Below are 72089 nucleotides of genomic sequence, written 5' to 3' on the forward strand. Positions count from 1 at the left end.
CCCCACAACACAAATAACTAATAACTAAGCCCCTAACTTAATACCCCCTAAATTGACCCCATTACATAAATTAAATTCATCCTAAATTACAATTAAAATAAAAAACTAACATTACTTTAAAAATAAAAGAAAATAAGTTTAAATTAAGCTAAAATTACAGAAAATAAAAAAGACTAACATTACAGAAAATAATAAACAAAATTATCAAAAATAAAAAAATTAAACCTAATCCCTATGAAAATAAAAAAGCCCCCCCAAAATAAAACACCCCCTAATCTAATACTACACTACCAATAGCCCTTAAAAGGGCCTTTTGTAGGGCATTGCCCTAAGTTAAACAGCTCTTTCACTTTTAAAAAAAACTAAGTTCCCCCTAACAGTAAAACCCCCTACCCACCAAACCCCCCAAAATAAAAAAAACGCTGGTCTTTAGTTCCGTGGTCGCCGATCTTTAGTTCCACGGTCGCCGGTCTTTAGTTCCACGGTCGCCGGTCTTCAGGTTCGCGGTCGCCGGTCTTCAGTTCCGCGGTCCTGGATGAAGATAGAAGAGTTCGCCGCTTGGAAGAAGACTTCACCGCCGGGTTAATAGTTTAAATAGATAGTTTGCGTTGTGGGGCATGGCGCTTTAGAGGTTAATACATTTATTATAAGTTGGGAGTTGGCGGATATAGGGGTTTTGACATGTCGGGTTAGATTTAAATGGGAAAAATGTCTCAAAGAGAACCTTTTTTCCTGTTTTACACCTAGTTGAGCTGGGTGTTATGTTTGTTAATGTATCGGCAGCCTCTGACAGTGTATTTACGGTTTGCGCGGGCATTGGAAACCGGGTATTATTTAAAGATTAGCGGCTTCTGATACTTTGTATGGGACACAATAATGTTTTCAGCAGCCGGAGTCAGGTTGCCGAAATTGGGTTATAACGGGCCGTTGGAAGCAGTGGACTTCACCGCCGGGTTAATAGTTTAAATAGATAGTTTGCATTGTGGGGCATGGCGCTTTAGAGGTTAATACATTTATTATAAGTTGGGAGTTGGCGGATATAGGGGTTTTGACATGTCGGGTTAGATTTAAATGGGAAAAATGTCTCAAAGAGAACCTTTTTCCTGTTTTACACCTAGTTGAGCTGGGTGTTATGTTTGTTAATGTATCGGCAGCCTCTGACAGTGTATTTATGTTTGCGCGGGCATTGGAAACCGGGTATTATTTAAAGATTAGCGGCTTCTGATACTTTGTATGGGACACAATAATGTTTTCAGCAGCCGGAGTCAGGTTGCCGAAATTGTATTATAACGGGCCGTTAGAAGCAGTGGATAAACGATATTGCTTCCAACAGCATATTTATCGGTTTGCGAGTGCACGCAAACGGAATTACGGCTCAATGGAAGCAAGCTCTTAGAGAGGAAGAGATTAAACAGATACAAAGAAATATGTATTTAGAAAAAGCAATCATTCTGATAGATAGGTCATTAAAGGGATATGAAACACAATTTTTTCCTTAATTGTTTCAAACTGAGCATACAATTTTAAACAACTTTCCAATTTACTTCTATTATTTTATTTGCTTTGTTTTCTTGGTATCATTTGTGGAAAAGCATATCTAGATAGGCCCAGGAGGTGGGAGCTAGCTGCTGATTGGTGGGTGCACAAATATGTCTTTTGCTATTAGCTTACCAATGTGTGCTGCTCCTTCAATAAAGGATACCAAGAGAATTAAGCACTATTGTTAACCGTGATTGGAGGATGCCGGAATCATCATTGCTGACGTAGGAAGAGGCTTGTGACGGGCTTGAGAAGCGCTGGAGCGGCTTTCAAGATGATGAGGTATTTCTACAAATATGGTGCAATGTAAAGTTTCATCAATGAAAGTGCCCCTGTTTTTAATAGTATTTTTAAAAACCGGGCACTACTTGATGAAACTTCACATTCACTTTAATATCCTTGTCATCATAATACCTAATTTTTATGACCTGGTTTATTGCCAGCTACCCCTTACTTGTGAATATATTGTGGACTCTTTATTTAAAAGCATATTGGATTAGAAATGTGTTGAATATGTCTAGGAATTGCTTACCTGTTTATTATTATTGTTTGCCTTTATACTTTTTCTTTGTTTCTATTGCACTGTTACTTATTATATATTATCACGTGTTTTCATGTGACTCTTTATAAATTGTAATTTATTAAAATGCAAAATAAATCTATTACACTAAAAAACTTTAGTCACCAAGGCAAGAGCTGCAGTGACACTCAGCTTCCTCCAAGTGGCACTGTAACGTCTAGCATCTTTTCTGTGGCTTTGTCTGCCTTACTGCGTTAAGTACAGCCGAGCAGTTTGGGAGATGCAGTTCTCAATATAGCTCTTGTTTCCATTGTCAGAATACGGTGGACTACATTACCCAGTATTCTTTGTGCATCAGGGATGCCCACTGGCTGTATAGAGCAGGGATGGTGTTGCTGAAGGTGCCTGGGATATGTCTGAAACTGTAACCGGAGGATGGCTGCGTGTGACAGGGAGATAGTGTATCATAAGGACAGCTCACAGGTGAACAGTGCGCGCACACATACACACACACACACACATATATATATATATATATATATATATATATATAACACACACACCATTTTATGTATACATATATATTTTAATATGTTCATGGAGGAGCCAGCTGTTATGTCAGTTATTTTATGTACATGCTTAATTTCATTCTGCATTTTAGTAGTTTTAATTAGGTGTCAACATATGTGTGGTGTCTGTTATAAATGGTATACCTTTAATAGGCTGTTAAAATGTACCTTCTGTTTGTCTATATAGATATCAATTCACATACATATGTTTGTGTAGCTTAATTTTACCATATTAATAAGCACAAATGTGTGCATACTATATTCATGAATATGTGTGTATAAGCAGATCATTTTTCTTTACCTACAATACACCTAAAATATATTTCAGTATTGCTTGGTAATCTTTTATTGTTACATTTATAATATCTTGTTATGATATTGTACTTTATATATATCTATATATATCTGCACAGCCACTGAACTGAATAACTTGCCATCTAGAATGCATATATTAGTGTCTGGGAGCAGTAAAGAGAGAAAGCTAACTGGTACTTTGAAGACATGCTCAAAGTAGGTGGTTTCTCTGCCTAGCAACAGGCATGCTTATAGTAACATTTGGTAGTACAACTAAACTCAGCCCATATACATATCTAGCATATTATATATCATGATTTATAGTCTTTTTGCATTGAAACTGAGGATTTTATTAGCCTGTAATGAAAATTTAGATGTCATGTCTTTCTGTCATATAATTTTGGATTATCTTAACCTTAGTATTTACTTCTCATACTCCCTGTAAGTGTGTATTTGGGTTTTTTATAAGGGTCAAACACATCCTTTAGAAAAGCTTATCAAATTATTTTCTACAGAAAATCCCCTTTAACGTCTATGGGACGTTTTGTAGATAAATAATTTAATAAAAAAAATTCTATCAAATTGTTTCTATATGTAATAGGGCTATGGATTTACACAACATGGGTTCTGCATTTCTAAAGAATATGAAAAGATCAGATAGCTATTGATTGGCATAAGACATGGCAAATCAGTCTTAACGCATCTGCTAGGATTGCCTCATTTGCATTCAAACGACCATTTTTGGCTAAGTTCTTCATTGTTTATGTTCTGACATGTTTTAAATGGGACGGTAGTTTTATATCTATTGGGTTTAACTTTCCACACAACCATTAAATATCATCCATGTCCCACAAATCTTCTACGCCGAGTTATAGCTATGAACTGGAGCAAGAGAGTATTTGTAATCCATTGGGTGCTCATCATTTTTTTGGACTAGAAATGGCTGGGTAAAAGTACCCCAGACCATAGATTGGGAGTGTGGTTACACTCAAGGTAGCAGTGTTCTAGATTCCCGAACACTCTGTTTGGCTTTAAGAACTATTGTTTCCCTATGGTTTGATTACCCATTCTCATATAGCCATTGTGTAATAGGTTTCTAGACTCCAAAAGCCACTCTATATTAGGAGACTTCTCACATTTTATACATTCCAAGTTCTAAACTTATGTATCCATGTTTGAATTAACATGTCCAAATATTGAAATGGAAACATACTCATAAACAAACACCTATCTTGCTGTTTGGATTTAGGATAGCTCTACAGATTACTTGTTTGTCCTGAAATTCTGATGTTAGCTATAACAGAGCTGTTCTCTCACTCTTCATTCCCTATGCACGATGCTGCCAATGGAAGAAGAGTAATGTGTAAATGCTTTGTTAGGTGCCTTAGGGGTTAATTACTGGTCAGAGTTTACATTTCTCTCCTACTCCCCTTTAATTACTCTCAGCTACACAAGAAGTAGAGAATATGGATGTCTTAGAAGAAATTCAGCTTCAATGGTTGATAGGAGTTCATGTTCCTGTTCAGCAGAATCAGTAGTCATATTGTCTAAGCAGAAGAAAGCTATTACCAGGAGAAAGGGGTCTGAACAGACATATTCATCAACACTAGAGTAAAAAAAAACAGAATTGATGATGGCAGAAGGAAATCAACAGCTAGGTAAATTTCTTTACAATATCCCATCTTGGCAAGAACATTCAGGGCTTAGAAAAAAAATCAGAGAAATAAAAAAGATAATGGGAAAAAAGATAATTCCACTGGTTTCCTACAATATTTCCCTGGTTTCCTCTTGATAAACCTCTAGAACTGTGAAGCATGAACATTTTTGTTAAAGCAGAATCTCTGGCAGGGTGCAATCTGTCGATTCTAGAACTTAAAATTTGGTGGAGTGGGGGAACTTACAAAGGTGGTGAATAGGTTGAAAGACACAGCACACATAGAATAGGGAGCCACTTGGCAAAGCATGTGCTGACCTTCGCACCCCCTATAGAACCGCCACTAGGTGCAATATACCCAGTTGGAAAAAATTTACATGGAGTGGATCGAAGAAGCGCTACTAAAATTAAGAATTAACTGCACTAAATTCTTTCTACACTAAGATACAGAAACGTTTTTGCTAATTGGGTAAAGGAGAAGCATCTTTTGACCCAGTGCTACAAAATATTATGGAGTTCCTGAATGATTACTTTTTACATGAATTACATTTTTACATGTTTTAGCCATAACTAAACAATCAGAACTCCCTATTATTATTTGTTTCTTTAAAATTGTCATAAAATACATGTTTAAGTTCTATGCCTTACAATGTTTAAACAATTGTTACATTTCACTTTTGTAAGCTTTATTATCAGAAACAATGTTCTTCCCAGGACTTTTTAAATGGGTGCATCGCCCAGGCTAAAATTGTATCCAATATTAAGATCATTTTAGCTAATATTAAAATGTTTCAATGTTTTATGCACAAATTATCAGTAAATATATATATGTGTGTGTGTGTGTTAAATTATGCAGTTCATTTGTGCTTTGGATAGCATAAAATGATTATTAAACTGCCACCGCCCAGCTACTATACAATGCCTTCTGGCTGGCAACATTTTCTGTATTTTGCTGTAGAGGACCCTGAGGAAATCTAATTTTGTCTTCCACCAAAACAGAATAGTATTAAAACCTGTTTTAGAACTTCCTCCTTAATTATTAATCAGATTTGATATACAGAAACATTATTCCATATTTTGTCAAATTCATATTTCTTTCCTAAGGCATGGAGAGTCCACAACTTAATTCCAATTACTAGTGGGATATTTAACTCCTGGCCAGCAGGAGGAGGCAAAGAGCACCCTAGCAGAGCTGTTAAAGGGACATGAAACCCACATTTTTTCTTTGATGATTTAGAAAGAGAATGCAGTTTTAAACATTTTTCTAATTTACTTATATTATCTAATTTGTTTTATTATCTTGATATTCTTTGCTGAAAAGCATATCTAGATATGCTCAGTAGCTGCTGATTGGTTGCTGCACATAGAAGCTTCGTGTGATTGGCTCACCATGTGCATTACTTTTTCTTCAACTAAGGATATCTAAAAAATTAAGCAAAATAAATAAAAGAAGTAAATTGTAATGTTGTTTAAATTTATATTCTCTATCTGAATCATGAAAGAAAGATTTTGGGTTTAGTGGCCCTTTAAGTGTCACTTCCCTTACCCATAACCCCTAGTCATTCTTTGCTTCTGTGATCGGGGGGATGCCGGAGATGAGTGTCTGAGAGGCATGGCTTGGTTTTTTTGAGTCGGTCATTGATACCAAGCTTCAGGGTCGTCAACCTGTTACTCGTAAGATTTACCATAAGGTATGGCACAAATACCTATATTGGTGTAAATCAAAGTGCTTCTCTTGGAGTTGGAAAGCTCTACTGATTCAGAAGAGGTTAATTTTAGATTTAAGCTTGAACACCTCCAATTACTTCTGAAGGAGGTACTCGCTACCTTAGATGACTCCGAACCTTCTGTCGTTGTCAACCCTAAAAAGTCATCCATTTTTTTAAAACCTCATCTCCAGTTGTTCATATAATCAAATAACATGTATTAGCCATTTTTTATCCTTTACATGAAAATTGCAATAGAAAATATAAATTCTGCCAAACCGTTCTTTTAGTTAATTATGCAGTCGAATCGGCAAATTCTACCTAGGTAGAACTATGATGGCGTCTCGCATGCGCATTAACACTCACTTGTGGCAACACATGCGCATATCATTCTTCTCACTTCCAGTGTCAGCTGCTGCATCATCATCACTACGCCGGATGCCAACGAAGAGGGGAGTGACATGGGAGTGGCACTGAAGATGGGGAATGACTAATGAGTGAGCAATGTGTAACTGCTGAAGCCTGTAACAAGAGTTGCACACACAAACACGCCGATAATTGTAAGCAATAGCAGGGATGTTAATTATTAATGATAGTAACTCCCCCTGAGCTATTGCTTACTTTCTGGCAGTGTTTATATGGCTTTTTAACACCATAAAATAAGTTAAAGAATGACAGCCGGTATAAGACAAAGGCTGTGAGAAACGGCAGCTATCTCATTACGTCAGTTACTAGATGCCCTCTTAATTATGCATGCGATTGCCCTACGTTTATAGTGGGCATGCGAATTTGGAAGAGACGCTTAATGAATATTCAAATAACCGCCTTAGTGCTGCAGCTCGATTGGCGGAAATAATTGAATGTGTAATCAGTGAATCCTGCCTTAAAATAGGGGCGGTCAATGATGCTGTTTATTGCTGAAATTAAAACATTTTTTTAATTTAAATTCAAGCTTCGTTTTGAGGAAACAATAAGTGCATTTTAATGGGAATTACTTAAAGGGACATGAAACCCAACAAAATTATTTCATGATTCAGATAGAGAATACAATTTTAAACAACTTCCCAATTTACTTCTATTGTTTAATTTGCTTCCTTCTCTTGTTATCCTTTGCTAAAATGTTTATGTAGGTAAGCTCAGGAGCAGCAAAGAACCTAGGTTCTAGCTGCTGATTGGTGGCTGCATATATATACTGATTGTCATTGGCTCACCCACGTGTTCAGTTAGAAACCAGTAGTGCATTGCTGCTTCTTCAACAAATGATACCAAGATAATAAAACAAATGAGATAATAAAAGTAAATTAGAAAGTTGTTTAAAGTTGTATTCTCTATCTGAATCCTGAAATACATTTTTTGGGTTTCATGTCCCTTTTAAACTTTCTAACGGTGTAATTTTTATTTGTGCAAAATACAAAAGATTTCAAACCCTTTAATAGAGTTTATGATTCTCCCACATCTGTGGATGTTTTTCCTGTTCCAGATAAAATGACAGAAATCATAGCTCAAGAATGGGATAAGCCAGGGATTCCTTTTACCCCTTCCCCTGTTTTTAAAAATATGTTTCCTGTTGCTGACTCCATTCGTGACTCGTGGTGCACTGTACCTAAGGTAGAAGGAGCAAATTCTACTCTAGCTAAAAGAAAAACTATTCCTATAGAAGATAGTTGTTCTTTCAAGGATCCCATGGATAAGAAGCTAGAGGCTTACTTAAAAAACATGTACATTCATCAGGGATCACAGTGGCAGCCTGGTGCAAGCATTGCTACAGTTGCGGGAGCAGCATCTTATTGGTGCAATGCTTTGTCTGAACTAATTTCAGAAGAGACTACTATAGAGGAGATCCAAGAAAGGATCAAGGCTCTTAAGCTGGCCAATACTTTTATCTGTGATGCCAACATACAAGTAATTAGACTGGGAGCCAAAATGTCTAGCTTTGCGGTTTTAGCTTGCAGATCTTTGTGGTTAAAATCTTGGTCGGCTAATGTAACTTCAAAATCCAAGCTTTTGTCTTTACCTTATAAGGGTAAAACCTTATTTTGTCCTGGTTTGGCAGAGATCATTTCTGAGATTACGGATGGAAAGGGATCTTTCCTACCTCAGGACAAGAAGAGTAGACCTAAGGGTCGCCAGAATTACTACCCCTGTTATAGAAACCCAGAGATGGTTACCCTGTTCTCTCTTCTACAGGTCCCTGGTAGACGTGAAGGACTCTGCTACACCTTAGATGCCATTCCCTGTCTGACGGCAGGATCCACAGGTAAGTGCTTTACTTCTAGGTGAGAGGGTGACAGCACTATTGGATTTAATTCTCCTGTGGGCTTTATTTTACTGGGACTATCTTTATCCTTATGGATTACGGAGTTTGAGGGCACTGCATTATATGAGATGGTTATGAGGGTGACAGGATAGGGCTTAAGGCTCACAATCAGAGCCTGACTCCTTGAGAGATTCTTTTTTGGGGGCATATTTTATATTATATATTTTTTGCTTGGTGACAAACATTTAAACAAGTTTCTTACTGTTATTTTTAATTTAGTTGCACGCCTTTTCTAGAACAGACAGCGTTAGTCAGTTGAAATTAGTTGCGGTCACATGACCGTTTCTCCGCTCTTCCGCTTCGGATCTCCGAGTATAGCGATGTGTGTGAGGTCCTCATCAGCTCCTGATTTATAGATATTGTGTCCTGTCTGCATACTAGGGGATACATCGTCTGTTTTCAGGAGGTGGTAAGCCCTCAGCAGTGCTGAGGTATTACGGTGCTTATTTTTCTGCTGTGTTTTTTTTGCTACAATCTTTTTTTCTTGTTTAAACGTTTTACATACCTGACTAGTGCATCTCAAGGTTTACACTCTGGCTTGAGAAGGTTTTTTTTTACATACTTTTAGTCAGTAATTTTTTATTTCTTTTTCTTTTTTGTGGGACCAATTTATTCATAATGGACACTAATGAACATAGTGGTTCCTTTGTAAAATGTTTGTTTTGCTTGGAGGCAAATGTATTTCCTGTATTTTGCCTAAATAAGACTTTTTTAATGAAAGATAAGATTAATCTCTCAGAGCCTTCTGTCTCTCAGGATGGTGCTGTACTGCCTATGCCCCAGCTTTCCCCTCAAGTGTCCTAAGCTTTAGCAGTTTCACATGCAGTGCTGTCATATACCCCCTATATTTGTGTTGGTTACTATTTCTTTAAGGCTCAGAGATTCTCTGAATTGCCTTTCTTGCTATAAAAAGACACCTCCCATGTTCACAGGTGCTTGGTAATTTGTTAGCATTCAGTATTCCTAACAGCTATCTTGCCCCACTCTGCTGGAGTGTTTCTCTGCATATTAGCTACAGATATTTTCAGTCTAACCCTGTGTTTTATTTCACAGTATTTTCACTTTCTTCAAGTCCTAGTACCTGCTCAATCTTACACTAATACAGGAAGTTTTACCAGGTTCCACTCTCATCCTGGAATCCTCTGAGCCTCTCTGGAATCGTAGATTTGTAACTTATAAAATTGAACAACCTTGTTATTGTCAATAAGTAAAACCCTGCCTGAATACTTTGAGCTGGACTTTGTGCTATATTGTTACTCATGTTAATACATTCTAAGGCACATACTTCGATCTGTATATGTATGTAATCAGTTTACTTTTGTTATTCAGCTCCTGGGTAATTGAGCTGTAGTTCCTTGAACCAATTTCCGTTATTACTTACCTTTACAGTCTATGAGCAAAATAACGGATTCCCTAAACTCAACTGTGGGAATCAAAATTAATGTGAGACTGTAAAGAGAATCATCACAAGTGCCCTGCGGTTGATCTCAGTATCGGGGTCGGATTTCCCATTAGGCACACCAGGCACATTGCAGTGAGGGGCGCCTGCCTGTCAGTGTATCTTAATAAAAAGGGCATTCATTTTAGTAAGAATTGTGCTGCCTGCTGCTTACAGAGTCAGGTGTTTTATTGGGAATATATTACAGCAGTCCAGGGAGCCATGAAGGAGAGAGGGGCAAAGATGAAATCTAAACCCCTCCCATTTTTCTCTTTTATTTTATGTACTTCTATTGCCTCCCTCACACAGCCAAGCTCCATGCTGATAACTGTGGTGCAGACACTTTTTGTTGAAGGAATGAAGGCTTCAGGACAGGTTAGGACTGTGCAAGGCTTCCAATGCTGCCTAGAATGACAACATAACAAGCAGAGCACACTTTAAACCCTTGGCTACCAGAGAGGAATGCAGTTTATTCACTTGTTATGTGCTGTATTTCTTTTTTATAACCAGGGGGTTAAATTCTGCTTCAGGATGTATGCTTTGTTCTATAAAGGCCTTGGAAGTGAAGAGGTCATGTGGGACTAGCTGCTCTGCTCTTTATTATTAATATACCATTCCCCCGCATCGCAACTACTCATAAAAGTGATTAACCCCTATATCCGCCAACCCCCCACATCGCAATCTAACTAATAAAAGTATTAACCCCCTACATTGCAATATAATTACACTTTTAACCCCTAATCTGCCAACCCCCCACAACGCAAAGTATTAATCTAATAACTAAGCCCCCTAAACTAACACTCCCTAAGTTAACCCCAATTAAAATACAATTATATAAAATAAAAAAGACTATCCATCTTAAAAATTAATTACAAATGACCAAAAATAAAAAAATCCTAACTTTACGTTAAAATAAAAAAATCCTAACATTAAAGTAAAAAAAAAAACACCTAAGATTACAGTAAAATAAAAACAACCTAAAATTACATTAAAAAAAAGCTAAGATTACCGCAAATAACAAACTAAATTATCCAAAATAAAAAAAGTTATTCCTAATCTAATACCCCCTTAAAACAAAAAAGCCACCCTAAAATTAAAAAATACATAATCTAACATTAAACTACCAATAGCCCTTAAAAGGGCATTGCCCTAAAGATAACAGCTCTTTTAGGAAAAAACAAAACAAAAAACCCCCTAACAGTACAACCCCCACCAACCCAACCCCCCAAATTAAAAAAGACCTAACTAAAAAAAAACTAAAGGGGCATTTGTATGGGCATTGCCTTTAAAAGGGCAATCGGCTCTTCCACTTCCCATGAAAAATAAATAAATAACCCTAATCTATCCAGACATCTGTCCAGACATCCATCTTCTTCCAGGCGGCAAACGTCTTTTTCCAGCGCAGCACCATCTTCATCCCGGTTGCGCGGAGGCAGGGTAGAGCGGAGGCGGCATGGTTATCAGACGTGGAGGTCCTCTTCATGTGATTGTCCGCCGTACACTGAAGATTGAATGCAAGGTACCCCTTTTATATTGGGGTACCTTGCATTTCTATTGGCTGAAAATTTCAAATCAGCAAATAGGATGAGAGCTACTTAAATCCTATTGGCTGTTCAAATCAGCCAATAGGATGTAAGCAGCTGTGTGCGTTGGACGATCGCATGAAGAGGACCTCCACGTCGGAAGACCGTGCCGCCTCCGAGCCACCGGAATGAAAATGGAAGATGGTGCCGCGCTGGAAGAAGACCTTCGCCATCTGGAAGAAGACCTTTGCTGCCTGGAAGAAGATGGATTTTCGGACTTCACCAATTTCGGGTTTAGTGTTAGTGTTTTTTTTTTTTTAGATGTTTTTTATTTTTATTGTCATGGCCAGTAAAAGAGCTGATTGCCATTTTAAGGGCAATGCCCATACAAATGCCCCTTTAGGGGCAATGGGTAGATTAGTTTTTTTTTTTTTTTTTTTAGTCAGGTCTTTTTAATTTGGAGGGGGGGTGGGTGGGGGTTGTACTGTTATTGGGGTACTTTTGTATTTTTTTTCCTAAAAGAGCTGTTATCTTTAGGGCAAGATTAGGTTAGGTTGTTTTTTTATTTTGGGGTTGGCTTTTTTGTTTTTAAGGAGGTATTAGATTAAGAATAACTTTTTTTATTTTGGATAATTCAGTTTGTTATTTTCTGTAATCTTTTTTTTTTTTAATATTCATTTTTATTAATTTTGTAAAAGTATAACTGAGAGAGATCAATATCAAATTACACAACAAAAATCGGATAAGTAACATCATACTTCATAATAAATTGAAGACAAGTGTCTCTTCCAATATGCCCCAGTCGTTTCCTTATTCCTTCACATATGCGCTATAGAGTTTGAGAGTCCTTAGAGTCTGAAGAAATGTTTAAACCGAGCATAGGTACTCTCAAAGTAGTTTAGTTAGTGAGCATCTGGAATTTAACTTTCTTCTGTATTCAGTTAAAGTTCTAATTGTAATTAGTCACTCATCCGTTGGATATATTAACAATTAAGAAAAGAAAAGAGAGGAAAGAGAATGAGTCAGAGTGAGACACCAACCATACTCAACGTTAACTGTGCCGATTAAGTGTTAGAATTTTGTGAAAAAGTCATATATAAGAATAGAGTATGTGCACATCGTCATCTAGTCCATCAGTCCAGAGGCTGTGTATTAGCATAAGTGTAGGATTCCCAAAGGAATACCATGTCCTGGTATAATGATAGTTGACCCAACTTGAAGTAATATAACCTTTCTAACACAAGATTTTTGTTTACTAAATCTTTCCATTCTAGAATTGTAGGTGTTTGGGTAGATTTCCACATTCTTGGGATCAACTGGTTTTGTTTTCTGATTTTGCAAGAAATAGGAGGTAGATGACTAAGCATTATTATTTCTGGAGATGGCGATATATCTATATTTAAGATTTTAGTAATGCCCTTGAAAATCATGGACCAAAAGTTTTGGATGTGTCTACATTCCCACCATATGTGTGTGATGTGGCCTTCATGTTTGCAACCCCTCCAACACAGCCCTGAGGATTTCTTGAAGATGTATTTAATTCTGGCTGGTGTTAGGTACCATCTCATCATTATTTTAATATTGGTTTCTTTTGCTTGAGCAGAGTGGCCAGAGTGAGTCAAGTTCACAAATCTGCGAGCCCAAACCTTCGGGGTTGTACTTGTATTAAGTTCTTTGTCCCATCTTTTAGTATAAGTAGGGGGGTACGGAAATGAGTTTGACAGTACAAGTTTGTATAGTTTAGATATCACCCTTTTTGTAGGTTCTCTGGATAGGCATAATTGCTCAAAGGGCGTGAGGGATATTTATGAGAGATTATGTAATGCCTCGTCTGATGAATGCGAAACCAGGAGGACAGGAAAGGATGTTCTAGGGATTCAAGTTGTTGTTTAGCTTTTATCTTATTTGAACTGTCTATTAGTAAATGCATAGGAAGTGATTGAAGGAGGTCTGGGAGGAGGGAGTATTCTGGCAACATACCAGGGCCAAATTCTATGTTATTTAATAGAGTGGTGAGTGGGGAGTACCTGGATGAAATTTTATTAGGAGGGTTACGAATTGATCTCCAGTCTGACCAGGTTTCATTGGTGATAGAAGAGGAAGAAATTGTGAATATATTGAAAAATGCAGGGTTCCAACAAATATCTTGTAGTTTGTGTGGGGCTGACAAAGCATTTTCAATGTGAATCCATCGCCTAGAGCTAGAACCGCTAAACTTACACCAGTCTGAAATTCTCTCTTATAGGAGAGGAGGTGAGGGACTCCCAGTCCGCCCTCCATAGGGGGCTTAAAAAGAGTGTTTTTACTTATTCGCGGTGGCCTACGCCTCCAGATATAGTCATTTATAATCTTTTGCAAAGTGGCAAGATCTTTCTGAATACCAGATATTGGGACCGTCTGTAAAATATAAAGGGCTTTTGGAAGAAGGGTCATTTTTACTGCCTGAATTCTGCCTAGCCAAGATATGTTTTTAGGAAGCCAAGTGGATGTAAGGGTCTGAAATTCTGTGATCAATTTTCCATAATTGTATTTTCGTAGATCCATTTTATCTGGGGATATGTGTATACCTAAATATTTAAGGTATTTCTTCTGCTGTTTAAGGGGGAAAGTCTTATTTAATAGGTCTAGGGAGTGGTATTTTCTGTAATCTTATCTTTTTTTATTTTTTGTAATCTTAGCTTTTTTATTTTAATGTAAAGTTAGGATTTTTTATTTTGGATAATGTTAGTTGTTTTTTTTTAAGTAATTTATTTTTTTATTTTTGGTAATTTTTAATAAATTCTTATGGTAGTTATTATTTTGTTATTTTATGTAAGTGTATTTTAATTGGGGTTAATTTAGGGGGTGTTAGGTTAGGGGGCTTAGGTATTAGATTAATACTTTGGGTTGTGGTTGTTGGATTAGGGGTTAATAGTGTAATTAGATACTTTGTGTTGTGGGGGGTTGGTGGTTTAGAGGTTAAAAGTGTAATTATGTAGATTGTGTTGTGGGGGGTTAGGGGTTTAGGTGTTAATACTTTCATTAGATAGTTTGCAATGTGGGAGTTGGCGGATTAGGGGTTAATAGTTTTAATAGGTAGATTGGGTTGTGGGGGGTTGGCGGTTTAGAGGTTAATATATTTTATTAGTTATTGTGGTGGGGGTGGCAGTTATATTGCGCACGCGTTAGGTGTTTGTTAAGGCTTCCTGGGCGTTACGGTACTTTCATATTCAATGCAAGGCTTGCTGCGCCTGCCTATGTGTGGCGAGATGAATTTGGAGTAAAATTTCTCCATTCTCACGGCGTAAGTCATTATGCTGAATATGTGATACCGACTGCCGACGCTAGTTCTATGTTAGTTTATGCGAGTAAAAACAGCAGGCGACACATGAAATATACGCGCCTAAGTTGTATGCAGCGTTGTACATATGACCGCTAGATTCGACTAAAAATAGGCAACGCCGGCTTTTGTAGCCGACGCTGCAAATGTACACTCGCCCACAATGTTTAAGGAAGGGAGTTTTTCTATGGATACCAAATTAAAAAGGCTTCAACTACAGACAAGGCAGGAAAATCAGCCTTACCATATAATCCATGAAATACCTCAGACTGAAAGTCATATCTGCAATTGAAGCTTAAATGCATTAAAGGGACATGAAACCCATTTTATTTTAATGTCCCTTTAAGCAGTTTTATAATTTTGTACTATAATGGTATATCTCACTTGGTAAATAAATATCAATGTTGTACAAGTAAAAATTAATTTCATAATCTGAGTGTGGTAAATTCCTTTACTTTGCTAATATTTGTCATCAAATTTACCATAAACACTTCATGTTGATACTAATATTTGTCAAAATTATAAAATAGGACTGCTATAATATAATAAGGAGATAGGAATGCCAACGTGGGACTTTTAAACCATGTGATTTGCTATGTAGAATTCTTTGTCTATTTCCTAGAAGTAATTTATATCTCATTTAGTAATTGTTTTTTGTGAAAATAAGCAACCAAAAAAAATAAAATACACATTTTTCATATTCAAAGTATTTTTTTTCATAGGTTGAGCATTTTCAGCAATTTCTTTACATAATGCATACACAGATTGCATTTTTCTGTTAGTCCTATATGCTATAAATTAGTTATCGTGTATAGAAGTTGTCTGCTAGACCTATTATATTTCCTTATTTTGCACATTCCAGCATTTATTGGTGCATGTATGTGCATAGCTGTATTTATTAGGGATATCAAATATTTTGTTCCCCTTATATTTGCATATTAGTTGGTGGTAATATGTATACACATCCAGGTATGTGATTTGTCTTACCTCGTGCAGATGTTTGTGAATTAGGAGGAGGTGAGTTGCATGTTCTGATTTGCCCATATTGGGCTAGATTACAATTGGATTGCTAATTTAACAGGTGCACGTTAAATAACCATCCATTACAAGTGGCTGATTAGTGCTACCGCAAGCTTACGGTAGCAATTTGTGCTCCGAAAATGAACCAGAGGTCAGCCCTCTGGTTAATTTAAAAAATGTCCCCCAATAGCCCCTAAAATAAAGTGTAGTGTTGCTTTTTAAAATAAAAAAATAGTAGCATGTTTTTTTTTTTATTCAATAAAACTGCACAAAGCAGTTTTAAGGGTTTAAAGTATGCAGATCTATGGTGTTAGAAAAAAAGTGCCTTACATTGCGGTCTATGGGGACTGTGTTATTACTATAAATATATATGTATATGCTTATCTACATATATATTTATGTGTTAATATGTGTATACACACATATAAACACATAAATATATACAGCGAGTGCAGAATTATTAGGCAAATGAGTATTTTGACCACATCATCCTCTTTATGCATGTTGTCTTACTCCAAGCTGTATAGGCTCGAAAGCCTACTACCAATTAAGCATATTAGGTGATGTGCATCTCTGTAATGAGAAGGGGTGTGGTCTAATGACATCAACACCCTATATCAGGTGTGCATAATTATTAGGCAACTTCCTTTCCTTTGGCAAAATGGGTCAAAAGAAGGACTTGACAGGCTCAGAAAAGTCAAAAATAGTGAGATATCTTGCAGAAGGATGCAGCACTCTTAAAATTGCAAAGCTTCTGAAGCGTGATCATCGAACAATCAAGGGTTTCATTCAAAATAGTCAACAGGGTCGCAAGAAGCGTGTGGAAAAACCAAGGCGCAAAATAACTGCCCATGAACTGAGAAAAGTCAAGCGTGCAGCTGCCAAGATGCCACTTGCCACCAGTTTGGCCATATTTCAGAGCTGCAACATCACTGGAGTGCCCAAAAGCACAAGGTGTGCAATACTCAGAGACATGGCCAAGGTAAGAAAGGCTGAAAGACGCCACCACTGAACAAGACACACAAGCTGAAACGTCAAGACTGGGCCAAGAAATATCTCAAGACTGATTTTTCTAAGGTTTTATGGACTGATGAAATGAGAGTGAGTCTTGATGGGCCAGATGGATGGGCCCGTGGCTGGATTGGTAAAGGGCACAGAGCTCCAGTCCGACTCAGATGCCAGCAAGGTGGAGGTGGAGTACTGGTTTGGGCTGGTATTATCAAAGATGAGCTTGTGGGGCCTTTTCGGGTTGAAGATGGAGTCAAGCTCAACTGCCAGTTTCTGGAAGACACCTTCTTCAAGCAGTGGTACAGGAAGAAGTCTGCATCCTTCAAGAAAAACATGATTTTCATGAAGGACAATGCTCCATCACACGCGTCCAAGTACTCCACAGCATGGCTGGCAAGAAAGGGTATAAAAGAAGAAAATCTAATGACATGGCCTCCTTGTTCACCTGATCTGAACCCCATTGAGAACCTGTGGTCCATCATCAAATGTGAGATTTACAAGGAGGGAAAACAGTACACCTCTCTGAACAGTGTCTGGGAGGCTGTGGTTGCTGCTGCACGCAATGTTGATGGTGAACAGATCAAAACACTGACAGAATCCATGGATGGCAGGCATTTGAGTGTCCTTGCAAAGAAAGGTGGCTATATTGGTCACTGATTTGTTTTTGTTTTGTTTTTGAATGTCAGAAATGTATATTTGTGAATGTTGAGATGTTATATTGGTTTCACTGGTAAAAATAAATAATTGAAATGGGTATATATTTGTTTTTTGTTAAGTTGCCTAATAATTATGCACAGTAATAGTCACCTGCACACACAGATACCCCCCTAAAATAGCTATAACTAAAAACAAACTAAAAACTACTTCCAAAACTATTCAGCTTTGATATTAATGAGTTTTTTGGGTTCATTGAGAACATGGTTGTTGTTCAATAATAAAATTAATCCTCAAAAATACAACTTGCCTAATAATTCTGCACTCCCTGTATGTATGTATTCATATACATATATATTTAACCTTTGCTGCCCAAAGCTGTGCGACTTACCATCTTTGCTGCGCTAGGTTCTCTGTCGTAACTATCGACATAAGAACGAGGCTCCTATTGGAGTCCATGGAAGTGCGCACTCATGAACACAAAGATTACATGTAATGTGCTTAATTAGTAATACCAGCACACATTTGTCTGCGCTGGTATTACAAGTGGAGCGCAAATATTGCGCTCGCGAAAGCGCATTTTGCGCTACACTGATATTCTAGGTCATTGTGAGGAAATGTAAGTGTCCTTAGATATCTGCTTTAGACGTAAAGTGTGTTCAGATGTGTGTGTGGTAGGAGAAGGTGGTAGGTGTTTTTGTGTCCTGTTGGTTTGGTATTAGGAGAAGGTAAGACATGTAACTACATGCTTGTTTTATTATGGGGGTTCTTTCTGAATCTACTCTGTTTTTAGAGTGAAGATATAGATGAATGGGATGATGCTGCTCTTATTAAATCGTATGAAAAAGCTGTTCAGTCCTTCCAGGTAATCACTCACTCACTTTTCTTTACTGCAGTTTGATTGAAACGATCACACTTTTTTACTCCCTTATTCTTGACTCAGGACATGCTAAGATGTAGTGATAAAAACCGAAGATTGGAGGGGGCGGCTGTATCTGGAGATGCACAGAAGGACTGCCAGCGAGACCCTATACCACGTGATCCTCCCCGGGAGACTGAGTGGGATAGAGAGGGTCACAGAGAGACTCAGAAAGACGAAGCTGAGAAGTGGAATAAGAAGAAGAAAGGTCAACCACCTCCACCACTTGCCCCATCTCGAACACTTGTTTCTAAAGTGAGTGATATACTGTGTATTGAGAGGCTTATATCTCCAAATTGTAAACATGTAGTTACATTACCAATCACATTGTCACTTCTAACAAGCTTGCTATATCATTGTTGTCTCACCTAAGTGGAAGGTTGGAGATCCTTGCAGTGCTGTCTGGTCAGAGGATGGCTGCGTATATCCTGCTAGGGTGAAATCCATTGATCGTGAAACCAGGACATGCGTGGTGCAGTATGATGGTTACGGAAATACAGAGAGACATCAGCTTGATGAGATTGTGTCTGTAGGAAGTAGTGGAGATAGCACCCCACCTGTAAAACAGGTAATGTTACTAAGTTTTGGCAACCAAGAGAAAGCAATCCTTTTTTCAACAGTTGCGATAGCATTACAAGCCCTGGGCATTTGTTTTCAGACCAACTGTAGAAAATCACTGTCCTCTTTTTCACAGCCCAGTAAATCACAGTATTCCTATCCTCTGCCCAATACCTGGTTGCATATACATGCGACACTAAATTTATAACTCAACATCAACTTTCTGCCTCTCACTCCGGTCATGGCTTATCTTCAGCTAGATTACGAGTTATGCGCGCTATAGGGAAATAACGAATGTAACAAGTTTGCAACAACTTGTAGCAGTTTAGTTATGAGTTTTATGTTACAGTTTTGTAGCGTAAAACTCATAACTACTGATTTTAGATTGCGGAACGGATCTTGTCGGTATAGGGTGCAACGCAAGTTTTTTAGCCTGACCACAAAACTCGTAATGGCAGCGCTATGGAAGTCCCATGAAAAAACTTAATTTTTACCTGTGCGGGACTGACGCTGCGGTACAGGCTAAAAGGCTTGCGGTACAGCTATACCGACAAGACTTGTAATGGCTGCGTTAAAACACCAACGCACAAATCGTAATCAAGGTGCTTGTCTGCTAAGTCAACAGCTAAATCAAGTTTATATCTAAATCTTTTCCTATCAAATATATAAATGTTTCTGCAAATACATAAACACCTCCCTCTCCATCTAGATCCCACATCTAAAACCTTGTCCTCAACCCCTTTATCATTCCCACAAAATATTACATTCTGCTGATATATACATGGCGCCATATATGTGAAAATATTCCCACATTTGTTTCATCCTAACCTTTTCCTTTTTTTTTTCTTTCTTGTTCTGTCTTTCTCACAGTGGAAGGTTGGTGACCGCTGTTCAGTTCAGTGGTCAGAAGATGGACAGTTGTACTCGGCAGTCATTCGCTCTGTAGATGAGGTGATGGGCACCTGTGTGGTCGAGTATGAGGGCTATAAGAATGAGGAGGAGCAGAACTTAGCTGACCTGTTGCCTCCATCCAGCGCCCCACTGCGTACCCGCGGCAAGAAGCAGGCGAGTCCTGCACGACTAGGACTGGACAGCTCAGGGGTACACAGTCTGACATGTCTGGGGCTGAAAGGGAGCTTTGTGCCTGGCACTTCTTGGGCTGGCACAGGGGGAGACAGGGCATGGTACTTCAATTTCTTGTGCAGGGGGAGACATAGCCTGACACCTTAAGAGCTGAAACATGGTGACAGAGCATGGCACATTTTAGGGCAGGGCGGCTGTCACATGCAATGGTTTTCATTGGCAGGATGAGGAGGACACTGATTGGCTATACACACGCAGAAGTTCTACTTCTTCCCCAGATCTCTCTCGCAATTGGAGGAAGCAGGGGAAGAAATCTGATTGGATGTACACCTTTCCTCCTCCTCCGCCTCCACCACCTCCTCCTCCACCCCCACCTCCCTCGCTTCCTCCCCCACCACCACCCAAGGTGAGCATCCTACATCACACAGTGAGCTGTACAGTGCTGTAAGCTGTCAAATAAGGCTGTTGAATGAGAAGAGGGCATTAGTACTTGATAATGTTTATTTTTAAGTGAAATGTGGGATAACGTAAAATAAATCTGACACCATCAAATTGCATTTGTTCTGTGTTAATATACTTTTCTGTAACTTTTGATTCCATTCTATAGTCTTTGTTTACCAGAAGAGTAAGTAAAATGGGGGGACGGGGTGTAGGCAAGTGATGGTTTATCCTAGTGTTCCTAGGCAACAGCCTGACAGATACATTCTCATTTCTAAGTTAATAAAATTTGATATAGCAGGAAAAGTGTTATTGACACAAAAGCAAAAAGGAATTTGAAGATGTCATACTTCTTTTTTCGTGCTGTGATGCAGAATGCTAGGGAAAGATTTTTTTTTTCTGTTCTCTACCTCACTTTTGTTCCTTATTCCAGGGGTGTTTCTGGCCCCCTCCTCCACCACCTGTGAGGGCTCATCTACCAGCATGGCACAACTGGCCCCCGGTATGTGAACCAATCCTTCCATAAGCGTCTCACCCTGTTACCCTTGTCTGATCATCATGTAACTCATCCCTTCTCCCTAACCTCCCAGTCAGCTCCCCTCCCTCCCCCTCCTCCACCCCCTCCTTTTTTCAGCACAGACTGGGAGGATTATGATGAGGAAGAACAGGAAGATGAAGATGTTCTGGCCTGTATGCTAATGGCCTGGTACATGACTGGGTATCACACTGGCTTCTACAAGGTAACCCTCCAATTTTACTGAGCTACATACAACAACCACATGCTACAACACCCTCCCACTGCCGCTTATGTACAAAAGATTATATTGTTTATATATACTAGCTCTTACTCTATTTTCATCTAATTCCAGCACCCCTGCTATTGCTGACATTTTCTTTCATTTAATTACCATATACTTCTCCACACTCTTTTTCATACTTTCATATTGAAAGGGACATAAAACCCCCAGATTCAGATAGAGCCTACAATTTTGATAACAGAAGCAAATTAAAAAGTTGTTTAAATTTGTAGGCTCTATCTGAATCATGAAAGGAACAATCTGGGGGTTTTATGTCCCTTTCAGTGCTTAGACATTTGAATGACAAGAGTAATTATATTGTGATGCAGTAAAGCTTACAAAAAACATAGAGATACAGTAGAGACAAGCATCTCCAAACTTATGCTCTGGGTAACATTTTATCAACCTACATGTGCAGCTTCTGAGACCTTATTGTGCAGGCAAGCAGTCTCTGCTTCATAACTGCTCTGTCACCCCAATTCAATTGTTCAATGTGATTGGCAGGCCCTGCTCTTGAAGAATTAATTCTCAGGAGCAGTGGGCAGGATTGCACAGAGAACTCTTGTGCAATCTTACATTTTGTCAATCAGTGCTGCATCAGAAGTAACGATTGCAGGCGCAGCGGACAGGTTCTCTGCTTGAGAATTGAAAGCCCTCAAAACAGAACTGACTAACTAGTTATAACAACTCAGACTTCCCAGCACAGCGTTAGTAATGTACTACCATATAGAAAATTATAATAATATTAATCAAACTACATTATTGTCATATTTCATGTTTCTGTATTACTCATAGTCCATTCTTGTCTAATTTCTTTTCTTTCACAAGATATGACGAGTCCACGGATTTCATCCTTACTTATGGGATATTGCCTCCTGGTCAGCAGGAGGAGGCAAAGAGCTCCACAGCAGAGCTGCATAAATAGCTCCTCCCTTCCCCCCCCAACCCAGTCATTCTCTTTGCCTGCATTAGTGATAGGAGAGAGGTAAAGTGAGGTGTTAGTTTAGATTCTTTAAGCAAGAGTTTTTTATTTTTAAATGGTGCCAGTATTTTTCTGCTGAGCAGTTATAGTTTTATGGTTATGGGAACTGGAGGGTTTTTGGGCCCTCTGTGCCTCCCATACTGATACTGCTATTCTGAGATGGTCTTGGAGAGATTTTAACTAAGGCCCTTCTATCTTCACAGGACCTCAGGAGGAAGGTTGGACCCCCTGACACTGTGAGTCTCTCATGCTGTTCCTCAGCATGCAGGTAAGTGCAGTCTGTTTCTGTGGCTGTGCACTGTAAGAAAAAGAGTGACATTTCTCAGATGGTCTGTGCTTTTATTTTTTCTTCAGGGGCCATGACAAGGCTTTCTGTCGCTATTATGTCGGTCCTCATTAGTGATAAGAAGTATGAGAACCGACATAGAGCTTTATCCAGACACTCTAGTATGACTGAAATTACCCTAGAAGCGCTGGGATGTAAGAAAGAAGTATGTGAAAACTTTATTCAGACACTCTAGCATTACTAACTTATCCTAGAAGCGCTGAGATGTTATTTTGACATGTATTGTATTTACGGGAGATTTCTCTTTTAATGTTAGAAAGGGCTGATGTTGGGAGAGTTACGGAGCTGTAGGAGTTTAGTGCCTAACAGACTCCGTGGCTTTGCCCTGTATGGGCGTATTTCATATTTTCCCGGGCTCTGACGCCCACGATGGGCGGGGCATTGTATTGGTGCGCTTTAGCGCAGTTGTTCCGATTGCCATTACGGCTCCTAGGTACACTTGTTTCTGCGACTCACACAAGTGATCTTAGGCACGCCGGTTCAGGGACTTTATCCTTGGTCAGTGGAAGCAGGTAGGAGCCGCAGCAGAGCTGCGGCGAGGTGACTGATAAGTTTCTGATTTTGTTCTGTGAAATAACAGTGTAATAACAGTGTCTTCCTGCACGGAGACGTCACTAATATGGGAATGTGAAAACAATTGCTCTCTGGCATATATATCGAGCTTTGTTCAAATAACGTTTTTCTTAAAGACACAGTACTTTACAAAACTTATATATTTTCAGTGCTTCTGACCAAGCTTGCATTTTTCTGTTTAGGTTATCAAAATGGATGACCTTGAACAAACTACTTGTCTTATGTGTTTAGATGCCATTGTGGAACCCCCAGTTACACTTTGGTCCCCCATGTATTGAGAGGGCTTTACAGTGTAGAGAACAAATTTTCTTTAATAAAGATTTATCTAATGAATGTCCTCAGACTGATGAAGATCAGGGTATGCCGCATCTTTCTCCCAAAACGTCACAGCCTTTAATGCCCGCTCAGGTAACGCCAGGTTCTTCAACGGCGTCTACTTCATTTACTTTGCAGGATATGGCTGCAGTTATGTCAAACACTCTTACAGAAGTTTTATCTAAGTTGCCAGTGTTACAAGGCAAACGCAGCAGGACAGAGGCCCACGTGGTCCCTGCAACTTCTGATGCTTTAATGGCTATCTCCGATATACCTTTCTAGGGCTCTGAATTGGGGGGTAGGGAGGCCTTGTCTGAGGGGGAACTGTCTGATTCAGGAAGTGCATTACCCCAGACAGATTCGGACGTCATGTCCTTCAGATTTAAACTTGAACACCTCCGCCTTTTGCTACGAGAGGTTTTGGTGACTCTGGACGACTGTGACTCTATTGTGGTCCCGCCAGAGAAATTGAGTAAGATGGACAAACACTTAGAGGTCCCTTCTTATTCCGATGTGTTTCTGGTTCCTAAGAGAATTTTGGAAATTATTACAAGGGAATGGGAGAGACCGGGTATCCTGTTCTCCCCTTCCCATATTTTTAGGAAAATGTACCCTATAGCTGACACCGTTCGGGACTCTTGGCAGACAGTCCCTAAGGTGGAGGGAGCTATCTCTACCTTGGCTAAGCGTATGACTATCCCTATTGAGGACAGTTGTGCTTTCAAGGACCCTATGGATAAAAAGTTGGAGGGTCTTTTAAAAAAGCTATATATTCATCAAGGGTTTCTATTACAACCGACTGACTGCATTGTAACAGTCACAACTGCGGCTGCCTTTTGGTTTGACGCTCTAGAAGAGTCCCTTAAAACTGAGACTCCTATAGAAGAAATAATAGATAGAATTAAGGCCCTTAAGCTGGCTAATTCTTTTATTACGGATGCCGCCTTTCAGATCGCCAAATTGGCGGCTAAGAATTCAGGATTTTCCATTTTAGCGCGCAGAGCCTTATGGTTAAAATCTTGGTCTGCGGATGTGTCCTCTAAATCAAAGCTTTTGGCTATTCCTTTCAAGGGAAAGACCCTGTTCGGGCCTGATTTGAAATAAATCATTTCTGATATTACGGGAGGTAAGGGTCATCTCCTCCCTCAAGACAAGACATCTAAGCAAAGGGGACGACAGAGTAATTTTCGTTCATTTTGTAATTTCAAAGGAGTCCCCCCTTCCTCTGCCGCTAAACAGGAAGGGAACTATTCTCAAGCCAAAGCCACCTGGAGACCCAACCAGGCTTGGAACAAGGGTAAGCAACCCAAGAAGCCCGCTGCAGCTCCCAAGACAGCATGAAGGGGCGGCCCCCGATCCGGGACCGGATTTAGTAGGGGGCAGACTTTCTCTCTTTGTCCAAGCTTGGATAAGAGACGTTCACGATCCCTGGACACTAGAAATTGTGTCTCAAGGGTGTCAGTTGGAGTTCAGAAATTCTTTCCCAAGGGGAAGGTTCCTTCTTTCACGATTGTCTGTACAATCTTTCACGATTGTCTTACGTTGTGTTGAAGACCTCTCCACCATGGGAGTAATTTGTCCCGTTCCAATACAGGGGCAGGGGTTTTTCTCAAATCTTTTTGTGGTTCCCAAAAAAGAGGGAACGTTCCGACCCATTTTAGATCTCAAGAGTCTAAACAAGTTTCTCAGAGTTCCATCCTTCAAGATGGAGACTATTCGGACAATTCTTCCATTGATCCAGGAGGGTCAATATATAACTACCGTGGACTTAAAGGATTCATATCTTCATATTCTTATCCACAAAGATCATCACCAGTTCCTAAGGTTTGCCTTCCTGGACAAACATTTTCAGTTTGTGGCTCTTCCCTTTGGGCTGGCCACGGCACACAGGATCTTCACGAAGGTTCTAGGGTCTCTGCTAGCGGTTCTCAGACTGCGGGGCATTGCAGTGGCGCTTTATATGGACCATATTCTGATCCAGGCGTCGTCTTATTAACTCACAAAGTCTCATACCGACATGGTTCTGTCCTTTCTAAGGACTCACGGGTGGAAGGTGAATCTAGAAAAAAGTTCCACTAATTCCACAGACAAGGGTTCCTTTCCTGGGAACTCTAATAGATTCTATATCCATGAAAATCTTCTTGACGGAAGTCAGAAAGTTAAACATTCTGAATACATGCCGAGCCCTTCAGTGCAATCCTCGGCCATCAGTGGCTCAGTGCATGGAGGTAATTGGATTGATGGTGGCAGCAATGGACATCATTCCGTTTGCTCGTTTTCATCTCAGGCCTCTACAACTGAGCATGCTCAGACAGTGGAATGGAGATTATGCAAATTTGTCTCCTCAGATAGATCTGGATCAGGAGACAAGAGACTCTCTTCTTTGGTGGTTGTCACAGGATCATCTGTCCCAAATGACATGCTTCCACAGACCCTCATGGGTGATAGTGACAACGGACGCCAGTCTACTAGGATGGGGTGCAGTCTGGAATATCCCGGAAGGCTCAGGGTGTGTGGACTCGGTCAGAGTCTCTACTTCCAATCAATATTCTGGAGTTGAGGGCAATATTCAATGCTCTTCAGGCTTGGTCTCAGTTGGCTTCGGCAAAGTTCATCCGATTTCAGTTGGACAACATCACAACGGCGGCTTACATCAATCATCAGGGAGGAACAAGGAGTTCCTTGGCAATGACAGAAGTATCCAGGATAATTCGGTGGGCGGAGGCTCACTCTTGTTATCTGTCAGCAATCTACATCCCAGGAGTAGAAAACTGGGAAGCGGATTTTTTGAGCAGACAGACGTTTTATCCGGGGGAGTGGGAACTCCACCCGGAGGTCTTTGCCACCCTGATTCTCAAATGGGGCAGACCGGAGCTGCATCTTATGGCATCTCGTCAGAATGCCAAGCTCCCGAGATACGGATCCAGGTCCAGGGATCCTCAGGCCAAACTGATAGATGCCTTGGCAGCGCCTTGGTCGTTCAACCTAGCTTATGTGCTCCCTCCATTTAATCTCCTTCCCCGGTTGATTGCTCGAGTCAAACAGGAGAGGGCTTCGGTGATTCTCATTGCTCCTGCGTGGCCTCGCAGGACTTGGTATGCCGATCTGATGGACATGTCATCTCTGCTGTTGTGGAAGCTTTCATTGAGGCAGGACCTTCTCATTCAGGGACCCTTCCATCATCCGAATCTAGTTTCTCTGCAGCTGACTGCTTGGAGATTGAACGCTTGATTTTTTTTTTTTTTTTGAGAATCAAAGTTTTTTATTGAGGGATACCAGGAGTACAAAATTAAAGCACAATAAACATTATACAAAGAGTAAATACATTATATATCACGGGCTTGTACATTCCTAAAGTCTCCAGTATAATATAAAATAATCACGTTCTGGCGTTCCCTCTTTTCCATTTTGTTTTGTTTCCTATGTAGATACATAATAAAATGATAAAATGATAGAATTTAAACAACCCTGGTAGATTATACTTCCTATAGAATGGTATATTAATTATAATAGAGGTGTATTTATTTTTGAAGGATTGACAAATTATAGGGAATCATAACAAGTTGCTCCTATTAGATACACGTGAACAGGGGGCAAAGAGCCTCATTTTCATGATAAACAAAAGACTAAGAGCAACTCATGACAGAGTGATGTTTGTTTTAGTATATACCTTAGGAGTGTAGAAAACTCCCGCTGGAAGGGAGTGTATAGGATAAAAAGTTGAGCTGACTGTGATTTAGGGGGAAAAAACACATATACTTTTATTTGACTAAACTATAGTATTTTGGGGGTGAATGAAGGTATATGAAATGGGAAAAAACCAAGTCCTCATGATGGTAAGGATGGTGTGGATTTCAGCTAGAGCTGCCTGCGTAATGAGGGAGATAATGGGGTATTAATAGCTGATTACCCAAGCTGTAGAGATCTGCCTAAGAGTGTAGTGTGATATCCAGAAGCCTAATTGACCTTATAAAAATGCAATTACAATCCCCATGGAGCACCTGGATATGAGTACATGAGCAGCCTGCATATATAGATAATCTGTTATGGAGGCATCATTTAGGAAATAGGTATACATTAGAGGTCGTGATAGAGATGGTAGGATCTTCAAAAGCGGCCCACCAAAACACAGGACATAGACGTCTAGGGTTCTAATGTAAAGTAAAAAAGCATATCTCAGACATCATCACATACCATAAAAAGCTAGAGAGGTATAGGGTAAAGAGGTAACTAATTTGTTTGTTGCACCATAAATACATTAGTAATATTCAGCTAGTTAAACGTTATAATATTTCTACTTGTCAAGGCAGAATCATACATGCTTATTATGGGTAGTCTATTTGAGAGATGATATCCTGCGACATCAAGCAGGCTACCCCAAATCATGTGCAAGTGTCTAGCAGCCCCCAGAGAAATATATGCAGTGACAAGGCAAAAGTAAAGTTAACAGAGTAAGGACTCATATAAACACTGAGTAGTGGAGAATAAAGTAGAGAAATTACTGTGTAGCACGTAAATAGAATTTTCAAACAACAACAACATAACCAGAGGCCCCATATAGAGTATTAAGTGGGAATACCACATTCAACCTATACCACACTTCAGCTGTTGAGCCAGTCCGTATGTGATGACCAGAAAAGTCCAAGTCAGCTTGCAAAAGGTCTCAGAAACATCTTCACGCCTCGAGGCCAAGGGTCTGATAGCGAGTAATTTAAACGGCCTTGCCAGTGTCCATCAGCCGTATAGTGTAGATCTGAGAGCGAGCAAGAAGAGGGGCCTCCTGGATCAAAAGAGCTCCGCACCATGTGAATGTAGCATGTGGAATCCAGCCTGCCGGATCTTGACGATAGCCGTACCTGGGTGTTCAATGTTGTTACGGTGTGATCCCGCCTTAGGCCACTACTACACCGAGGCCAAAGTCCTAGCCCACTCCAGTTTCCCAAATTAGCGATTGCAGAGTAAGTGTAACCGTTGTTGCTCCGCTGGGTCTCAGTGCCCCGTAAAGGTTTTTGAAGCAGCACTCTCACCATGTAGCTGGATGTGGCGCTGCAAACTTGCGGGATAGGCTCCCTCAGGATTCTCGGCGCAGAAGGGAGGTGCAGTAGCCGGATTGACGGAGGGAGTTCTCTCTGCGCAATTAAAAGTTCAGACTTGCGGTCTCTTGTGCCGACTTCATCCTCCAGTTTAAGTTCACTGTTAGGTGGGGTAAAGCTTGCAGGAACACTAGGTATATCCTCACTGAGATCTATTCTAGCCTCAAATATCTGCACCACACATAGAGAGAGCTGAGCTGTATCGGACGGGAGGTCTGTATTGTCCAGTCTGTTCCCAATCGAGAGCGACGGTTGTGCCATAGCGGTCTTTAGACAGTCTGAGAGGGCATCAAATCCAGCTGATATTTGCATAGTTAGCTCCCGCAAAGCTGTGCAAATGGTTGAGGAGTTTTCTTCGATGTGGGTTGCCATTACTGCTGTAGGCCTCAGATGCCTGGGCATTTCTCAAGACACGACGGCAGTATGTAGTATAGCCCAGTAAGAAAAACAAAGTAAGGAGGTCCCCCGGTATTGTAGGGGTAAACCTATCTGCACAGGGACAATTTTAGATAAAATTGCATATATGTAGCTCCAGTTAATCATTATATTACATGCTTTTCTTCAGGAGCTCTGTGAAACATGTCCTCCATGTTTGGTTGATGGCTCCGCCCCCATCATTTCGTTCGAACGCTTGATTTTATCTAAGCGAGGGTTCTCTGATTCGGTCATTGATACCTTGATCCAGGCACGTAAGCCTGTTACTAGAAATATTTACCATAAGATATGGCGTAAATATCTTTATTGGTGCGAATCCAAGGGCTACTCATGGAGTAGGGTTAGGATTCCCAGGATTTTATCTTTTCTCCAAGAAGGATTGGAGAAAGGGTTGTCAGCTAGTTCCTTAAAAGGACAGATTTCTGCTTTGTCTATTCTGCTGCACAAGCGTCTGGCAGATGTTCCAGTTGTGCAATCTTTTTGTCAGGCCCTGACTAGAATCAGACCTGTGTTTAGACCAATTGCTCCTCCTTGGAGTTTGAATTTAGTTTGAACCTATGCATTCCATAGATATTAAGTTATTATCTTGGAAAGTTTTGTTTTTGGTTGCTATTTCTTCTGCTCGCAGAGTTTCTGAGCTTTCGGCATTGCAATGTGATTCTCCTTATCTTATTTTCCATTCGGATAAGGTGGTGTTACGTACCAAACCTGCGCCTAGATTTAGAGTTTTGCGGCCAAATGGGTGCGTTAGCTACGCATGTTTTTTTCCCCCCGCACCTTTTAAATAACGCTGGTATTTAGAGTTCTCTGAAGGGCTGCGCTAGGCTCCAAAAAGGGAGCGTACAGGCATATTTACAGCAACTTCAACTCTCAATACCAGCGTTGCTTACGGTAGCGGTAATCTGCTGCCCCTAACATCGCCGACCCCTATATTCTATTTATTAACCCCTAATCTGCCCCCCCCACGTCACCGCTACCTACCTACACTTATTAACCCCTAATCTGCCGACTGGACCTCGCCGCCACTATAATAAATGTATTAACCCCTAAACCGCCGCACTCCCGCCTCACAAACCCTATAATAAATAGTATTAACCCCTAATCTGCCGACCGGACCTCGCCGCTACTCTAATAAATGTAGTAACCCCTAAAGCTAAGTCTAACCCTAACACCCCCCTAAATTAAATATAATTTTAATCTAACGAAATAAATTAAATATTATTAACTAAAGTCTTCCTATTTAAAACTAAATACCTGTAAAATAAACCCTACTATAGCTACAATATAATGAATAATTATATTGTAGCTATTTTAGGATTTATATTTATTTTACAGGCAACTTTGTATTTATTTTAACTAGGTACAATAGCTATTAAATAGTTATTTACTATTTAATAGCTACCTAGTTAAAATAATTACAAAATTACCTGTAAAATAAATCCTAACCTAAGTTACAATTAAACCTAACACTACACTATCAATAAATTAATTAAATCAATTAACTACAAGTACCTACAATTAAATAAACTAAACTAAATTACAAAAAATAAAAAAACATTACAAGAATTTTAAGCTAATTACACCTACTCTAAGCCCCCTAATAAAATAACAAAGCCCCCCAAAATAAAAAAATTCCCTACCCTAATCTAAATTAAAATAGTTAACAGCTCTATTACCTTACAAGCCCTTAAAAGGGCTTTTTGCGGGGCATGCCCCAAAGAAATCAGCTCTTTTGCCTGTAAAAAAAAAAACACAATACCACCCCCCAACATTACAACCCACCACCCACATACCCCTACTCTAACCCAAACCCCCCTTAAATAAACCTAACACTACCCCCCTGAAGATCTCCCTACCTTGAGTCGTCTTCACTCAGCCGAGCACCGATGGACCAAAAGAAGACATCCGGAGCGGCAGAAGTCTTCATCCTATCCGGGCAGAAGAGGACATCCGGACCGGCAGACATCTTCATCCAAGCGGCATCTTCTATCTTCATCCATCTGACGAGGAGCGGCTCCATCTTCAAGACCTCCGGCGTGGAACATCCTCTTCCTACCGACGACTACCGACGAATGAAGGTTCCTTTAAGTGACGTCATCCAAGATGGCATCCCTCGAATTCCGATTGGCTGATAGGATTCTATCAGCCAATCGGAATTAAGGTAGGAAAAATCTGATTGGCTGATTGAATCAGCCAATCGGATTCAAGTTCAATCGGATTGGCTGATCCAATCAGCCAATCAGATTGATCTCGCATTCTATTGGCTGATCGGAACAGCCAATAGAATGCAAGCTCAATTTGATTGGCTGATTGGATCAGCCAATCGGATTGAACTTGAATCTGATTGGCTGATTCAATCAGATTTTTCCTACCTTAATTCCAATTGGCTATCAGCCAATCGGAATTCGAGGGACGCCATCTTGGATGACGTCACTTAAAGGAACCTTCATTCGTCGGTAGGAAGAGGATGTTCTGTGCCGGAGGTCTTGAAGATGGAGCCCCTCCTCGTCGGATGGATGAAGATAGAAGATGCCGCTTGGATGAAGACGTCTGCCGGTCCGGATGTCCTCTTCTGCCTGGATAGGATGAAGACTTCTGCCGCTACGGATGTCTTCTTTTGGTCCATCGATGCTCGGCTGAGTGAAGACAACTCAAGGTAGGGAGATCTTCAGGGGGGTAGTGTTAGGTTTATTTAAGGGGGGTTTATGTTAAATTAGGGGTATGTGGGTGGTGGGTTGTAATGTTGGGGGGTGGTATTGTGGGGGTTTTTTACAGGCAAAAGAGCTGATTTCTTTGGGGCATGCCCCGCAAAAAGCCCTTTTAAGGGCTGGTAAGGTAATAGAGCTGTTAACTATTTTAATTTAGATTAGGGTAGGGAATTTTTTTTATTTTGGGGGGCTTTGTTATTTTATTAGGGGGCTTAGAGTAGGTGTAATTAGCTTAAAATTCTTGTAATTTTTTTTATTTTTTGTAATTTAGTGTTTGTTTTTTTTGTAGTTTAGTTTAGTTTATTTAATTGTAGGTACTTGTAGTTAATTGATTTAATTAATTTATTGATAGTGTAGTATTAGGTTTAATTGTAACTTAGGTTAGGATTTATTTTACAGGTAAGTACTTAGTTTTAAATAGGAAGACTTTAGTTAATAATATTTAATTTATTTTGTTAGATTAAAATTATATTTAATTTAGGGGGGTGTTAAGGTTAGGGTTAGACTTAGCTTTAGGGGTTAATGCATTTATTAGAGTAGTGGCGAGGTCCGGTCGGCAGATTAGGGGTTAATACTTGAAGTTAGGTGTCGGCGATGTTAGTGAGGGCAGATTAGGGGTTAATTATATTTATTATAGGGTTTTTGAGGCGGGAGTGAGGCGGTTTAGGGGTTAATACATTTATTAGAGTAGCGGCTAGGTCCGGTTTGCAGATTAGGGGTTAATAAGTGTAGGTAAGGTAGCGGCGACGTTGGGGGGGGGGGCAGATTAGGGGTTAATAAATATTATGTAGGTGTCGGCGATGTTAGGGGCAGCAGATTAGGGGTACATAGGGATAATGTAGGTGGCGGCGGTGTGCGGTCGGCAGATTAGGGGTAAAAAAATGTATTATAGTGGCGTCGATGTGGGGGGACCTCGGTTTAGGGGTACATAGGTTTTTTTATGGGTGTTAGTGTACTTTAGAGCACAGTAGTTAAGAGCTTTATAAACCAGCGTTAGCCCATAAAGCTCTTAACTACTGACTTTTTTCTGCGGCTGGAGTCTTGTCGGTAGAGGCTCTACCTCTCACTTCAGCCAAGACTCTAAATACCGGCGTTATGAAGATCCCATTGAAAAGATAGGCTACGCAATTGGCGTAAGGGGATCTGCGGTATGGAAAAGTCGCGGCTCGGAAGTGAGCGTTAGACCCTTTCCTGACTGACTCTAAATACCAGCGGGCGTTAAAAATCAGCGTTAGGAGCCCTTAACGCTGCTTTTGACGGCTAACGCAGAACTCTAAATCTAGGTGCTGGTTTTCTTCCTAAGGTTGTTTCTAACAAGAATATTAATCAGGAAATTGTTGTTTCTTCCTTGTGTCCTAACCCTTCTTCTAAGAAGGAGCGTCTGTTACATAATTTGGACGTAGTCCGTGCCTTGAAGTTCTACTTGCAGGCGACTAAGGACTTTCGTCAAACATCTTCATTATTTGTTGTTTTTGCTGGGAAACGTAGGGGTCAGAAAGCTACCTCTCTTTCTTTTTGGCTGAAGAGTATCATCCGTGTTACATATGAGACTGCTGAACAGCAGCCTCCAGAATGAATTACGGCTCATTCTTCTAGGGCTGTGGCTTCCTCATGGGCATTTAAAAATGATGCTTTCGTTTGTACAGATTTGCAAGGCGGCAACTTGGTCGTCTCTTCACACTTTTTCCAAATTTGATACTTTTGCCTCGTCTGAGGCTGTTTTTGGGAGAAAGGTTCTTCAAGCAGTGGTGCCTTCCGTTTAGGTTCCTGTCTTGTCCCTCCCTTTCATCCGTGTCCTATAGCTTTGGTATTGTATCCCATAAGTAAGGATGAAATCTGTGGACTCGTAATATCTTGTAAAAGAAAAGGAAATTTATGCTTACCTGATAAATTTGTTTCTTTTACGATATGAGTCCACAGCCCACCCTGTCGTTTTTTTCTAAAGTCAGGTTTTTATTTTTGTTAAACTCCAGTCACCTCTGCTCCTTGGCTTTTCCTTTCTCTTCCTAACTTCGGTCGAAAGACTGGAGTGGGAGGGAAGGGAGGAGCTATTTATGCAGCTCTGCTGTGGAGCTCTTTGCCTCCTCCTGCTGACCAGGAGGCAATATCCCATAAGTAAGGATGAAATCGGTGGACTCGTCATATCGTAAAGAAACAAATTTATCAGGTAAGCATAAATTTCCTTTTTTCACCATATCGTATTCCATTTACCATCTTTGTTTTTCGCTCTTGATCATTCACTCTTGGAATTCAAAGTTCCTTCCCACATTCCCATCTACCATCTTCTTCACAATCACAAGTCTCCATTAGGCCCACTCTCTCATTTAATATTATTGTACCTGTTTTACAGGGTCTAAAGCAGGGCCGGGCAGAGGCTTTGAGACCTAACCTGAAAAAAGGACCTAGGAGAAAATAGAAGAGCAGCATGATCAGGTAAGTCAATATTTAAAGGGGAAGTAATGAAATGTAATGGAAATTACATTTTTACTAATAAGATATTTTGATTAATAAGTCACAGTTTGTTTGGATACGCACAACAGTTGCCACCCAAATAGTTTGTGCTGTAGCTAGTGACTTTTTACTGTCAAAGGGGCAGTAAAGTAAAAGTTAATCTTTCAAAAGCACTCATGATTCAGACAGAACATGCACTTTTTTTTTAACCATTTATTTATATCCAACAATGAGTACAAGTTCCATGAAAACAAAAAGCCACAATCTTACAGTTCATAAACAAACAAAAAAAACAAAAAAAAAAAACAAAGGAGAAAAAGTAATGATTATCAACCAAAATTGCATATTACCCATCATATACTTAATCGGTTAAACCTGAGCCATCTGCCTATCTTCATATTACTCATTGTTGGGGTATTTTATTTATATATAAAAAGAAAAAAAACCAAGGAAAATAAAAAAAATAAAAAATTAAAAGGGGGGAAGGGAGGGGGGAAGGAAGGGGAGAAAAAAAAAAAAAAAAAAGGGAAGAATTGGAAGGGAAGAAAATCCCGGTTCTCTCAAACCCTCCCTAAATCACCAAATACCCAATAATATTAACTCCGAATTCTTAAATGGAGAAATTAAGTAATCGATTTCTCTCTCAGGGAAAATCTTAATAAATGGTGCCCATTTATCAAAAAAATTCTTTACATCAGGTTCATTATCTATATTAGTATTTTTCTGTTCTAAAACACATTGTTTCTTTAGATGATCCCTGATTTCAACAATAGTTGGTACCGACCTCGTCTTCCATTTCTGGCAGAGCAGATATCTGGTGGCTAAGATAGATAGATTAACTAATTTCTCATTAGGCTGTCACCCTTTTTCAGATTTTAGACAGAATATAATCTGAAACAATGAAAGAGCTATTTGTTAAATTTTAAGTTTATTCTTAAACCAGTATTCTAGCTTACTCCATACATTACTCACTCTAGGACATTGCCAGAACATATGAATTATATCAGCAGCAAAATAAGAACATTTGGGGCATTTATTAAATTGGTGATTACGGACTCTGAGGCCTCTTTCCGGGGTGAAATATGCCATATGCAAAAGTTTCAAATGAGCATCTCACCAATTGGATGAAGATGTTGTTTTTATTACTTTGTTAACTGAAAATTGGATAGTTTTCGAGTTGATGTTACTGTGTGGAATTAAAGTGTCCCAGGACCCTGCCAGCTTCTCCAATATCGGGGTGGCCTTGTTAAGATTCAGTGAATAATAACATGGGGCAATAGACATGGAGGAATTTTTGGTTATCGTTAACCAGGTTTCTAAGCTTCGCAAGGTCCAGTTCCATCCAATCTTGTGTATAAGCTCTGTAATATAGTGTCTTATCTGTAAATATGCGTAAAAATCTTTGTTTAACAAATTAAATTCAATACGCAACTCCTCAAAGGATTTAACACATTTTCTCTCCTGGTTGATAAAGTAGATCACCCTATCCAGCCCCTTGTTATACCATCTATTAAAAATAACTGAATCCAGTCCTGGTTGAAAATTCGGATTTCTAGTTAAAGGAAGATGTTTTGATACCATGGGGCATATAGAAAGAGATTTGGATATTTTGAACCAAGCTTTAATCGGGTTTAAAATAGATTTAAGTTCCTTTATGCTTCTGGGTAGATCTTTAGGATTCGTATGTGCCAGGGCTATTGGAGAGTAAGGATCACATATATTATATTCAAGGTCATTATTTAAGACATAGTTCTTGGTAGAAAACCAGTCCGCTATTATGCGGGCCAAGAAACAAAGATTATAAAATCTTAAATTCGGCAGTGCTACTCCTCCCAGTTCTCTTGGCACCATTAATTTAGAGAGGGCAATTTTGGCCCTTTTCCCCTGCCATATAAATTGCCTGATTGATGTATTCATTGAACGTATATCTTTCTCAAATAAGATTAATGGGACATTCTGTAAAATATAAAGCAATTTTGGGAGAAGGATCATTTTAAATAGGGCTGATCGGCCAGATATTGAAAGTGGTAAGTTTTGCCAGGCCTTAAGCCTTTCTTTGATAAAACTTAACATTGGAGTTATGTTCATCTTATATAGGTCTTTTAAATTAATTGGTATTTTAATTCCCAAATATTTCAATGAATCCGATACTACTCTGAAGGGTAAGTCTGTCTTGCTGGTCTTGTTTTTCCTGAGCCAAATTAGTTCCGATTTTATCGCATTTACTTTGTATCCTGAGAATACCCCAAAATGGTCAGTAATCTGCAGGAGTTTTGGAATATTTTGTGCTGTACTAGATATATATATATAAGTAGGTCATCCGCATATAATCCGACTTTCATTTCATGACTCCTAACTTTTATGCCCTCCAATGAGCTCCTGATCCTAATTGCTAAGGGTTCTATAGCTAAGTCAAAAAGGAGCGGGGAGAGAGGACAGCCCTGACGAGTGCCCCTCTTTAATGCAATTGGTGGGGAGATATCACCGTTAATAATCAGACTCGTGAAAGAGTGACTATAGAGGCTCTCCACGAATTTAGGGAAATTCCCTTCAATCCCAAACCTTGCTAATGAAAAAATTAAGTGTTTATGAACTACCAAGTCGAAAGCTTTTTCCGCATCAATTGACAAAATGGCCAGGTCCGGGGAGTCCTCTCCCCCCGCCCCATGTGAGGACTCTCTCTGAACATATTCCATAGTCACGAGTAATTCCCTAATCTTTGCAGACGAATTACGATTATTAAGAAAACCAGCTTGGTCCGGATGGATTACTGCAGATAGAATAGATTGAAGTCTAATTGCTAAAATAGAGGAGAGTATTTTATAATCTGAGTTTAACAATGCAATTGGTCTGTAGGACTCCTTACATGTAGGGTCCTTCCCCTCTTTTAAAATCAGAGTGGTTAGAGAGGACGCGAAAGAGGACGAGGGCTGTTTGTGATGAATAAAAATATCATTATAAAGGTTAGCTAAATAAGGAACTATCTCTGATGATAAGATTTTATAGAATTCATTGGGCAATCCATCCGGACCAGCTGCCTTGTTCAAGGAAAGTTTAGAGATTATTTTTTCAATTTCTTCCCGTGTAATGGGGGCGTTAAGTCTAACGGCCTCCTCAGAGGTAACCCTAGGAAGGATAATTTTACTATAAAATTCAGTCGCTTTGTCTATGTCGAAGTCTGTATTAGCATAAAGTTGTTGATAGTATTGGTGGAACGTATTTGTAATTTCATCAGAGTTAGAAAGATATTTCTCATTATGTTGGATTTTATCAATATTGGATTTTTTGTTCTCGCTTTTAATTAATTTAGATAACATTTTACCAGACTTATTACCAAATTTATGTAATTTAGCTTGCAATCTGAGCTCATTATATGTTTCCTGAGTTAAGTAAAAGGTATCTCTCGCAGCTTTAGTTTGTATATACCTTGCCCAGCTTAAGGGAGTTCTTTCCAATAAATAGGTGTTGTAGGCATTAATCAAAGAATTATAAACTTCCTTTTCTCTTGCTTTTTTTTTTTTATTTTGAATAATGGAATATGCTGTTATTTCTCCTCTAAGGACTGCCTTAGCAGTTTCCCAGAAGATATCTGTCCGATCCACATAGTTAATGTTAAATTGCGCATATTCCTTGAATTTATTTCTGAGCCACTGTTTAAACTTCAGATCAGTAAAAAGATAATAAGGAAAGAAGACTCGCAAGGTCTTTGGTCTAGATTGTGCTAAGTTAAATTCAAGGGAAATGGGCCCATGGTCCGATAGAAAAATTGGCATTATCTCAGATTTAATCTTTGTGGAACTCAAGTGATCACTAATCAGGAATAAATCGATTCTGGATAAAGTTTTGTGAGCCTTGGATAGGCAAGTAAAATCTTGAGTGTCAGGGTTCTGATATCTCCAAATATCTCGCAAGGAGAGAATCTGTTTAATCTTTTTAATCAATTTAAAGTCAAGATTATCCTTTTTCTGTTTCAAAAACTTAGTGTCTTTTCTGAGTCTATCTATAGGACATTGGGGGGCCATATTAAAGTCCCCCCCCCCCAAAATTAAGTGGCCTTCCACAGTAGAAAGGAGTCTAGTTTGTAATAAGTCCCAGAATTCAGGGTCAGTTTTATTCGGGCCATAAACATTACAAATTGTATATTTTGCCTGACCTATTTTCACTTTAACTACTACATATCTCCCCCCGGGGTCGGCCTCAGAGTGTAGAGTCTCTGCTTGGATTTTTTTGCCTATAAGTATTACAACTCCCCTCTTCTTCCCTAGACTCGGAGTTGCATAGACTTCTTTTACCCAGGATGAAACGTAAAGCAATCTTATCACATTTGCGGAAAGCTCAGACAGATATTGGTCTAATACAGGAACATGCACTTTTAAACAACTTTCCAATTTACTTATGTTAGCAAATTAGCTTTTTTTCTCTTGGTGCCCTTTGTTGAACAGCATATTAAGGTAGGCTCAGGAGCAGCAGTGCACAACTGGGAGCTAGCTGCTGATTGCACATATATCATTGGCTCACCTGTTGTGTTCATCTAGCTCCCAGTAGTGCATTGCTGCTCCTTCAACAAAGGATACCAAGTACATTTGGTAATAGAAGAAAATTGGAGAGCTGTTTAAAATTGTATGCTCTATTTGTATCTTGAAAGAAACATTTTAGGTTTCATGTCCCTTTAACCCCTACGCTACCAGAGAAGAACTTGCCCAAAATACCGGAGAATTTTTAGCATTTTTGCTATCACTCCATTTAAACAGAAAATAAGCCTTTGTTGTTTGTTTTTTTCCTGTCCTTTTAAAGGGACAGGAAACCCAAAAATGTTCTTTCATGATTTGGAAACAACTATCAAATTTGCTTCATTCTCTTGTTGCCCCTGGCTGAAGGAACAGCTTTGCACTACTGGCAGCTAGCTTAACACATCTAGTCAGTCAATCACAAGAGACATATGTGTGCAGGCACCAATCAGCAGCTAGCTCCCACTAATGTAGGCTATGTGCGTATTCTTTTTCAACAAGGGATACAAAGAGAACGAAGAACATTTGAATATAGAAGTGAGTTTAAAAGTGTCTTAAAATGACATGCTCTATATGAATGTATTATTCAGGGAGAATTTTTCCTAAATTATTGCATTGGTAAAGCGCTCTTTTTTGTTACAGACTTTGTAACTCATTTATCTATGAGTCTCCTTAGTGCTATATTGCCCCTCTAACAGGTGCTTGTTGATTACAAAAATATTTGGCACCTATAGGTACTTACCATTAGTACTGCTTTACCTACTATCTTGTTTCTATATGAATCATGCAAGTTTACTTTTGACTTTCCTATTCCTTTAAGTATACTTATCCAGGTAAATCATGAATGAGCACATTTTATAAATACTACTAATTGAGACCGTAATTAAATGTAAAATAAATTCAGATCAGCAATGATTTAGATACGTGGAGTTGTTTTTTTTCCTTGGACTCGTGCCAGTATCTCCATGGTAATAGTACCGCTATCACCACATATTTTCTACTAGAATAATACCACTGCTATTACACAATTCTTTTACTGAATATGTTTTCCTCCCCCTCCGCCCTGTTTCCATACACAAACTGTGCTGGAAATGGAGTGCAAAATAAAAAGTACTGGAGGGCTGCATTTTGACCTTTGGTTGGACAAGACTGAGGTAAATTGATACTGAAACACGTGGTGGCTACAAAAATACACTTTTTTTGTTTTTATTTTAGTGAGGAAATTTCTTATTTCATATGTTATTATGTAGAACCTTGTTTTAACCCCTTAAGGTCAAATGTTTTTTTCCCAGTTTCCACAGGTCATGTTAGCATTTTTTGCTCAGTATTGGTTTCACCAAAATTATCCACCCATACTTATTATACACTGTTTTTTAACAGACAAACAAGCTTTCCCTTGTAATACTGAAAATGGGGGGAACATTTTTTTTTTGCAGTTTTTTTTATAATCATTTCTACAAAACTAGTTTAGCTAAAGAAAAATACCTCCAAATAAATGTATTATGTTGTCCTGATTTTAGGAATACCCCAAATGTATAGGTTTTCAAGTAATTTATAGGAAATATAGGCCAAATACTACAAAGATTGAATTATTTAACACTAATGTTTGCTTTGCTTGAACTGTAAGCTAAATAGCGGCCACCCAATTCAAAACTGCCTCAGAAAAAGTATATACAGCATTTGTAGAAATTAGATATTCCAGGGTATTTAAAACTATCTAGCGTTATTTTCACACTTTGGGCCAGTGGAGCGATAATTTATCTCACGCCCGCAAACAGGCAAATTTGTATATACAATATATATATATATATATATATATATATATATATATATATATATAGGTAGCCCTCGGTTTACAACGGTTCAATTTACACCGTTTCAGAATAACAACCTTTTTTTTCAGTCATGTGACTGCTATTGAAAAGCATTGAGAAGCAGTGCATTGATTAAAATAGCCAGTAGGTGGAGCTGTCTGCTTGTGTTGCAGAAAAGATATGCAAGCCAAGCAAGCTGAAATTAATCAGTTTAACCAGACCTGAGCTATAGAGCAGATTTCAAAGGAAAAAGATCTTCCTGTCTATAAATTAGTCCAGATTGTAATGCATAGAAAGAACTGTTTGAAGAAAAATGCAAGTAAAGTCTGTGTTGTGTGATTATTTTATTAGGTTTATAATGCTGTTTAGCATTTGAAGTCTTCATTTCAAAACTTAGTTTAATTATATATTCTGTGTTGTGTGATTATTTTTTAGGTTTATAATGCTGTTTAGCATTTGAAGTCTTCATTTCAAAGCTTTGAAAATTATGTATTAGGTGTTACTTATGACAATTTTGAGAGGGGCCTGGAACCGAACTCTCTCACTTCCCATTGACTTACATTATAAACTGGGTTTAAATTTACAACGGTTTCGATTTACAACCATTCCTTCTGGAACCTAACCCCGGTGTAAACTGAGGGCTACCTGTAGTGTATATATATATATATATATATATATATATATATATATATATATATATATACACACACACACACACACACACACATACATACATACATACATACATACACACAGTGCCCTCCACTAATATTGGCACCCTTGGTAAATATGAGCAAAGAAGGTTGTGAGAAATTGTCTTCATTGTTTTACATTTTGATCTTTTGTTAACAAAATGCACAAAATACTCTGCTCTCATGGATATCAAACAATTGCAAACACAACACTGGTTTATAAAAAAAAAAAAAATTAAAAAAAATCTTTGTTAAATATATGTGTGGCACAATTATTGGCACCCCTATGAATTCATATGAGAAAAATATATTTGAAGTATATTCCCATTTATAATTTACATTTCTTAGTCCACCTGGGTGACTAGGAACAGGAAATTGTTCAGCTATGACTTCCTGTTTCACAGGGGTATGAATATGAGGTAACACATAGGCCAAATTCACTTAGTCATTCATCATATGGTTAAGGCCAAGGAATATAGCTGTGATGTGAGTCAAAAGGTTGCTGAGCTTCACCAAATGGGAAGTGGCTATAAGAAAGTAACAAAAGCATTGAAAATGCCAATTTCCACCATCAGGGCAATAATTAAGAAGTTTTAGCCAACTGAAAATGTTGTGAATTAACCTGGAAGAGGATGTGTCTATATTGCCTCAACGCACTGTGAAGAGGATAGTTCGAGTGGGCAAAATATCTCCAAGGATCACAGCTGGAGAATTGCAGAAGTTAGTTGAATCTTGGGGTCAGAGATCTCCAAAACTACAATCTGACGCCCCCTACATCACCACAAGTTGTTTAGAAAGGTTTTAAAAAAAAAGGTTCTACTCTCATCCAAAAACAAACTCAAGTGTCTTCGGTTTGCCAGACACTACTGGAACTTCAAATGGGATCGGGTTCTATGGTCAGATTAAACCATGATAGAGCTTTTTGGCAATAAACACCAGAGGTGGGTTTGGCACACACAGAGAGGTAGCCATATGAAAAAGTACCTCATGCCACGGTTAAATATGGTGGTGACTCTTTAATGTTTTGGGGCTGTTTTTCTGCCAGAGGAACTGGACATTTTGTTAGGATACATGGAAGCATGGGCTCAACAGATATTAAATGAACAGCTGACTGTATCTGCTAGAAAACTTAAAATGGGCCATGGTTGGATCGTCCAGCAGGACAAAGAATCAAAATCAACACAAAAATGGTTTACTGATTACAAAATCAAGGTCCTGCCATGGCCATCCGAGACCCCTGACTTGAACCCTATAGAAAACTTGTGGGGTGAACTGAAGAGGAGAGTCCACCAGTGTCAACCTCAAAATTTGAAGGGTCTGGAGAGATTCTGTATGGAAGAATGGTCTCAAATACCTTGCCATGTATTCTCCAACCTCATCAGGCATTATAGGAGAAAAGCTGTTATCTTGGCAAGGGGAGGTAGCACAAAGTATTGACTAACAGGGTGCCAATAATTGCCACACATTTATTTAACAAAGATAAAAAAAATTTTTGCCTAAACCAGTGTTGCAATTGTTTGATATCCATGAGAGCAGAGTATTTTGTGTATTTTTTTTTAACAAAAGACTAAAAGGTTAAACAATAAATATTTTTTTTCACAGCCGTCTTTGCGCATATTTACCATGGGTGACTATATCAATTAAGTATACTGATTTTTATATATATATATATATATATATATATATATATATATATATACCTGTGTGTGTGTATATATATATATATATATATACCTGTGTGTATATATATATATATATATATATATATAATGTATATTTATAATGTTATTATGTATTGGGGGTCTTATTTCTGATCGTTGGCACATGGCATATTTGCTATTTAGAAATGGCCAGTGCCACGAGATCTTGCTTCAGACCAACACCTCATCTTGCAGTTTCATCTTCAGTGTATTGGAACAGAAACCATTTTAATATTAGAACAAAAACATTATTCACATTATAACATACATATTTGTAAAAGGACATTCTAGGAAATAATAATGACCTTGTGTGTGAACATAGAGCAATAGCTAAGAAAACTAAAAGGAACTGGCCACAAACAGGAAAACAGTACTAATACTTGTGAGATTATGTCATACAGATCCAAGACATAAAACAACGTTACTTGGAATATAATGGTATTCAGAGTTATATAAAATTTAGACTTTGTGGCAGTTATTGGCACAAAATATAGAAAATTGTATAATATTACACAGGCACTGTGATAACACACAGAGCTACATATACTCATGAAAAGCTACACACAGATTAATGTAACCAACAACAATACCTATAAAGCAGTTTGCAGTGTTCTAATCTCTTGATCTTATCTCCATCTGTTTCCTGCAGAATACAAGGATTATCTCTCCCATGGAGAAGGCAGAATTTGCTCACTCAATCAGGTTCTTCATTGCACTTCGGACAACCTTCTCCCCTTTTTTTCGCTCTCTGTATGTGCTCTCAGACACTGAGATCCCCAGATACAATTATTTGTGAAATGTGATTAATAAAAGAAAAGCTTGTTTCCAGACCCTTGATTCTGTGTATTTTAGTATCTGCATTGTATGCCAGTAAAATAAAATCTGTAGCACTATAGGGACATTAAGCTCTAAAAATTCTACCATGTGTTTGAAAGAGCACAATTTTAAACTTGTGGTTCCCATTTTGGCCCTGCCTTCTTGGTTTCATAAACCACCATCATGTTCCCCTGTCTTTCCTTATAAATATATTATTCAGAATAGCAGTGCACAACCTCTAACGAATATAACAACACAGTACAATTTAGTAGAATAATTATTAATTAAACTTGTTTTGTATTTTAAATTAAACTTTTTAGTTTAACTAATTAAAAAATGAATTTTCCAATTGTACAGAAAGGTAGTAATAGTCCACGGGCCATTACTCTGGCCAATAGGGGAAGGGCAAAGATTCCCAAAACTCCAAGAGCCCTTAAAAACCCTTACTGGTAAACTGGTCTTATCTTTGCCTCCCAAGGAGGAAGGTGCTGCAGGTGTTTTATTTGTGAGAGGGGTTGTCAGGCTGATTTGAAGCCCATTTCCCCCTCAGAGAGCTACTGTTTGGAAAGAGAAAAGTTCATGGATTATTGGGTAGTGGCACAATTACAAACAGTGGGAGTTAGTTACAGGGCTGCCACAGGTGTCGTGAGGACAGGTCCCTAGCCTCTTCCTATTGGATCATTATTATAGTCTACATACTCAGAGGCTCTGCTGTCACATTTACAGCACTGGATTGGCTATCTACTGAAAGCAGTTTTTTCCTGCACATTTTTAGTCCAGCAGTGTGGGTGCTTGATAGGTAAGTATGTAGTTTATTTATGTGAGCCCTCGCACATATAGGTTATTAGTGGCTCCCGCAAGTGCTTTATCTGCTCTCATTTTTTTTTACCATGGCACCCAGTTGTGCACGTATTACAGGTCGCAAGTAGAAATATTTGTGCTCTCGCGGTTGCGTAGAAAAAAATACTTTGCAAAGTTGCAAACACAGGATTGTATTCCTCAATGGACTTTAAAGGAGCCTCGTTTTGAAAAAGAAAAAAAAGCTGCCAGCTTGCGCTCTCTCTCTCTCTCTCTCTCTCTCTCTCTCTCTATATATATATATATATATATATATATATATATATATATAAATATACTGTGTGTGTGTGTGTATATATATATATATATATGTGTGTGTGTATTTCTATACATACTGTATGTATATCTGTATGTATATCTGTGTGTATGTCTGTAAATACATATAAATACATGTATACATATATTTATACGTGTTCCTATGGATCCCTATGTAAAAGCAGTAATCACGGTAATTATTCTAGAGCAAATTGCGATTGCATTCACGGATTCACATTTACTTTTAACTTACAGGTAATACGGGTGGAATTTAACGTGCTCACAAACGGCCGCAAAAAACTTGATATCGCTCATGCTCAAACTATAGCGAGCCACTCGTAATCTAGCCCTAAGTGTTGTACATCATAGCCAAGGGACTATTATGACAAGCATTTTTCTTTATTTGTTCAGCATGGAAATTTGGGCTGTAGAAACCTACATTTTCATTATATACACCTTATGTTTTTTACTTTTTCTTTTTTAGCGTGTCGGTTATTTTGAGTGCATTCAAGTTATGTTAGCAGTAGTTTCTGGACATTAGATTTTTTTTAAACAAAAAGAGGGTTTTTATTTAAAGGATATATCTATATATAATATATATATATTTAAAAATTATTTTGTGCTGCCCACATTACTCGTGTATTCCACAGCTTGGGTATTAGGTTCCCAGGAGTAATGGCTCATGTAATCTCACAATCTTTACAAAAGAAAATGCTTACCTGCTAAATTATTTTTTTTTCATGGTGGTGAGAGCCCCCGAGACACACCCTCCCCCCCCCCCCCCATATTTTAATTTAATTAATTTAATTAAAATTCTGGGGCAAATTTCAGATTTGTTCATTTAATGTTAACAATGTGTGCTAATGTACAGTGCAGATAAAATAAAAAAAAAATACAAGCTTTCAGCACAGTTAAAGGGACATTAAACCCAACATTTTTCAATAATTATTCATATAGATAATACAATTTTAAACAACATCCCAATTCGCTTCTATTATCTAATTTGTTTCATTCCTTATATATCCTTTGTTAAAAAAGAAGAAGCATTTCACACAAGTGAGCCAATCAGAAGGGATATATGTGCTGCCACCAATCAGCAGCTACTAAGCCTAGTAGCAAAATTAGATAATAGAAGTAAATTAGAAAGTTGTTTAAAATTACATGTTCTATCTAAATCATGAAAGAAAAAAATTGGGTTTTATGTTCCTTTAACTGCAATCTGCTTTAGAGAAAGTGTAAAATGCTGATAATCCCTATCATAAAAGGAAAAACTTGAAAGTAAAGAGCAGTAAAACTTCAAATACTCAGCAAGAAAGTTATTTTGCTTAACCTCTAGGTGACCGAGGACGTGTCAGGTACGTCCTACAAAAAAATACAGTTAAGGACCAAGGACGTGCCTGACCCATCCTCTGGGGTTTCAAGCACTGGAAGCGATCGTGATCACTTCCAGATGCTTTCAGGGTATTGCAGCGATGCCTCGATGTTGAGGCGTCGTGCAATACCCTTTTTTAGGCAACCAATGCATCGGCCAGCGATGGTAGCCTGCCTGCTACTGTGATGGAGCCTCATGGAGGGTGAGGGAGGGGGAAAATAAGTGTTGGGGAAAGGAATCTGGGAGGGGGAGGTGGGGAGTGTATTGAGGGGGGCAGCTACACTACAGAAAAATGGGGGGTTTATATTTATTTTACATAAAAAAGCACAATTTGTAACAAACTGGGTACTGGCAGACAGCTGCCAGTACCCAAGATGGCGACAAATAGGTAGAGGGGGAAGGGATAGAAAGCTGTTTGGGGGGATCAGGGAGGTTGTGGGCTTAGGGGGGATCCTACACTGCAGAATATATATGGGGAAAAAAAGCCTTATTTTAGTACTGGCAGACTTTCTGCCAGAACTTAAGATGGCGGTGACAATTGTGGGGTGGGGGAGGGAAGGGAGCTGTTTAAGAGGGGTCAGGGAGGGATCAGGGGGTGGGATGTGTCAGGTGGAAGGCTGATCTCTACACTAAAGCTAAAATTAACCCTACAAGCTACCTAATTAACCCCTTAACTGCTGGGCATAATACAAGTGTGGTGCACAGCCTTCTAATTACCAAAAAGCAATGCCAAAGCCATATATGTCTGCTATTTCTGAACAAAGGGGATCCCAGAGAAGCATTTACAACCATTTGCGCCATGATTGCACTGTTTGTAAATAATTTCAGTGAGAAACCTAAAATTGTGAAAAAGTTAACAATTTTTTTTATTTGATCGCATTTGGCGGTGAAATGGTAGCATGAAATATACCAAAATGGGCCTAGATCAATACTTTGGGTTGTCTACTACACTACACTAAAGCTAACATTAACCCTACAAGCTCACTACAAGCTACTTAATTAACCCCTTCACTGCTGGGCATAATACAAGTGTGGTGCGCAGCAGCATTTAGCAGCCTTCTAATTACCAAAAAGCAATGCCAAAGCCATATATGTCTGCTATTTCTGAACAAAGGGGATCCCAGAGAAGCATTTACAACCATCTGTGCCATGATTGCACCAGCTGTTTGAAAATAATATCTGTGAGAAACCTAAAATTGTGAAAAAGTTAACGATTTGTTTAATTTGATCGCATTTGGCGGTGAAATGGTGGCATGAAATATACCAAAATGGGCCTAAATCAATACTTTGGGTTGTCTACTAAAAAAAAATATATACTTGTGAAGGGTAATTCAGGGATTCCTGACAGATATCTGTGTAACAATGTAACTATCGCTAATTTTGAAAAAAAAAATGGTTTGGAAATAGCAAAGTGCTACTTGTACTTATTGCCCTATTACTTGCAAAAAAAGCAAAGAGCATGTAAACATTGGGTATTTCCTTCTTAATATAAGGAGAGTCCACGGCTTCATTCCTTACTGTTGGGGAATACTGAACCTGGCCACCAGGAGGAGGCAAAGACACCACAGCCAAAGGCTTAAATACCTCTTCCATCCCCCAGTCATTCGTTGCCTTTTTTGTCACAGGAGGATGGCAAAGAAGTGTCAGGAGATTTCAGAGTTGTTCCTTAGGAGGGGTATCTGCCCTTCGATATGGGACGAGTTTTAAATAGTCTTGTCAGCCTCTCAGTGAGAGCATTGATGAAAAGTTAAGAGTCTGGAGATGCAGGGAGATTCTTTCTGTAAACCCATCCAGACTGCCTGCTAACAGCTCCTTAAGCAATCAGTGTTGACGAGTTTCACTGCCTGCTTTTTTCTTCACTAAAGTCCATGTCAGGAGCGATGCTACAAGACTGTTGCACTTGAGAGGCTGTGTTTCTGTTCCACAGCATGGATTCTGGTAAGATCGTTTCAATATTTACATATGTTGAAAACGCTAGAAGACAGGGTCACAGTGTGACTCCTTTTATCTTAATAGAATCATGGGTTAATATCTCCTGAGGGAGGTTTTTGAACAGTGGGGATTAATCAAATATGATGCTTTGATTTTATGCTTCTTTATGTGTGAGATTTCATTGGGCTCATAGACTGTTTGTTATGTGGCTGGAACACACAGGTTTTTACTTTCACTTTGAACGCTGCGCAGCTTGTAGCTTGGCACGCTTTTTCTCATAACAAGGGCGGTCTTGCCTTGTGAACCACGTGACCGGTGTGGTCACACTTTCATTTCCTCTTTCCTGACCGAGCTAGCTGTCAGAGAAGACGTTTTTTTCTCTATTTTGCCTGGGTCTAGGAGGTGGTGAGTGCCCCAGCCATTGGGAGTATAAAGGTGCTGTTTTTGTGAGAAATAAAAAGATTGTTTTATTCTGTGTTCTACTGTCATTAACACAAGCTATGGAAGATTCTGATATTATTGAGGGTACTCCCTCTATTCCAAATAGTAATACCTGTTTATATTGTGAGGAGGCCTTGGTATGCCCGCCCTCTCTGGTTCCACATACATCAACAAAGTTATTATGTCTAAGAAGGTTAACCACTTTAGTACCACTAAGCCGTCCACCTCTGAGGAATCGCCGTCCCGTGAGGTGCATTCCCATCAGTCATCTCCCTCATCACATGCAGCTTCCCGTAGCACAACTGATCCTCCATCTGGAGGGAGCCTTTTACCATCAAACTTTACCGCGCAGTTAAAGACAGTGGTGTCTGAGGCCCTTAGTGCTTTACCTCGCTCTGCCAAGCGCAAGCGAAAGGTTAAACATAGCTCTCCTGTCCAGGGGTCATCAAGGGATTTATTGGATTTATCTGTTTTTCAATTATCCAAGGATGGGTCACACTCTGAGTGTTCAGAGGGTGAACTTTCTGGATCGGAGTCTGCTACCTCTAGGCCTCCTGCTGCGGAGGAACCAGCCTTTAGATTTAAGATTGAACACTTACGTTTTCTTCTAAAGGAGGTTCTGTTTACATTAGAGGTTCCAGAGGTTAAGCTTCCTGATGAACCTTTGATTCCTAAATTAGACTGAGTTTAGGAGGACAGGGTAGTGTACCTGTAAAAATGGCGAACATTATTAAGAACGAGTAGGATAGAATTGGATCTTCCTTTTCCCCTTCGTCTTCCTTTAAAAAATTATTCCCGGTCCCAGACTTGGAGTTGTGGGGTTCCGTCCCTAAGGTGGATGGTGCTATCTCCACACGGACACCAAGCGTACTACTGTCCCACTTGAGGATAGTTCGTCATTCAGAGAGCCGATGGATAAGAAGATGGAAACTTTTCTCAGAAAAATGTTTCAGCATACGGGATACTTGTTTCAACCGGCAGCGGCTGTTGCCTCGGTTGCTGGAGCTGCGGCCTACTGGTGCGACTCCTTATCCGATTTGATCGAGGTGGAGGTTCCCCTCAATGTTATCCAAGAAAGAATTAAGGCCTTGAGGATTGCTAATTCTTTTATTCGTGATGCAAACATGCAGATCACTCGCCTAAATGCTAAGATTTCTGTTTTTTCAGTGCAGACCCGTTGGGCGCTCTGGCTGAAATCCTGGTCTGCGGATATGACTTTTAAGTCTAGACTCCTTTCCCTTCCTTTTAAGGGAAAATTTTTATTTGGTCCAGGCCTGGACTCCATTATCTCCATGATTACAGGGGGCAAGGGTGCCTTCCTACCGCAGGATAAAATGAACAAGTCTTGCAGGCTGTGGTGCCCTTAGATTAGGGTCCACATCTCTTTTTGTCCCTCACGTTATCATTCAGTGTCCTCTAGAGCTTGGGTATAAGTTTTCCAACAGTAAGGAATGAAGCCGTGGACTTTCCTTATATTAAGAAGGAAAACATAAATTATGCTTACCAGATAATTTCATTTCCTTCTGTATAAGGAGAGTCTACAGCCCCCGCCCGTGTTCTCAGATGGGCGGCCCCCAAATTATATTTTTCTTCTGGCACCTTTTATACCCTGATATTTCTCCTACTGTTCCTTGTTCCCTCGGCAGAATGACTGGGGGATGGGGGAAGTGGGAGAGGTATTTAAGCCTTTGACTGGGATGTCTGCCTCCTCCTGGTGGCCAGGTTCAGTATTTCCCAACAGTAAGGAATGCCGTGGACTCTCCTTATACAGAAGGAAAGTAAATTATCTTGTAAGCATAATTTATGTTTTCTAAACTCAGGACAAAATTTTGAAACTATTTATCATGGGTGTGTTTTGGTGGTTGTAGATGTCTATCAGATTTTGGGGGTCAAAGTTAGAAAAAGTGTGGGTTTTTTTCCATTTTTTCATCATATTTTATTTTTTTTTATAGTAAATTATAAGATATGATGAAAATAATGGTATCTTTAGAAAGTCAATTTAATGGCGAGAAAAACGGTATATAATATGTGTGGGTACAGTAAATGAGTAAGAGGACAATTACAGCTAAACACAAAGCACCGTCACTAAGGGGTTAAAGGGACAGTAAATTTGAAACAACTTTCCAATTTACTTTTATCATCAAATTTGCCTTGTTCTCTTGTTTTTCTTAGATCAAAGCTAAATCTAAATAGGCTCATATGCTAATTTCTAAGCCCTTGAAGGCCACCTCTTATCTGAATGTATATGACAGTTTTTCACAGCTAGATGGCTTAGTTCACATATCCCATATAGATAATATTGTGCTCTGGCCCGTAAGGTTATTTAAGAGACAGCACTAATTGCCTGAAGTCTGTCAAAAGATCTGAAATAAGGGGGCAGTCTGCAGAAGCTTAGATACAATGGAATTACAGAGGTAAAAAAGTGTATTAATATAACAGTGTTGGTTACGCAAAACTGGGGAATGAAAAATAAAGGGATTATCTTTTTAAACAATAAAGCTTTTGTTGTTTACAGTCCCTTTAAGGCATCTATGCTAAAATGCATCAAATTTTGATCTTGATGCTTGGAGGGACCCACTAGCAGCCACTTACACTCCTTGCCTACTAGCGCCCCCTTTGTTAACCCCAGCACCATCTTCCATCTCTTTTGCTTATTAGCACCCCACGGGGGGGAAAACCTGCCTACTTTGGGAAGCACTGATTAAAACATATAAAGAACTTTTTTTCATGAAAACATACAGTGGGGCAAAAAAGTATTTAGTCAGCCACCAATTGTGCAAGGTCTCCCACTTAAGAAGATGAGAGAGGCCTGTAATTTTCATCATAGGTATACCTCAACTATGAGAGACAAAATGTGGAAACAAATCCAGACAATCACATTGTCTGATTTGGAAAGAATGTATTTGCAAATTATGGTGGAAAATAAGTATTTGGTCAATATCAAAAGTTCATCTCAATACTTTGTTATATATCCTTTGTTGGCAATGACAGAGGTCAAACGTTTTCTGTAAGTCTTCACAAGGTTGTCACACACTGTTGCTGGTATGTTGGCCCATTTCTGTATGTAGATCTCCTCTAGAGCAGTGATGTTTTGGGGCTGTCGTTGAGCAACACAGACTTTCAACTCCCTCCAAAGGTTTTCTATGGGGTTGAGATCTGGAGACTGGCTAGGCCACTTTAGGACCTTGAAATGCTTCTTACGAAGCCACTCCTTCGTTGCCCGGGCGGTGTGTTTGGGATCATTGTCATGCTGAAAGACCCAGCCACGTTTCATCTTCAATGCCCTTGCTGATGGAAGGAGGTTTGCACTCAAAATCTCACGATACATGGCCCCATTCATTCTTTCATGTACATGGATCAGTCGTCCTCTTCCCTTTGCAGAGAAACAGCCCCAAAGCATTATGTTGCCACCCCCATGCTTCACAGTAGGTATGGTGTTCTTTGGTTGCAACTCAGCATTCTCTCTCCTCCAAACACGATGAGTTGTGTTTCTACCAAACAGTTCTACTTTGGTTTCATCTGACCATATGACATTCTCCCAATCTGCTTCTGGATCATCCAAATGCTCTCTAGCATACTTCAGACGGGCCCGGACATGTACTGGCTTAAGCAGGGGGACATGTCGGGCACTGCAGGATCTGAGTCCCTGGCGGCGTAGTGTGTTACTGATGATAGCCTTTGTTACGTTGGTCCCAGCTCTCTGCAGGTCATTCACTAGGTCCTCCCGTGTGGTTCTGGGATGTTTGCTCACCGTTCTTGTGATCATTTTGACCCCACGGGTTGAGATCTTGCATGGAGCCCCAGATTGAGGGAGATTATCAGTGGTCTTGTATGTCTTCCATTTTCTAATTATTGCTCCCACAGCTGCTTGCCTATTGCAGATTCAGACTTCCCAGCCTGGCGCAGGTCTACAATTTTGTTTCTGGTGTCCTTCGACAGCTCTTTGGTCTTCACCATAGTGGAGTTTGGAGTGTGACTGTTTGAGGTTGTGGACAGGTGTCTTTTATACTGATCACAAGTTCAAACAGGTGCCATTAATACAGATGAGTGGAGGACAGAGGAGCCTCTTAAAGAAGAAGATACAGGTCTGTGAGAGCCAGAAATCTTGCTTGTTTGTAGGTGACGAAATACTTATTTTCCACCATAATATGCAAATAAATTCTTTCCAAATCAGACAATGTGATTGTCTGGATTTGTTTCCACATTTTGTCTCTCATAGTTGAGGTATACCTATGATGGAAATTACAGGCCTCTCTCATCTTCTTAAGTGGGAGAACTTGCACAGTTGGTGGCTGACTAAATACTTTTTTGCCCCACTGTATATGTTAAAGCTGTTTCATTTGAAGCTAACAGGAAGTGCTTGTTTGTGAACAATTTAGCCTTAGGGACAGATGGTTCACTGACTGAAAAAGAAAACCCAGCATTTGGAGGCGCTGGCACACCCAGATGCATACATTAACTTTAAAAATATCTCCCTTTAGATGTATGAAAATACTTTAGAATCCCTTAAGAATTTTTAATTGATAGTCAAGTTTGCAAGTGTGATTGAGCTAGAAAGGAAAGTTCTGTAAAAATAGTCTTGAGTGAAGCACAAATGTTTAATACGATAATTTGGTTTTCCTTGTATACATTCACAGTTTTTATTTATTTATTTTTGGTGTGTGTTTGCCAGTCCAGGAAGTGGTTGAGCCTAAATATTTATGGGAGGTTCTTTGAAAATAAATTAACTTGTTGCAAACATAAATCCAAGGAAACCTAATACATAAATAACACTTTCAAACGAAATTTGTGTTGAATAAAAATAAAATAAATTACAAAAATGAAAGAACTCCTGGGGGCCGAATTATCAAGCTTCGAATGGAGCTTTATGCCCCTTGTTTCCGGCGAAATGTGCGCAAGGCTTCCAGGCAATCTCGTGTTCGTATTGCACCTGACTTGTAATACCAGCGCACATTTTACGTGCTTTGCTATTACTGAGTGGAGTGAAAATATTGAACTCCAGTTGTAATCTAAAATGTATATTTCCTATAAGATAATGTGTTGTAGATTGGAGTACTGCTGTGTTTTTGTTGCTTTCAATAAGTGCCACCACTTAGTTTGGGAGATGTGCAGAATATTCCATTCACCTAGCTTAAAACCTAAGCAGCTGACACTGTGCAATATATTATAGTTTGTTCTGTTTTTTTTCATTGAAACCTCTCTAGTTATTGTTACATATCAGACCAGTATCTTGCAACAGGTTCCACATCTATAAGCTTGTAAGAAGTACATGAAACTTTTAAATAATCATCATTTGTTAGCAGCTGAAAATGGCTGCCAAGCTCCACCCACAGCTTTCTTCTAGTTCAGTTAGCTGTTTTCTTGTATGACAGATTAGCAGCGCACATTTAATATTTTTCAGTTAGCTACTTCAAATTGCACATGCACAAATTAGCGCGGGCAAGTAGTAAAGCGTATTTACAAGTTGATCGTTATTAGAGAAACGTAACATACTAAATCATACCCTCAATAGGTGGGCAGAACTTGGCGACCATTTTCAGCTCCTAACAAATGATGAATATTTACATGTTTCATGCACTTCTTACAAGCTTATAAATGTGGAACCAGTTGCAGAATGCTTCTCTGGTATGTATCTGCTGCACCTCACTGGCTCCCCACTCACAGCAGAGTTAAATTCAAAATTCTCACCCTGACCTACAAAGCCCTCACCAATGCTGCCCCACCCTACCTGTCCTTACTCATAAACAAATATACTCCAGCCCACCCCCTAAGATCCAACAATGACCTGCTTCTTGCGTCCTCTACCATCACCTCCTCTCATGCTAGACTACAGGACTTCTCTTGTGCTTCACCAACCCTCTGGAACGCACTCCCTTGAGCTGTCAGACTTGCCCCTAACCTCTCCTCCTTTAAACGTTCCCTAAAGACCTTTTTTTCAAGGAAGCTTATCACCCGGCTCAGTAACAAATTAATTTTACTTACCTAACAGTTGCCCTTATCTATCTCCTCACCAATATCCTTCTCACCTTTGCAGTCCCCACCTCCTGTTCCCCATCCTCCTACCATCTAGATTGTAAGTTCCCACGGGAACAGTGCCTTCAATTCCCACTGTATTTGTCTGGAAAATTTTTGTCTTTTATTGTATTGTTTCACCGTTGTACTTTTATCTTTGTACCTACAGACAGTGCTGCGAAATCTGTTGGCGCTTTATAAATAAAGAAGAAGAATAATATGTAACAATAAGTAATCAAAATGATGTATTGAGTCTAGACTGTCCGTTTAACAACAAACATTAAAGGGACATTGTAATATATTGCGCAAACATTTTATGCAGGTGTGAAAAAATACTGTAAAGTAAGAATGCTTTAAAAAATAGAAATGTCAATAGTTTATTTTTATCAATGAGCAAAATGCTAAGTGAGTGTACAGAAGAAAAATTTAAATCAAATTAATATTTGGCGTGACCACCATTTGCCTTCAAAACAGTATCAGTTTTTCTAGGTACACTTGCACACAGTTTTTCAAAGTAGGTTGTTCCAAACATCTTGGAGAACTAACCACAGTTCTTCTGTATAATTAGTCAGCCTCAGTTGTTTCTTCATGTAATCCCAGGCAGATTTGATGACATTAAGATCAGGGATCTGTGGGGGCCATACCATCACTCCTTGTTATTTCTTACACTGAAGATACTGCTCAATGATTTTGGCTGTATTTCTGGGGTCATTGTAATGATGCAGAATAAATTTTGGGCTAATCTAATGCCTCCCTGATAATATTGTAATATGGGTAAATATCTGCCTATTCTTTTCAGCATTGAGAAGACCATTCATTCTGACCTAATCTCCAACTCCTTTTGCAGAAATGCATTCTCAAGCTTGCAAGGAAACTGCACCATGCTTCACTGTTGCCTGCAAACACTAATTCTTTAACCAATCTCCAGCCCTTATGCGAACAAACTGCCTTCTGCTACAGCCAAATATTTCACATTTTGACACACCAGTCTAGATCACCTTCTATCATTTTTCTGCACCACATTTCCTGTGTTTTCATGCATAGTTGAGTCGCTTGGCCTTGTTTCCATGTCAGAGGTATGGCTTTTTGGCTGCAAGTCTTCCATGAAGACCACTTCTGACGTTGCCATTTCTTTGTGCTACTTCAGAAGAGCTTGGACAGCACATCTGGAAACCCCAGTCTGCCTTGAAATATCTGCTTGCTGGTGCAGTATAACTACCTTGTGTCTTATTTCTGTGCTCAGTCTGCAATGGTGTATGACTTTTGACATGAAATTGTCTTCAGCAACCTCACCTTGTTAGTAGGGTTTGGCTGTTCCTCACCCAATTTTATTCATCCTAAACAGCTGTTTCTATTTCAGTTAATGGTTGTCTTTCAACCTACATTAAATTGATGATCATTAGCACCTGTTTGGTATACTTGTTTAATCATTCACCTGACTATATGCCTATGAAATCCCTGAGTTTGCGTAAGTGTACCTAGAAGAATTTATGCTGTTTTGAAGGAAAAGGGTGGTCACACCAAATATTTATTTAATTTAGATTTGTCTTCTGTTCACTCACTCATGTTGTTAATTGATATAAATAAACTTTCTTTCATGTAATTGGCAAGAGTCCATGAGCTAGTGATGTATGGGATATACAATCCTACCAGGAGGGGCAACGTTTCCCAAACCTCAAAATGCCTATAAATACACCCCTCTCCACACCCACAATTCAGTTTTACAAACTTTGCCTCCTATGGAGGTGGTGAAGTAAGTTTGTGCTAAGATTTCTACGTTGATATGCGCTTCTCAGCATTGTTGGAGCCTGATTCCTCTCAGAGTACAGCGAATGTCAGAGGGACGTGAAGGGAGTATCACTTATTGAATACGATGATTTCCCTAACGGGGGTCTATTTCATAAGTTCTCTGTTATCGGTCGTAGAGATTCATCTCCTACCTCCCTTTTCAGATCGACGGTATACTCTCAATTTACCATTACCTCTACTGATAACTGTTTCAGTACTGGTTTGGCTATCTGCTATATGTGGATGGGTGTCTTTTGGTAAGTATGTTTTTTGTTACTTAAGGCACCCCAGCTATGGTTTGACACTTTATGCATTTAAAGTTCGAAATATATGTATTGTACTTATATTTGCCATGAGTCAGGTTCATGTATTTCCTTCTGCAGACTGCCAGTTTCATATTTGGGGAAAATAAACATTTTAAGAAAATTTTTTTCTTACCTGGGGTTTAGTCTTTTTTTCTAAATTGACAACTTTTTTCTTGCAAATTGCAGGCAGTATTAGGCCCGCGGGTGCGCCAAATGCTAGAGTTTATTGCGTCATTTTTGGCGTGAGAATTTTTTGGCGCAAAAAATACGTCTGTGACGCAACTTCGTCATTTCCGGCGTCGTAGTTGATGCCGAAGCCTTACACACGGTTGCGGCACCATACTTTTTCATTATTTTAATACCCCATTAATGTTTGCCTCTTGCCTTTTTCTCTATCAGAGGGCTATGCTATTTGCTGGAACTTAGCTGCCTGACATCGGTTCTACCAAAGCTAAGTGCATTTGTTGTAAGATTGTGGAAATTATTTCTCCGAATGTCATTTGTAATAGTTGTCATGATAAACTTTTACATGCAGATAGTGTGTCCATCAGTAATAGTACATTGCCAGTTGCAGTTCCTTCAACTTCTAATGTACATGATATACCTATGCATTTTAAAGAATTTGTTACTGATTCTATTCAGAAGGCTTTGTCTGTATTTCCACCTTCTTTTTTTTTTTTTTTTTTTTTTTTTTTTTTTTTTTTTTTTTTCTTTTTAAATCGTTTATTGAAAAGGATAAATTAAATCAACAATATAGGAGACGCAGCTCCAATACAGTACAAATCAAATACATCTCTGTTTCTTTTGTTGCATGACAATAGTTAACTTAGCGGAAAACAATTGGTAATTGAATTTAAATTCCATTTCATCTGGTTTAAACAGAAAAACAAGAAGGACATAAGGTTACAAAAAAGCTAAACAACAGAAAAAAAAAACATCCTTCCTTGGTTGCATACTACTTGAAGATAAGTCCTCTTCTCCTGAATCTAAGTTAAGACTCGGCTAAATGCATGCATAATTCTACTCAGACTGACCGAACTAGTCCCTAGACCACTGAATACTGTTATAATTCAGTTAATAATCATTAATTATGCTAGTACGGATTTTACTTGGAACATTCCGGGAGCCCGCTACAAGCTCCTGGTACCTATAACAGGGGGTTAACTCTACTCGTGGCTCCTTATCTACCACTTCCTCCTGAGTTTAAGTCGCTGCGGAGACCTATATTCCCCTCTTGATAGGAGGGCCAGGCAGAAGGGGGGAGGGCCCGGCGCGAAGGGGGAAGAGAGAGAAAAAAAAAAAAAAAAAAAAAAAAAAAAAAAAAAAAAAAAAAAAAAAAAAAAAAAAAAAAAAGGGGGAAAAAAGGGAAGGGGTAGGAAAAGGGGGGGGAGATTCCTATCTTTTGCCCTCCCTCCTCTCCCTTTAATGGATTAAACCAGGACATCCCTCCCCAACATCCCCATCTTTCCTCTAATGTTTGCCCAACCATGATCTAGGGAACAAACCCCGTTCTATTTGGCTTTGTAGCCAGGGTGAGGATTTATACTGCAACACCGCCTGTTCCTGCATCTCCTCGGGAAGTGAGATAATGTATAATTTCCATTTACTAAAAAATCTAGAAATTTGTTTAGGGTTGATAGATCTTAAGTTATATTGCTCCAGAACCATTTGGTACTGAACTTCTTTCAAAAAATCGGTAAATTTAAGTGCTTTATGGTTCTTCCAGTTTCTTAGAATTAAATTTCGTGCTATCAAGATACATACATTGATAAATCTGTTATTGGGGAGAGCTGTCGTATATTTACATAAAAACACTATCTGTTGTAGCGTAACTTTGACACTTGTCCCCATAATCTTAGAGACCCAGAAGTTGATCTTCTGCCATAATTGGGATATTTTGGGGCAGGACCAAAAACAATGAACATAATCTGTACGTTCCTTACTACACTTAGGACATTTCCCTTTTTCAGGACTCCATTTAACAAGTCTGGCTGGAGTGAGATATGCCCTATTAACTAATTTCATATGAGATTCTTTCCAAGCATGCATATGTGTTGCCCTCGCTACCAATGACATACTCTGTATTATAGTCTCACTCTCTAGTCTCAGATTTTCTTTTGCCCATTTTGTGGATATGTCTAAAATATTGTTTTGGCCCCATGCTCTCATAATAGCAGTATATGGCTGGGAGATAGTGCTCACCCCCTCACGATAAACAGAAATTATATGTTTCAGATCTTTGTTATCTATGCCCACCCCTGTCTCTAATCTCAAATTCTCCACCCAATGCCTGATTTGCAAATAGGCGAAGAAGCTAGACTTCGGGAGATGGAACTGGTTAACAATATTCTCGAATGAGCGGAGTCTCAACTGGTTACCATCGCATAACTGAATTACATAATTCACCCCACATTTGGCCCATAGCTCAAATACCGAGGGCTTACATGCTATTGGGAAATTCGGGTTACCCATTATGGGTAAATATTCTGATTTCCTAAAATCTGCTCCAAGTTCCTTGCAAATTTTCTGCCAAGCTTGTACAACACACTTAAAAGTAAGCAATTGGCATACTTGATCTGGTAATTTACTTGCCGTATGATGAAGGATTGCCTTCAAGCTAAGCGGTTTTATCAGAGTAGACTCAATCTCATAAAACGAGATTTGATTTTTCTCGGTGATCCAATCCAGAGCAAATTTTGCTACTGCGACATAATTGTAAAATTTCAGGTTGGGACAGGCCATACCTCCAAAAGCTTTAGGGAGAGTTAGCTTAAATAATGAGATCCGTGGTTTCTTGGCATGCCAGATGAACTGATTGAGCGCCTTATTAAAGGTATCTAGATCTTTTTTATATAGCAAAAGCGGGAGATTCTGTAGAAAATAAAGCAATTTGGGGAAGAGCACTACCTTGACTAACATGATTCGAGCAGTGAGGGACAGAGGGAGGTGCCCCCAGTTCTGCATTTTCAGAATCAGGCCCTTGATGCAGGGTTTGAAGTTGAGTTCATACCATCTATTGGGGTTGGAGCTTAATGTAATTCCTAAATAAGTAATCTGAGTAGATTCTACAAATGGATGGGCACAGGGGCCTATAGGTTTGCGTATCCACATAATCTCTGATTTTCCGTAATTAATTTTGTAACCTGAAAACGAACTAAACAGGTTGCATAGTTCCAATAACCGAGGGATAGAGGTCCTTACATTACTCAGAAAAAGCAGGAGATCGTCTGCAAACAACGAAAGAACCAACTTATGACCTCCCAGCTGAATACCTTGCATTTCCTTCCTCAAAAGAATTGCAAGTGGTTCAAGGGATAAGTTGAAAAGGAATGGGGATAGTGGACACCCTTGACGGGTACCCCGCCCCAGGGTAATATTCTCAGTTAGTTCTCCATTCACAGTGATTGAAGAATTTGGCTTCTTATATAGTTGTGAAATAAAACCTTGAAAGGAGCCAGTTATACCAAACTTCCCTAGCGTAGTGAGCAGGTGGTCCCAAACGATAGAATCGAACGCCTTTTCGGCGTCGATTGTGAGTATCGCAAGGTCCGGTTTAGGGCCGTGTCTTTCTACCTTATTCCAAAAAAAGTCAAGAACCAATTGTATTTTCCTCAGATTTTTAACAGGGTTCCTGCCCATCATGAAACCCGTCTGGTCAGGATGTATGAGTTCTCCTAAGGGAGTTTTCAATCTATTCGCCAAGATATATGTAAGGATCTTATAGTCTTGGTTCAAAAGTGAAATAGGCCTATATGACGAGGTTAACTCTGGGTCTTTACCTTTTTTGGGAATCAAGACTATATTAGAAGCCGCAAATAAGGGGGATTGGGGTTTGTTCCTGATAAAATAGTCATTGAATAAGTTAACTAACACTGACGGAATCTGATCAGAGAGGAGTTTGTAGAACTCTGATGGTAGAGCATCTGGCCCAGGAGCTTTCCCTAGCTTCAGCTTCTGAATAGCTTTCACAATTTCTTCTACAGAAAAGGGCTTATTCAGCACTTGAAGGGCCTCTTTATTGATTTGCGGGAGAGTTAGACCTTGCCAGAATTGTTGTTTCAAGAAGGAGTTAATCTGCTTCTCTGCATATAATTCTTGGTATGCCTGGAAGAAGGCAGCTCTAATTGCTGAGGGATCAGTTACTCTGGTATTTTTAAACTTAATTGCTGAGATATAGTTTTTTTGCTGTCTTATTTTAACAATCCTAGCTAGGTATTTAGCTGAGATGCCATGCACCCCGGCATATAGGGCTTTAAGCTTTAAATCTTCCGATACAGAGTGCTGTTTCAGAAACAGATCATACACAGCTTTACTATCTTTATACTTAAGCCATTGCTCGGGTGAAGGAGCGGTAAGATATCTCCTATAGTTGTTACTTAAGGTGTTAGCTAATTGCAACTCTCTTCTCCTCCATATTGCCCTTGTTCTTACTACATACGCCTTGATCTCCCCTCTAAAAACGGCTTTCGCGGTTTCCCAGAGAATCTCTGGCCTATCTGAATAGTCTTGATTTTCAGCAATATATTGATACCATCTTTTCTGAATCCACTTTTTAAAGTGTGGATTGTTGTAAAGATATTGAGGAAAGAAGAACTTATTTGTTGAAGTTGGTTTCTCACTTAGTCCTAGCTCTAATGAGATAATAGCGTGATCAGAGATCAAAATGTCTTGGATATCAGCCCGCATTTTTATTTTAGCCATATGTTTAATAGTTAGGAAGAAATCAATCCTTGAGAAAGAAGCATGCGCCCTAGAAGCGCATGTATACTCCCGCCGATCCGGGTTCTGGAGCCGCCAGATATCTTGTAATACAAGACTCTTAGTAAATCTTTGAAGGACATCAACATCCTTCGTTTTTCTTAATAGATTGGATATCTTGGATCTATCTAGAACCTGAGAGAAAACCAAATTAAAATCACCGACAACTATCAAGTTTTTCCCTGTGTGCAGGAACAATTTCAACCTTAAACTTTCCCAGAAACTTTTGTCCATCCTATTAGGACCATACATATTGCAAAAAACAAAAATGGAGCCATTAACTTCCATCTCTAAAATTTGGTACCTCCCGTTTATATCATTTTCTACAGTTATGATTTTGTAATCAAGTTGTTTACGTATTAATATTGCTAGACCTCTCTTAGATTTATCATATGGGGTGAACACTACCTCCCCCACCCACTTGCATTTTAATTTGACAGCCTCCTTGGGTCTGAGATGGGTCTCCTGGACAAACACTATATCAGGCTTTTGGTAGCCGAGGTGTCTAATGGCTAACTTCCTTTTACGTGGGGAAGAGATCCCTCCAATATTCCAGGATAATAGTTTCAACTTAACCATTTAGACTACTGGGGGTAGGAGGGTAGGAGGGAAAAGAGAGAGGAGAAAAACAAAAAAAAAAAAAAAAAAAAAAAAAAAAAAAAAAAAAAAAAAAAAAAAAAAAAAAAAAGGGGAGGGGGAAAGGGATAAAAAAGAGAAAAAGGGGGGGACTCATCTCCCCCAGCACACCCGGCCCCCCCTCCCCCCCCCCTGAATTCTCCGCAGACAACGTCCCACCCAGGTAGCCAACTAAGTTACACATGATTACCTCTGTCAATTGGAGAACCGCCATTGAATACCTTTTTGGGGTTCATCCTCTAGTCAAAAAGTACCTGAATTACAGGCCTATATTTTTACAATATGACTTAATCTCTTCCAGTTTTGTAAAAATGTGAGCTTCTCCATCTTTCTCTAAAATCACTTTAGCAGGGTACACTAATCTTGCATTTAAATTGGCCTTGATCAATTGGGAGCAAAATGGGGCCATTTCTCTACGCTTATTCTGAGTCTCCACCGAGAAATCCTGAAATAGTAAAATTTTGTTGGATCCTATCATAATATTATTGTTCTTACGGTACAATCTAAGGATGTGGAATTTGTCTTGATAATTTAAAAATTTAATAATGACTACTCTGGGTCTTGGCTGTCCCTCTAGGTTCCTTCTGGGCTGGCCTAGTCTATGAGCTCTCTCAATAGGTAACCTTACATTATCTATGTTGCTGCCTACAAGTTTTGGGAGCTGTGTGGCTGCAAAATTTATCAAATCATGGTACTCAGCAGTTTCCGGGAGCCCCACCACCCTCAAATTATTGCGCCTTGCTCTATCCTCTAATTCCTCGATTTTAGCTTGTAAAACAGGAAGTTTAGTATCATGCATTTTAACCAGCTGTTCTTGTGTTAATAATCTGTCTTCTGCGTCAGATACTCTGGATTCTACTTCATTAATACGAATTGCAAACTGTTTAATTTCACTCGTAGCCATGGCAATTTCTGACTTTAAAGCTTCAAACTGTGGCATAACTAGTTCTGAGATCTGTTGTATTAGTAGAGAGTTATCAGGACCACTTGCCCCTGCATCATTTTGATTGAATATCTCAGAGCTACTCTCATTTGGTTTAGCTTTTTTATCTTTTGATTTAGGTGGCATGCTGGGTGAGGTAGTTTTAGTATGTGAAATAAATCTTTCCATGAATTAAGTGAATAAGTGAACAAACTTCAGCCCCAGTACTAGAATTAAGATACTGAGTGTATTTTCAAACTTTAGGTCCCTTTAAGTGAGATGTAGACCTAATTCCAATAGAATAGACACTAAAACAAGTGAGTGTGTGCTATGCAACCTGAAACAGAATTATCAGGCTAATCCTGTTAAAGTCAGTGTAAAGCTATATATAGATCGAGGGGTCCTATTCCTTCCCTTGTTCTATCTCCCCTCTCTCCTTTCCTTTCCTAAGTGAACTAAAGTGAGATTATGTGTACCAAACAAATAGAACAAATAGAGTGATATGAACACAGGTCTATAATTGCAAATAGTGTAAAAAACAAAAAAAAAACAAACAGTGACTCAAATTTCAGCACCTTCTGGGAGCGCAACAAAAGAGCCCCTTAGAGGGTGTGGATATAGAAAAGCAAGTGAAAATAAGCACACCACCTCACAAGATAATATTGATCTCAGTTTCCTAATTCCACACAAAAATAGCAGTTTTAGTTATTCTGCCTGAAAATTCCTAATCTCTGTAAAAAAAGAAAAAAAAACAGTATGCAATGTAATACAGTAAAACACTTAACTCAAAGCAGAATATATCAACCTTTTAACCAGACTTTTTCCCCTTCTCTTGCCCTCTTTCTTTCCCCTTTTTTATTTTCTTTCCTTCTCTTTTTTCCTTTTCCCTCTCCCTTCAAGACTTTTCCATAATTGGATTTTATTATAATGGCCAGGTCTAATATTTCCCAATTATATAGCTCCTAAGGCCAGCTTCTAGGGCCCTTGTCTCTCAGATATGAAATACCTTACAAACACATTAGACCCACGAAGTCAATTGTATAGTCAGGTCGGCCCAATTGGGGATAGGAGAAAGTCTCTTGTTGTGTTAAACAGTCCCTTGTTCAAGAGGAAACCTTTTTGTTCTAGCCAACTTTTTTTTTAAATCAAGGGAACTTTTCTCCAGAATGTCCAGGTAGTATATAGTTCCCCAGGGCCAGTTATGGAACAGACCCAATTGTTCAAAAAATAGGGAGATGTTATTTCCACTCTCACTTGGACCTTTGTATTTAAGAGAGAAAAAGTTTGTTGCTGAAGTGTGGGGAGTTTTTAGCCTGGAGTAGGGGCTTTTTAACCTCGCTATGTCCAGCTTAAACACAGTTTTAGGGAGAGGTGTTATAGGTAGTCTGGTGTATGATGCACAGTAACACGCAGCGTATCCAAGCTCACATAGATATAGAAAGTATTGGAGGATCTTACCAGACCTTAGCGGCAGCTATCTTCCCCCTGGTACCGGCTCTGCTTGAGGCATTTACCTCTCTTCCACTGCTGCCAGTGAGTCCCAGCCTTCCTGGTGGTTAGAGTGCTGCACGGCTCCTTATTGCGAGCCTTCCTTCAGCAGAGTACCATTTCATCGACTGAGCTCCAGCGTCCTCTCTCTGCCAGGCCCGCCCGTGAACCTCAGCTGCTTCCGACTCACGCTCTGGCCAGGACACGCCTTCAAAGGACGTCACCGTCTGGGGTACCTTGCCGTCCTACCGGACCAGGACCTTTCTGCCAGGGTAGACACACAGCCGCAATTGGTGGGGGGGGCCGCCGATCCCAGACACCTCCAAGATCTCCGCCTCGCCCGCAGCAGCAATATCTCCCCTCTCTTTCCTGGTGGTAAGCCTGAGATGGTTCCACGGGTTTATTAGATTATTATCTGTCCCATAGCAAAATAGAATTGTGAAAGAACGCCGCCTGGCGTCACGACTCGGCACCTGAGTCTGTCTGCTGTTAGGGACCGGCTTCTGTAAAAAAGTATCCGGACCAGGTAGCTTCTCTCTGGCCAAGGATAAGCACAGGTGGGGGGTGGTCGATAATGCCCTTCGCTGTAGAGCAAGATGCTAGCGTGCAGGTAGCTGCTGCTAACTCCTCCCCTTCCGGTCTCCCACCTTGTATGATATATTAGGCAAAACCGTATTTCCACCTTCTAATAAACGTAAAAGGTATTTTAAAACTTCTCATTCAGTTGATGAAATTTCAAATGACCAACAACATAATAATTTATCCTCCTCTGATGAGGATCTATCTGATACAGAAGATGCTCCCTCAGACATTGACACTGACAAATCTACTTATTTATTTAAAATAGAGTATATGCGTTCTTTATTAAAAGAAGTGTTAATTACTTTGGATATTGAGGTAACCAGTCCTCTTGACGTTAAATCTAATAAACGTTTAAATGCTGTTTTTAAACCTCCTGTGGTTTCTCCAGGGGTTTTTCCTATTCATGAGGCTATTTCTGATATGATTTCTAAGGAATGGAATAAGCCAGGTACTTATTTTATTCCTTCTTCAAGGTTTAAAAAATTGTATCCTTTACCAGCAAATTCTATAGAGTTTTGGGAAAAAATCCCCAAAGTTGATGGGGCTATTTCTACTCTTGCTAAACGTACCACTATTCCTATGGAAGATAGTACTTCCTTTAAGGATCCTTTAGATAGGAAGCTTGAATCTTATCTAAGGAAAACCTATTAATATTCAGGTCATCTTCTCAGACCTGCAATTTCTTTGGGTGATGTTGCGGCTGCATCAACTTTCTGGTTGGAGAATTTAGCGTAACAAGAATTGGATTCTGATGTATCTAGCATTATTCGCTTACTGCAATATGCTAATCATTGTATTTGTGATGCCATTTTTGATATTATCAAAATTGATGTTAGATCCATGTCTTTAGCTATTTTAGCTAGAAGAGCTTTGTGGCTTAAATCTTGGAATGCTGATATGACATCTAAGTCTAGATTACTATCTCTTTCCAACAAAATAATTTATTTGGTTCTCAGCTGGATTCTTTTATTTCAACTATTACTGGGGGAAAGGGAGTTTTTCTGCCTCAGGATAAAAAACCTAAGGGTAAATCTAAGGCTTCTAACCGTTTTCGTTCCTTTCGTCAGAATAAGGAACAAAAATCTAATCCTTCCCCCAAGGAATCTGTTTCCAATTTGAAGCCTTCCTCAAATTGGAATAAATCTAAGCCATTTAAGAAACCAAAGTCAGCCCCTAAATCCGCATGAAGGTGCGGCCCTCATTCCAGCTTAGCTGGTGGGGGGCAGATTAAGGTTTTTCAAGGATTTTTGGATAAATTCTGTCCAAAATCAATGGATTCAGAGCATTGTCTCTCAAGGGTATCGAATAGGATTCAGAGTAAGACCTCCTGTGAGAAGATTTTTTCTCTCACGTATCCCAGCAAATCCAGTAAAAGCTCAGGCTTTCCTGAAGTGTGTTTCAGACCTGGAGTCTTCAGGGGTAATCATGGCAGTTCCTTTTCAGGAACAAGGTCTGGAGTTTTATTCAAATCTATTCATTGTCCCAAAGAAGGAAAATTCATTCAGGCCAGTTCTAGATCTAAAAATTTTGAATCGTTATGTAAGAGTACCAACTTTCAAGATGGTGACTATAAGGACTATTCTGCCTTTTGTTCAGCAAGGACATTATATGTCTACAGTAGACTTGCAGGATGCATACCTTCATATTCCGATTCATCCAGAACATTATCAGTTCCTGAAATTCTCTTTTCTAGACAAACATTACCAATTTGTTGCTCTTCCATTTGGCCTAGCAACAGCTCCAAGAATCTTTTCAAAGGTTCTAGGTGCCCTACTCTCTGTAATCAGAGAACAGAGTATTGCGGTGTTTCCTTATTTGGACAATATCTTGGTACTAGCTCAGTATTTACGTTGTGCAGAATCTCACACAAATCAACTAGTGTTGTTTCTTCGAAAACATGGTTGGAGGATCAATTTACCAAAATGTTCTTTGATTCCTCAGACAAGGGTCACCTTTTTAGGTTTCCAGATAGATTCAGTGTCCATGACTCTGTCTCTAACAGACAAGAGACGCTTGAAATTGGTTGCAGCTTGTCGGCACCTTCAGTCTCAGTCATTCCCTTCAGTGGCTATGTGCATGGAAGTTTTAGGCCTCATGACGGCAGCATCGGACGTGATTCCTTTTGCTCGTTTTCATGAGACCTCTCCATCTTTGTATGCTAAATCAATGGTGCAGGGATTATACAAAGATATCACAATTAATATCCTTAAATCCCAAATGTACAACGCTCTCTGACGTGGTGGTTAAACCAACGTTTAGTTCAAGGGGCTTCTTTTGTTTGACCAATCTGGACTGTGATAACTACAGATGCAAGTCTTTCGGGCTGGGGAGCTGTTTGGGGATCTCTGACTGCTCAAGGGGTTTGGAAATCTCAAGAAGCGAGATTATCAATCAATATTTTAGAACTCCGTGCAATTTTCAGAGCTCTTCAGTTTTGGCCTCCGTTGAAGAGAGAACCGTTCATTTGCTTCCAGACAGACAATATCACAACTGTGGCATATGTCAATCATCAAGGTGGGACTCACAGTCCTCAAGCCATGAAAGAAGTATCTCGGATACTTGCTTGGGCGCAATCCAGCTCCTGGATTGCGCCCAGTCTTGAGAAAGGCCCTTTTTTGAGGGCAGAAACGCGTTGACATATTGGTAAGCATTACTTTAATCTTTACTTCATTCTCATATTGGATACACTATGTTGTGAATTTCTTTTTTTTACAGGGACACTTTTTAGGATACCATAGGAGCAGCTGACAGGTGCTAGGATCCATTCAGCTACTTCAGCAACCACACTCAGGAATTTGGATCTGTCAAAGTAACTAACATTGGAAGGAATCAATTTCCTCACTTTCACCTTGCTTTTCATCACCCATTTTTTCCATTTTTTAGTTTTGATTGACTTATTTTTGTTCTTCACTAACATTTGTTGATCAACTTTTTGAACACTTTTTTGGATTATATTTTATATTTTATTATTTTTTATTTTTTATGTTATTGCATATTGTGTATTTTATTTTTTATGTTATTGCATATTGTGTATTTTATTTAATTATATCTTAACCTCACTGGATTAAGTAGCTAGCATTTTTATATCCATTTGCACTCACTCACTATTTGATTGTATCTATACAATTATTTTGCTACCCCCTTTTTTTGCACTGCAGTGCATTTTTCTATTTTTTGGAACACTATTTTTGTAACACTAATTTTGAACACTATTGTTTGTATTATTGTTTATTAGTTTTTTGCTTGATGCACTTGCTACAGTTGTACTTAGGCTAATTCTGTTTTATCAGTATACACTCTTATTCTGGTGTACCACTCACACTGATCACCTGTTATTACCTCTGTTTTTATTGTAATTATCAGCTTTGGCCCTTTGAGCCGCTTCTGTAAGATATTCCTGTATTTGTAATTGTATTTATATGTGCTTTTTACATTTTTTATATATAGTCTTTTATTACTGATGCTTTTTAACATGGTTCATTAAATAATCTTCTTTTATCTCTCTTTGAGTATATTTATCCCTTGGCCTCTTGTTGGCGCTGTATTCACTTCTTACTACTTGTGCATATTTTTTGGAGGTTGGTTAGGATCTCTGTTTGGATACAGCTTGGGGATTACCTTAGCGCTTGTACACACACCCTTTTTCACAGTCCTCAAGCCATGAAAGAAGTATCTCGGATACTTGCTTGGGCGCAATCCAGCTCCTGTCTAATCTCTGCGGTGCATATCCCAGGTGTAGACAATTGGGAAGTGGATTATCTCAGTCGTCAGACTTTACATCCAGGAGAGTGGTTTCTCCATCCAGAGGTTTTTTCTCAGATTGTTCAGATGTGGGGCCTTCCAGAGATAGATCTGATGGCCTCTCACCTAAACAAGAAACTTTCCAGATACCTGTCCAGGTCCAGGTATGTTCATGCGGAAGCAGTGGATGCGCTAACCATTCCATGGAATTATCATCCTGCTTACATTTTCCCGCCTCTAGTTCTTCTTCCAAGAGTGATTTCCAAAATCATCATGGAACAATCGTTTGTGTTGCTGGTGGCTCCAGCATGGCCACACAGGTTTTGGTATGCGGATCTTGTTCGGATGTCCAGTTGCCAACCTTGGCCACTTCCGTTAAGGCCAGACCTACTGTCTCAAGGTCCATTTTTCCATCAGGATCTCAAATCATTAAATTTGAAGGTATGGAAATTGAACGCTTAGTACTAAGTCATAGAGGTTTCTCTGACTTAGTGATTAATACTATGTTACAAGCTCGTAAATCTGTTTCCAGGAAGATTTACTATCAAGTTTGGAAGACTTACATTTCATGGTGTTCTTCTCATAAATTTTCTTGGCATTCTTTTAGAATTCCTAGAATTTTACCGTTTCTTCAGGATGGTTTGGATAAAGGTTTGTCTGCAAGTTCCTTGAAGGGACAAATCTCTACTCTTTCAGTTTTATTTCACAGAAAGATTGCTAAACTTCCTGATATTCACTGTTTTGTACAGGCTTTAGTTCGAATTAAGCCTGTCATTAAATCAATTTCTCCTTCTTGGAGTCTCAATTTGGTTTTGAAGGCATTACAGGCTCCTCCATTTGAGCCTATGCATTCTTTGGACATTAAACTACTTTCTTGGAAAGTGTTGTTCCTTTTGGCTATCTCTTCTGCTAGAAGAGTTTCTGAGCTATCTGCTCTTTCTAGTGAATCTCCTTTTCTGATTTTTCATCAGGATAAGGCGGTTTTGCGGACTTCTTTTCAATTTTTACCTAAGGTTGTGAATTCTAACAACATTAGTAGATAAATTGTTGTCCCTTCCTTGTGTCCTAATCCAAAGAATTATTTGGAAAGATCCTTACATTCTTTGGATGTGGTAAGAGCTTTGAAATATTATGTTGAAGCTACTAAAGATTTCAGAAAGACTTCTAGTCTATTCGTTTTATTTTCTGGTCCTAGGAAAGGTCAGAAAGCTTCTGCTATTTCCTTGGCTTCTTGGTTAAAGCTTTTGATTCGTCAAGCTTATTTGGAGTCGGGTAAGATCCCGCCTCAGAGAATTACAGCTCATTCTACTAGGTCAGTCTCCACTTTGTGGGCTTTTAAGAATGAAGCTTCTGTTGATCAGATTTGCAAAGCAGCAACTTGGTCTTCTTTGCATACATTTACTAAATTCTACCGTTTTTATGTATTTGCTTCTTCAGAAGCAGTTTTTGGTAGAAAAGTTCTTCAGGCAGCTGTTTCAGTTTGATTCTTCTGCTGATGTTTTAAGTTTTTCTTATCACTAAAGAATAAACTTATACTTTGGGTTGTGGATTATTTTTTCAGCGGAAAATGGCTGTATTTTATTTTTTATCCCTCCCTCTCTAGTGACTCTTGCGTGGAGTTCCACATCTTGGGTATTTGATATCCCATATGCCACTAGCTCATGGACTCTTGCCAATTACATGAACGAAAACATAATTTATGTAAGAACTTACCTGATAAATTAATTTCTTTCATATTGGCAAGAGTCCATGAGGCCCACCCTTTTTTTGGTGGTTATGATTTTTTTGTATAAAGCACAATTATTTCCAAATTCCTTTGTTGATGCTTTTTACTTCTTTCTTTATCACCCCACTACTTGGCTATTCGTTAAACTGAATTGTGGATGTGGTGAGGGGTGTATTTATAGGCATTTTGAGGTTTGGGAAACTTTGCCCCTCCTGGTAGGATTGTATATCCCATACGTCACTAGCTCATGGACTCTTGCCAATATAAAAGTAATGAATTTATCAGGTAAGTTCTTACATAAATTATGTTGTTTACATTTGTATTTTTGAAAGCTTTCTTACTTTACAGCATTTTTTTATATTTGCCTAAAACTTTTGCACAGTACTATGTGTGTGTTTGTATGTGTATATATATATATATATATATATATATACACACACACATATATATATATATATATATAGTAAACACACTCTGTTATCCCGCTACTCCAGAAAGAGGACTTGAAAAATAGATTAAAAAAGAAATAAGTTCAAATTTTATTTGTCAAAAAAGTTAAAAGTTTAAACATGAAAAAACAACAATCACAGGCCTGCAACAAGATGTTCAGGACTAAAAAAGCCAAACATGTTTCGGGCCAAATCTTAGCCCTTGTTCACTGGCATAGTTTGTGTCCACACCTACTAGTATTATTTAAAGTAAAGAATTAAAATAATTGCAGGCACCTGTATTCTATTAACCCCTTATGAGTGGGGACTTGTGTCAAAAAAATATATTGTTGAATATAACTAATTAGAGCAAAAGACTTCATATTTGAAATATTTGAAATATAATACATACTAACATTTGCAACTTCACATTTGGTGTATATCTTTATCAAAAATACACTTAGAAAAAACGTGAAATTTTTAGATTCAATAAAATAAATCTACATCCATAATAGAGTTTAGACCAGAGGGGTGCTTTGTCTTTAAATTAAAAATCCAAAACACTTCCCTCTGGTCCAAACGTCTCTCCCTGTCTCCCCCTCTTCTGTGTCTTGGCACATGATCTATGCCCTGTATAGTCAATAATGAATCATCTAAATTGTGTTCCTGTCTAAAGTGTTTTGCTATTGGAGTAGTACAGTCTGGGTTCCCTATATCTCTCAAATGTTGGAGGGCCCTATCACGTAGGGCACGTTTCGTGCGCCCCACGTATTGTTTCCTACATCCCTGACATGTCAAAAGATATATGACATGTGTAGTGTTGCATTTAATTCTATAGCGTATGTCAAATTCTTTTCCACTTGTGCTAGATTTGAATCTGTTTCCTTGTTCTATATGAGAACAAGTTTTGCAGATTCTACCATGGCATTTATGACAACCTAGCATTTTTGTAAGCCACGTCTGACCATCATTTATGGGCAACATAGAGGGGGCCAGAATGCTCCCCAGAGTTTTCGCTTTTCGTGCTGAAAAAAGGCAGGCGTTAGCAACAATTTT

General features: G+C 39.1%; 1 protein-coding gene across 1 annotated transcript; it reads left to right on the forward strand.

Annotated features, from left to right (window-relative positions):
- The first annotated feature begins 2404 nt into the window (after positions 1-2404).
- LOC128647992 (survival motor neuron protein) lies at positions 2405-43803 on the forward strand. Its single transcript, XM_053700677.1, has 10 exons — positions 2405-2542; positions 18355-18426; positions 18505-18735; positions 18854-19048; positions 19909-20139; positions 20345-20527; positions 20993-21061; positions 21150-21299; positions 34159-34241; positions 43623-43803. The coding sequence occupies exons 1-9, from the start codon at positions 2495-2497 to the stop codon at positions 34222-34224; spliced, it is 1245 nt and encodes a 414-aa protein (XP_053556652.1). The 5' UTR covers positions 2405-2494; the 3' UTR covers positions 34225-34241; positions 43623-43803.
- The last annotated feature ends 28286 nt before the right edge of the window (positions 43804-72089 follow it).

The sequence above is a fragment of the Bombina bombina genome, chromosome 2 (genome assembly GCF_027579735.1).
Source record: "Bombina bombina isolate aBomBom1 chromosome 2, aBomBom1.pri, whole genome shotgun sequence".
In the NCBI taxonomy this organism is placed as follows: domain Eukaryota; kingdom Metazoa; phylum Chordata; class Amphibia; order Anura; family Bombinatoridae; genus Bombina; species Bombina bombina.

Bases quoted from the DNA above. Each gene is read 5' to 3' on its own strand.
- LOC128647992 (XM_053700677.1), top strand. From the start codon at position 2,495: ATGGCTGCGTGTGACAGGGAGATAGTGTATCATAAGGACAGCTCACAG. The intron at 2,543-18,354 runs GTGAACAGTGCG...CTCTGTTTTTAG, and splicing joins ATCATAAGGACAGCTCACAG to AGTGAAGATATAGATGAATG. The intron at 21,062-21,149 runs GTATGTGAACCA...CTAACCTCCCAG, and splicing joins CATGGCACAACTGGCCCCCG to TCAGCTCCCCTCCCTCCCCC.